The following is a 72,089-nucleotide window of genomic DNA, read 5'->3' as shown; positions in this document are numbered from 1 at the left end:
AGTGAAAGAGGAGAGAAGAATTGTGAGAGAAGAGATGTGAATGAGGGATGTGTTGAATGATCAGCCAAGGGGGGTTTTTATAGCTGAATGTGGCAGTAGAAATTTTCTAAAAATAGCAGCCAAAGAGCCACCCCTTGGCCAACCTCTTATGTGGCAAAGTTGATGGCTTTAACTTTGCTAAAAATGGCTTGGGGCAAATCTACAAAGCCACCAATTGTGGAGCGGTTTAATTGCAATTTGAACAAGTCTTCAAGAGCTTCTTTGCAGCTTAAATAATCAGCTAATTATCTGAATTGGGTTAGCACTTGACAGTTTTGGGCTGTCCTTTTCTTGGCCGGTTCGGTTCAATCGGACCACTTTTTCATAATTAATTAATCATAATTTATAAATCCAAATTAAATTGGATATAAATTAAAATTAATTATATTATGAATAAATACATATAATTTTTTACCGTCTTAGGCTGAAATTTAATTTTCCTCGATACTTCAAATTGCTTCTCGATTTTGTGCTTCTAATAGTGACTGACGAGCCATTTTTCGTCCTTTGTACAAATCTGTCAAAAATAACCAAAATTCATCAAAAATAATTATGAAATTAACTAAAATTTAACATGTTCATATTTTAAGTGCACTTTAATAATTTTATAAAAATTAATTATTTTGTGACAAGAATTTAACCGAATTCGTATGAATTTAAGTTAAAAAGGGTATGAAAAAATGTGTAAATTTTTGTGTTTCCACACCCCCAAACTTAATTCATTGCTCGTCTTGAGTAATGCACAAATTGAAAAGAATTTCTCATAAACACCTTTGAAAAATTCCTTCAGAACAACTTTCTTCCCAGAATTATGAATTTAATATACTTATGCTCAAAAACAAGAAATTTGATAGCTATGCTTACTTAGGTATACATATTGTTCAAATTAATCTCAATCATTATTATGATTGCAAAAATTAGACTAAATGCTTCCTAATAAAGTCATGTTAAACCTTACCAATTTAATTTTATTCCCTTATTCAAGATTAAGCTGCAATCATTAAGTTTAACTTATGCCTTCATATGTTGCACGTAGCAATTTCTCTCCACTAATGTAGGTAACATTGGAACTTTGAATCAATAGGTCTTTAACAAGGTTGCAACGTGGCTGAGATTAGGGGTAGGTAAAAGATAGATAAATTTAGGCGTTTAAACCCTAGACTCAACTTCAATTGGACCCTTGGAATAATTTCCCTCAATACACCAACCTACTTTACTTTCAGATGCTCTTTTATTTTAAGAACTCATGCTCTCTTCTTCTTCTTCTTTAATATGAGCATTTTACTGAATGTACTGCAATTTTAGAGCATTTGATATTTCTTTTCAACTCCCCCAAACTTATTTTTAAAGAATACTTTGAATAGTACTGAGTCTAGTTTTGGGACAATTTTAAGATAGTTACGAGAGAAGTGATGGCTAAATTTGTAAGGGTTCAAATAAAATTAGGCCATATAATCTCAAAGTTGGGTTTCAAAGGATAAAAATTTCATCATGCTTGGCTTGAAAGGCTCAAACGGTCCAAACAAAAGTTGCCTAAATCATTTCCAATGTTCCATGCTTCCTCGGATTTTTCGCCTTAAGAAACTACTAAGTCAATTCTAAAGAGTTAAACTTTCATGCATGTCTAACTTTCGTAAGGAACTAAAAATTTATGGTACGATTTGCATGCTGATTAGAAATACATTCATATCATTATTAAGCTAGCATAATAATTTATTGAAATAATAGAACTTTATTTTTACTGAAGTTTAGCATACTTAACAAAATTTCCAATTATTGAACAAAATATATCCTAATCATAATTATAAGAAAAATTTATTCTGAGTGGAAATAATTCAATTTTTCGGTCCCCCTACTTAAGATGAACAATGTCCTCATTGTTTAAAGTGAATAGATACTATACACCAGGTAGGATTCTAGAAAAAAGGAGGTGAAAATTGACTGATTAAGTACCAAGCTCTTTCTAGATCCAATCCTAGACATGTATATACCTATTGCCACACTTTATACTTTGCAATTTGTTCATTATTCATGATTTTCATCTCTTTCTGTATTATGCGAAAATAAAAATTCCTAATTAAACTTAATCCTAAAATGATCTAAGAACAAAAATAAAAAAATGTCAAGATCCCTCCTTTTATTTATTTGCAGATCCTTCTAAATTCGACTCATCTTTTGCTCCATCATTATTGCCTTTGCATGAATCACTTTTCTCCTTCTTCGATAATGGACTCCATGGTTCAAATTAAAATCTGGAAATTTAGGCACAAAGTTAAATGGGTCATTGTAAATTTTCTTAAGAGCACTTCTTATCGAGTCATCCCTTATATTTGAGTATCTCCAGTAAGCTTGTTGCTGCCATTGCATATGCTGTATTATGTCCATCAATTTTGATAGCTCATCTCGAAGATCTGGGTGAGGTGATTGAGCTCTGAACATTGAAGTTTCAGCATCAGGTTCAACTTCTGGTTCCACTGGTTCCGCCTTATCTGGAACTTCAGCTGATTGCATTGTGGGATCTTCTTCTTTTTCTTCGGGGTCCTCACTTTCTTGAGCTCGTTGCTGTAGAATAGATTCTCTAGCTATTCGATGGAGGTCCCAATCTGTGATTGTGCCCTGGCTATAACCTATCTTCTTTACATTTGTAAGAATTTTAGCTTTCAAGCACAGAATTGATATTGTAAAAGGAAAGTAGGCTGGGCCAGAACATCAAACGGCACAATTTTGCATCTCTCTCATGATGATTTTTCCCACATCAATGGTCTTTCCAATTAAAATCAAGTATAATAAGACCATTCGCTCTAATGAAATTGTAGTCCTATGTGAGCTAAGCATAAGGCTGAAACGAATAAAATAGAACCATACCTATGTGAGTGGTGTCAGATATTCTCTTCAACAAGTATAGATCCCTTGGTTTGACACAATCCACTTAGAACCTGGAACTGTAAGTTCCTCGAGAATTTTTTGCAAATTTCAGGCTCTATATTGCTCATCAAGGAAGAATAATCGTCATTTTTGAAATCAAGTAATTCAAAGAACTCATTAATAGCGTTTGAAGTTATTGGTACCTTGATTCTGTGAACTGGAACTTCTGTCAACTCGCTTGAGGTTAAATTTGCATAGAATTCGTGCACTAACTCCTCATCCACACTAGGTCTCTTCTCACAAAACAATTCCCAATTGAGGCCTTCAACAACTTAACGAATACATGCCATAAAGTCTTTGTAGTTGCTCTCTTTCAATGTAAAGCATTTATCTGGACGCATCAATTTGAGTGCAGGCAATAGTTCTTTTGCGAGGTATGATTAACCTAAACAAAAGATGAGAAAATTTATTTTTTCAAAAATTTAATTAATAAAAATTATTAATGATTCAATAAATTGAAAATTTAAATATTAGAATAAAATAAAATTTTAAGAGAAAATTCGGTCTTACCATATTTTTTTAAGAACTTCTAAAAAAAATAGTTAGAAAGCAAAAGAGGTCGATATAAGGTAGGTTGGAGGATTTAACTTAGGATGGGTGAAGGTGTGTGCCGCTCGAGTGTTGGAACGCTGCTAGGTGTGCAAGTGGAAGGGCGCGGTAGCAGGTAGCAGCACGCGCAAGAACTGGGCTGGGTGTGCGAGCAGCACGCGGAGCCTCATCGAGCAGGCCTAGTGCAAGCGCTAGGCACAGGTGCGGGACACAACCTGGGCAGCTAGAGCTGGAGCAGCAGGCGCTGAGCAGGGCTAGGGGCGCAAGGCAACACGCGATGGGCAGGCATGCGTGAGGTCTGCTGGGCGTGTGCTGGCCGACTGTTGGTGATGTTGTGGCTAAGAGCTTGCGACACTTAAGGGATTTGGTGCTTTAGGGTTTTGAGTGATGAATGAATTGAGGGAAGTAAGGGTGAAATTTATAGTGAGAGTAGTAGGAATTTGAGTAGAATTCTTAGTATAATTTAACAATTAAAAAGAAAATCTAATTCTAATTCTAATTGTACTCAAAGTTAACAACAATTAATAATCAAATATATACACATTAAATTATTAATGCTATTAGTTTATTAAAACAAGATTAAAATTAAACTAATCCTAATTCCATGCTAAGTTGATAAAAATTAATATATCAATTATAATAGATATAATTAAATATCATCATCTTATTATTATTGTTTTAATTTTTTAATTAAAACATTTATTCTAGATGCCTTCTGAAAATATTTACAAAAAGAGGCACCTAATTTTTATTATTTACTAAAAGATCAACCAAATTTTAAAAATAATTCATTTAAGTCCCTAGACTTAATGGAAATTTGAAATTGAGTTGCATTTTAAAACTTGGATCAAAATTGACATTTTTATTTGAAAAACCAAAAATTTAATTTTCTATTTAGGGAATAATTTCTCAGAAAATTATGTTAAAATTAATTCCCAGGAAAGATTGGAGGGGTCACAAGCGGTCCCGCTTAAGTTCCAATCTCCTAGACAGAATTTATTTAAACATACTAATCCCGAAAATATACCCTAAATCATTTATTAAAAGAGGAAAATGAGAATATGTTAACATTCGATAAGATGAACAAAATTTGATTCCGTTCAATCTTATCTCTCCAGTAATGTTTCAGACGCTGAGCATTAACTTGAAAATTACCTCCCTTACCTTGGAGTTCAACAACTCTGTATGGATAAACGCGATGAATCGTAAATGCACCAGACCAACGTGATTTTAGTTTACTTGAAAAGAACCTTAATCTGGAATTAAGTAACAAGATTTGCTGACCTGTTTCAAATTCTCGAACTCGAATGTGCTTGTCATGCCATTTCTTAAGTCTCTCCTTGAGTAATTTGGCAATTTTGAACGAGAACATTTGGAATTCCTCTAGCTCATTGAATTAGAGCATCCGTTTCTCTTTAGCGAGGTTAAGATCCACGTTGAGTTGTCGAAGTGTAACACCCCTCGCCTGTATCCCTTACCGGAACAGGGTTTGAGGTGTTACCCGACTTAAACTCAGTCAATCACACAAAAACCCTGCCGAAAAATTTCAATCTATTTAAAACTTTTCTTTTCACATGCAATCTGACCCATATATGGGCTTACAAGTCCCAAAACATCACTAGCTAACATAAGCCAATTTACATAGCCAAAACACTTTATCAATACAAGCCACCACCTTTGGCTAACTTATAGTATCACATACTCAACATTTAAAACCCTATACATGCCATAGACTCGAAATACTAGGATTTACTTACACCAATAGCGTGAGCTCGACAGTGTGATAATATCTTTGGCGAACTCCAACCCGAGCAAGTAACTGGAGCCAACAATCTATAAAACAGAGGAATCTAATGACGGAGTAAGCTTTCATAAGCTTAGTAAGTTTTAAGCAATGCAAACAAATAAACGCAATTATACTTCGATTATTCAATTTCTCAAGAGGCCATATTCTAGGTATATTGCCATCTGGCCGAATACACACAAACACATAATGCACGTTCAGCATTCTTATCACACTTAATCTGAATTCGTATAACATAATTAAATCAAATACTTTCACATACTTCCACACCCTGACCCGGTGTATCATGATCATAGATATAGTTATAACATTTATTCACGTATGTATCACATTACACACTTATGATTCACTGCAGATCAAACTCACATATGAGTACATAATGCATACCTGGCCCACTTAACGTACTGAATGTATTCATTTGTCAACCTAACACGGGGTACCTTAGTCATAGGCTTTTCTCAAATCACCGGCATTTCGCCTGCTAGGCTCGAGGCCGATATCATTTCACCAAAGATTATAGCACCGCTAGGCTCGAAGGCGAATAGTATCTCACCGGCATTATAGTCTGCTAAGCTCAAAGGGCTGAATAATCAAATCAACAAGTTCCATATAACATATTCATATCAATTAAGTACTAACATCATTCGAACGTATATAATTATACATCTCAAACACTTTTCTTTCATCTCATTTTCACAACTAGCATTTGATAGCTTATGCATAACATTTCACTCACATTCATTTCAACTTATTATTCGATTATAAAAGCACATTGCTTATTTACCAACATGTTATACTTGCCATAGGCCATATAAGCATGATACAATACACTATCATTTCATCTTTAACATTCGGCTAAACCCTTATCTTACAAGGAACACTGAATTCACATAACATATTATTTCACCGGCATTACGCCTGCTAGGCACGAAGGCCCGAATACACATCACCGGCACGAAGCCTACTAGGCACGGAGGCCCGAACACATATCACCAGCACGAAGCCTGCTAGGCACGAAGGCCTGAATACAGGTCACCAGCACGAAGCCTGCTAGGCACGAAAGCCCGAATATAATACCAGCACTAGGCCTGCAGGATTTATCCTGGATATAATACCAGCACGAAGCCTGCGGGTTTTAACCCGGATATATATTACCAGCATGAAGCCTGCGGGATTTAACCCGGATATTTTACCAGCATATAGCCTGTGGGTCTTTAAGCCCGAATACACATCAAATATCATGCATATTTAATCATATATTAACACATCTCATTCAACATATCACATTCGTAGTCATTTGCAACATTCGGATATAAGCTCCATATGAACACTATCGTTTACATTTCGGTTCAAAAGTCATACATAAATATCACATATCCATTTCACCATTCAAACTTAACCCATAGTGACCATTCGACTATAAGTCATATACATAAATTATTTATCGCACAAATTAATTCAAGTAGAACCAAAAGGTCACGATTCATCTAATATATACATATTGCTCACTGATTCGCACACAACCTTTCAAATTAGCAATTATAAGATGGTTCCACACATAGCCCATCCTTATCGATAATTTATGATGGTTTTACCCTTACTCACATATATGTCATAGGCATTTTTACCTATGCTTCGCATTTCACATTCATGATTCAATTCCAATCGATTTAACATGCATAAGTACATATCGCATACCTTAATAATTTACTTTACGGAACGAATCCACATATCGTATTAGCCCATAGTCTTATAGCACCACACTTTTAATAGTTTACCTCATCGAAGTTCCTATTTAATCACTTTAGTGCCAAGCCATATTCGGCTACCACAAAGGACTAATAATAATAATTTTATACACATCATGGTTTCCTTTAGGTATTTAATAATCACAACTCGTGATATCTCCACCAGCACATATACGACATAGTTTATTCATTGTAACACTCATTTAGTGCATCAAATTTCCAAATCCAATTCAACTTAAGCATAATAGCCATAATCGGCTTATAGCCTTAAATCATTACATATTCGGCACATTAACTAAATAAAATTAAATTCCCTTTTCCATATTAATTTAACTCTTGGGCATGTAAAAAGGAATCAAGCTTAAACACTTAAGAACTTACCTTGAATGTTGCCGAACGATAACAACGTCTATTCGATTACTTTCTCTTTTCCCTTATCCGAATTTGCCCCTCTATGCTCTTGAGCTTAAATTCAACAATTTTAAACTTAGTCATTATTCGACTATTCAAGCATCACTTTCAGAATATATATATATGTATATATATATTCGACTTTCACACATACAGATCATAGTAAGCTTATAAGAAATCAATAAGCAACTCATTAACAAATTTTTGTTAATGTTTACCACATAATCATAATTTCACTGCAAGTTGTCTTCCTGAGCAGCAGTTACTAAATCATTTATAACTGGAGCTACGAAACTCAAAATCAATTACCGTTAATTTTCCCTGAAAATAGACTCATATATCTTTTATCCATAAAATTTTCAGAATTTTTGGTTTGGCCAATCAATACCATATTTTTCTTAAAGTTTCCCTTCTTTCACTGTTTGACTAATCTGATAACTATTCACTACGAATCAAATTTCTCATTGTAAAGAATTCAAAATATGTTATCGTTTATTGCATTTGAAACTAGACTCATTAAGGAGTATAATCATGTAAACTTAATCTTATAACCATTTTTTTACAATTTATAATGATTTTGTAAAAATAGAACAGAGGATCTAGAAGTCATTTTGACCCTCTCCCACATCACTTCAAATATCTCATTATCGGAAATTCTTTTACTTACGCAGTTTCTTTTATAAGAAACTAGACTCATTAAGATTTAATTACATAATTTATTCAGCTTCTAACTCATTTCCCTCAATTTATGGTGATTTTTCAAAATCACATTACAGCTGCTGTCTCAAGCAGATTTATTACAATATACTAATTCACAACTCTTTACATTCATATTATTAACCAAATATAGTTATGCAACCAAAACACAAATCATATATACCTTGTAATATGCATATCAAGATAATTAGGTTACTTAACACCTAACTCACATAGCCAAAGTACATATAACCTTAATGTCCAAATATTAATACCACCCAAAATTCTTATGACTTAACCCTTAACCCCATTTTGCCGAATATTCATTCAATATTTAGTTCACATACACAAACATAAACGATTTGAAAATTTCCTTTAACCAAACATACATTCGCCAATGGCCACAACAACTTAACAAGTCTTAGAAACATTCTTTAACATTTTAACTTCATCTTATTACCCCCAAAGACCGAATGTACATATATATAAAAAAATAATAATAATAATAATAATAATAATAATAATAATGCCGAATGCCATTAACTAATAAAGCCACACACACAACTTATATACAAAATTCATCCTTACATAGCCTATAGCTCATTCGGCCATTCATCACTCAAACCTAACAAAGCTTCATATCAAACTCCTATCACCGAGCACACATATACTTACATTCCAATACTCATAACATTCAAAATCACATTCTAAATAAAAGAATCATGAACAATACCGAATCCTTAGGTGTTCAATCATCTAATTTACTCAATTCAACACATCGAAACAACATTTGTTCAAGACATCAAGCATTTTTATTTTCGGCTATTACATATGTAACACCCCTAACCCGAGACCGTCGCCGGAGTCGAACACGAGGTGTTAACAAACTTCAAACCACTTATTGATAATTTCCCAGACAAGCTGCCAATCTGTGTACTAGTCGCTTCAAAAATCATAACTTGAGTTCTACAACTCGAAAATCAGTTTCGTAATTTTTTCCTGAAACTAGACTCATATGTTCATCTACAAATTTTTTTCTAGAATTTTTGGTCGAGCCAGTTAGTAAATTTTATTAGTTAAAGTCTCCCATGTTACAGGGGTCGACTACACTGACCTTCGTGCGTTGCAACTCGAATAACTCCCTGTGCAGGGCTTCAATACTGATGTCGTTTGTTTCTATAGAAACTAGACTCAAAAAGGAATCTATAAATATATGGCATGATTTCTAAATGTCTCGGGTTAATTTATAATGAATTTTCAAAGTCGGAATAGGGAATCCAAAAACCGTTCTGGTCCTGTTTCACGAAAACCCAAATATCTCTTAACATACAACTCATATGACCGTTTCCTTTCTTCCATATGAATATAGATTCATCAAGGTTCATTTACATAATTTATTCACTATTTAATTCCATTTCTACTATTTTTAGTGATTTTTCACATCCACATCACTGTTGCTGCCAGCATCTATTTCTAGGGTAGACTTTCTCTAACACATAGTTTCTATGATTCAACCACCCCTTTTTCATATATAGTCCAAAATATAATCATGATGACCCATTATAATGGCTGGTCATTGCCAAACATTTTCGTGCCTCTTAATGAGCATATACATACCAAATGATTATAACATTATGCTCAAAACATTTATAAGCCATTTTCGCATGGCTATTCAAAATTTTACATACCAAGTTCAAACAAAACATAATAGCCTATACATGCCGAAATGATCTCTTAGACCATCTAAGAAGAAGATACCAAAAAGTCGCTAGTCGGTGTGATGACTTCGATGACGGTCCCGAATACGCAAAAAGTCAAGTCCAAGAAACCTAAAATAGGTGACAAGCAAACACCGAATGAGTATATAACTCAGTAAGTCATAAGCAATGCACTACCAACCATTAATAACATTATCGCAAAAGGAAACAAAATGGAACGAGGCTAATTACTCCATTCAAACCGAACTATACCATAGTTCCTTAGACCATTCGATTCAACCACATACCAAGTTACACATTCACATTCCATATACTAATCAATAGGATATTTGAAGCATTTCTATACACCATTTTGTTTTCGTCACAATCATACATCTACATGACCTTTCACTCATTCCACGATAATTCTTATGTACGTGACTTCAATTTATATTGTCACATAGGTTCAAACTTACCAAGCTCAACCCCAAATATAAACATAGCACCTATCAGCCATGAACTCAAGGTACTTACCCGATCCGCTGTCCGTGATCAACTCAATAGTGTCGCACACTCAGTGTCAATAGTGATTCAAAAGCATATAGTGAGTCCGCACACTTAGTGCTATATAATCAACTCGCACACTTAGTGCTATATGATCAAACTCGCACACTTAGTGCTGTACAAGTTTTAAACCCGCACACTTAGTGCCATTCTCATGATCACAAATGTTTATACCCGCACACTTAGTGCCGAAATCAACAACTCAATACATCTCACTTCTTTTCCTTTCATTCAATACTTCCATCACCACATACATACATGTATATAAATTCATCATTCCTTTCGGCATAATTATATAGACATTATGTCTATTCAAATCAATACAAAATATATGCTTAGTGACTTACCTTGTGTTGGGTAAAATAGTCCAAGTCGGCTACTCGATGACCTTCAGATTTCCCTTGCTTGATTCTCCTTCTTTAACTCCTTGAGCTTAATCAATAAATCAACTAGTTTAACCATCTTGCTAAACATTCATAATTCAATTACACATGCATATGTATGTTTGTATATTCGCAACCATCCTCACTTATTACCCATTTAGTCAATAATCTAAGCCAAGATAAGGCTTCAATATGGTTGCCTCTAACCGAATACATGCACACCAATCTACTTCATTTGGCGAATATGCATGTCTATGTTGAGGCCAATTTTACACTTAATACTACACAAAAAAACAGCATACATTTTACTAACTAACGATTACATATTGTAGCTCAATACACATCTCTCATTTACTTCATAACCGAAACAACATCACAAGCAAATATACACCTTAAAATAGTATATATGTCATACCAATACATCATGTGCAAACATATATTCATGTAGGTGCAAGGGTCAATCTCAAGTTGTTTATATCCAAATATAAACACATATCCAAAGCTCAAATCTTACCTACCATGCAACATGCATGAATCATACTTATGGATATACCATGACCGAATACATCACAACACCATAATTTTGGTCATGATTAAGCAAAGAACTTAATGTCTTACTCAAAATACTAAAAAGAAAGTCCAAGAGCCATCAATCCACCATCACATATACCATTAGCAAGCTTCATATTTAACATGCAATGGCATTAACACAAAATCCACCTTGGCCAAATACCATCCCCATGATATAACAAAGATTTGAACCACGGGCTAATAAGAACATCAAGCTAGCAACTAAAAACATGCATGAATCTCATGGCACAACCTCAAACATACCTTAATATTGATGCAAGTATAGCCAAATCTCTTCCTAATCCCTTCCAAACCAAACATGAAGCAAAAATTCCTTCCTTCCTCTTTGGTATTTTCGGTCAAGAGAGAATGAAATGGATGAGCAAAATTTTTTCTTTTCTTTTCTTCAATGCACGGCAATGGGGGTTCACTCACACATATTTTTTTCTTTTCTTTATTACCCATACTTATTTGTTTATTGTTTCTCCCTAATGCACCAACAAAACATGTTTCATGACATGTTTAGCCCATACTCCTTGTCATGGCGGCCACCTACTATAAAAGAGGGATATTTGACATGCAAGGCCATTGTTTTGCATGCATGCTTTAATTAGTCATCACACATTTCCCCATCATACTTTCAAAGTTTTCTACTAGGTCCTTTCTAGTGAAATTCACATTTATAACTCTAAATCAAACATCAAAATGTCACACACGAATTAACACATATCATAAGCATCAAAATGAGCATTAAATTATTTTTATGCCTCGGTTTTATGTCCCGAAACCACATTCCGACTAGGGTCAATTTTGGGTGTCACAACTCTCCCCACTTAAGAAATTTTCGTCCCGAAAATCTTACCGATAAATAGATTTGGGTATCGCTCTTTCATAGAGTTCTCGGGTTCCCAAGTAGCTTCTTCTATCCGTGTTTGAGCCATAACACTTTCACCAATGGAACCCTTTTGTTTCGCAACTCCTTCACTTCACGAGCTAGGATACGAATCGGTTCTTCTTCATAGCTCCTATCGACTTGAATTTCAACCTCGATGGACTAATTACGTGCGATGGATCGGATCTATAGCGTCAAGCATCGAAACATGAAAGACGTCGTGAATCTTTTCAAGTTCGAGGGGCAAAATCAAGCGATACGCAACCGGACCGACTCGTTCGAATATCTCATATGGCCCGATGAACCTCGGACTCAATTTGCCTTTACGGCCAAATCTGAGTATCTTTTTCCAAGGCGAAACTTTAAGAAACACTTTATCTCCCACCTGATACTCAATGTCTTTTCGCTTCAAATCCGCGTACGATTTCTGACGATCTGTGGCAGCCTTCAGACTTTCACGGATTACCTTTACTTTTTGTTCAACATCTTTAATCAAATCCACTCCGAAAATTTTACTTTCGCCGAGCTCGGTCCAAAACAATGGTGTACGGCATTTACGCCCGTACAAGGCCTCGTAAGGCACCATCTTAATACTTGATTGAAAACTATTGTTGTAAGCGAATTCAATCAAAGGTAAATACCGTTCCCATGAACCACTGAACTCGAGGACGCAACATCTCAACATATCCTCAAGTATCTGAATTATCCGCTCGGATTAACCATCGGTTTGTGGATGAAAAGCGGTGCTAAAATGCAGCTTGGTACCCAAAGCTTCTTGCAATTTCTTCCAAAATCGCGAGGTGAATCTCGGATCTCTATCCGACACAACAGAAATCGGTACCCCTTGTAATCTCACAATCTGAGAAACGTACAATTCAGCTAGTTTATCCAATGAAAAATCTGTACCCACGGGGATAAAGTGAGCCGACTTAGTCAGTCTATCAACAACAACCCAAATCGCATCCTTCTTGCTCGCTGACAATGGCAGTCCGGACACAAAGTCCATTGTGACTCGATCCCATTTCCACTCGGGTATCATGATCGGTTGAAGTAACCACAAGGCATTTGATGTTCCGCTTTCACTTGTTGACATATTAAACATCTCAAACAAAGTCGGAGATGTCTCGTTTCATACCATGCCACCAAAACCGACATTTCAAATCGTTGTACATCTTCGTACTCCCGAGTGAATTGACATTCGGCTACAATGAGCTTCGTTCGAATCATCGAAATGAGTTCGAATTTCTTGGAACACACAAACGATTTCTGAACCTCAAACAATCGTCATCATCAATTTGAAACTCCGATTCCTTGTTCGGAAAACACTCAGCCCGTTTTGCAACCAACTCATCGTCAACTTTCTGAGTTTCGCGAATTTGATGAGTCAATAATGGTTTGGCCTTTAATTCGGCTATTAACACATTGTCGGGTAGGATAGACAAGTGTACATTCATAGCTCGTAAAGCAAATAGTGATTTTCGGCTTAAGGCGTCCGCAACCACATTAGCCTTTCCCGGGTGATAATCAATGACAAGCTCATAATCTTTTAATAGCTCGAGCCAACGTCTTTGTCGCAGATTTAAGTCTCTTTGAGTCATCAAATAGTTGAGACTTTTGTGATCCGAATACACATGGCACTTCTCACCAAATAAGTAATGTCGCCATATCTTTAAGGCGAATACGATGGGAGCCAATTCGAGATCATGGGTCGGATAATTTTTCTCATGTGGCTTTAATTGTCTCGACGCATAGGCCACAACTCGACCTTCTTGCCTCAATACGCAACCTAACCCAAGTAGGGAGGCATCACTATAGATGACAAACTCTTTGCCAGATTCGGGCTGTACTAGTACTGGAGCTTCCGTCAATTTAGTTTTCAATTAATCGAAACTTTTCTGACACTTTTCCGTCCATTCAAACTTGACATCTTTACAAGCGGTTTACGTCATGGGTGTGGCTATCATCGAGAATCCTTTTACAAACCGTCGGTAATAACCGCAAGTCCCCAAAAGCTCGAACCTCAAGAATGTTTCTGAGGCTTCCAGTTAAGTATGGCTGAAATTTTGCTCGGTCGACTCGAATACCCGTCAGAGATACCACATGACCCAAGAAGCTAACCTCTCTAACCGAACTCACACTTGCCGAACTTAGCATATAACCGCTTATCCGTAATATTTGCAACACTAATCTCAGGTGCTCCGCATGTTTGGTCTCATCTCTTGAATAGACCAGGATGTCGTCAATGAACACAACTACGAACCGATCCAAATATGGTCTAAAGATCCGATTCATCAAATCCATAAATACCGCAGGGGCATTAGTGAGTCCAAACGGCATCACTAAGAACTCGTAGTGACCATATCTCGCTCAAGGCGGTTTTGGGTATGTCCGAATCTCGGATTCATGAATCGTAATAGCCCGATCTCAAATCTATTTTTGAGAACACCGAGGCTCCTTCAGTTGATCGAACAAATCATCGATCTGCTGATAACGGATATTTGTTCTTTATTGTCACTTTATTAAGGCGACGATAGTCGATGCACAACCTCATGGTTCCGTCCTTCTTTTCACAAACAACACTGGTGCACCCCAAGGTGAAAAACTTGGTCGGCGAAACCTCTATCCGTCAACTCTTGCAACCGAGCTTTCAACTCCTTCAACTCGGTTGGTGCCATACGATCACGGAGCTATCGAAATTGGCGTAGTCCAGTACAATCTCAATACCAAACTCTACTTCCCGAGCAGTGGTAAACCCGTAATTCTTGAGAAAAACATCCGGTATTCACAAACCACCGCAAGCAGATTTGGGTTTTATTTCTAACTCCTTATCATCAAGTACATACGCAAGGTATGCTTCGCACCCTTTTCTTACATATTTACGGGCCAACATTGATGATATTACGTTGGCAACCCTTCAAGTCCGTAGACTCAATTCGAATCATCTCGTTATTTGCGCACCTCAAATCAATAGTCTTGCTTTTGCAATTCACAACCGCATCATACACGGTCAACCAATCTAAACCGAGTATAACATCAAATTCATCAAACGGCAAAAGCATCAGGTCCGCCAAAAAGCAGGACCCTCGGATTACTAGGGGACATTTCTTACACACTTTGTCGACAAGCACGTATTGACCCAAAGGGTTTGACACTCGAATTACGAACTCAGTAGACTCAATAGGTAGAGTCTTACTGGATGCTAAGGTTTCACATACATATGAATGAGTAGAGCCAGGGTCAATCAACGCAATCACACTAGTATCAAAGAGAGTGAAAGTACCAGTGATAACATCAGGGGAGGATGCTTCCTCTCGTGCACGGATGGCATATGCCCTAGCAGGAGCACGGGTCTCAGATCGAACAGCCGTATCGGTGGCCCTCTCGACTACCACCCTACCTCCTGAAATTCTTGGTGGTCTACCTCTAGTTGTCATTCCACTAGGTCTTGCACCTTGCATCCTATTCTTCTCATCAAGCTCAGTGAAATCTCTAATGAAGTGGTCCTTGAACCACATCCGTAACAAGCCCTATTGGTAGACTTACCCCAACATTCACCTATGTGTCTTCTCCCACATTGGGGGCATTCAGTTTCTCTTGACGGTTATTGCCCACACTAGCTACCGAAGTAGCTCGAGTCCGCCAATGGTCGTGCTCTTATGGAAATTCCCACATCGTCCTCGATTTATTGGTGTCCTCCTGAACCTCTTTACTGACCGAGAACGGAGCTTTACCCGTCGATCTTTTGCGATAGTCTCTAGCTTCAAATTCAGCCTTCTTCTTCTCTTTTCCAAGTTCCTCCGCCTTGCAGGCTCATTCAACTAGTGTTACGAATTCTTTTATCTCCAAAATACCCACTAGTAGCTTTAAATCTTCATTCAATCCTTCTTCAAACCTCTTGCACATAGAAACCTCATCAGCCACACACTCCCGGGCATACCGACTGAGTCTTACAAACTCATGTTCAGATTCGACATCTTGTCATCTGGCCTTGCTTGAGCTCCAAGAATTCCTTACGCTTTTGATCGATGAACCGTGACTAATATATTTCTTTCAAATTCTATTTGAAAGAAATCCCAAGTAACTCGTTCGTTTGGGACTATGGAAATCAAAGTTCTCCACCAATAGTAAGTGAGTCTCGCAACAAGGATATAGCACACTTTAGACATTCATCGGTGTGCATGATAGTTCATCAAACACCGAATGGTGTTATCAAGCGAACTTCGGCCCTTTCGGCATCATCGGAACTATGGCCCTGAACTCTTCAGCCCGCGCTTCCTAATCAAGTCTACAGGTGGCTTACTCAGCCTCACGAGGTCGATGAATCGATGGCATTACGGGCTCTTGGGGTGGATTATTCAAATTCGGAATTGTTGGACAGCCGGATTGGTTCGGGCATATTATGCGACCCACTCATTCATCATGGTAAAGAAGGCTTGTTTAGCCCCTCACCTTGATTATTCGCAGATGACCGAGGTTCAACAGGCGGCGTCCCTTGTGCAGAGAGCATCCGCTACACTTTCAACATCATCCACCAAGGTTCTCTACATCGGATCCATTTACTAATCAAAACAAAAATTTTAACCGTCGAAGTCATCAAAATTTAAACATTATTAAGGCATGTATAGCTAGACTCATACGTGCTATGGTAGTCCTAGAACCGACTAAACCATAGCTCTGATACCAATAAAATTGTAACACCCCTAACCCGAGACCGTCGCTGGAGTCGAGCACGAGGTGTTAACAAACTTCAAACCACTTATTGATAATTTCCCAGACAAGCTACCAATCTGTGTACTAGTCGCTTCAAAAATCATAACTTGAGTTCTACAACTCGAAAATCAGTTTCGTAATTCTTTCCTGAAACTAGACTCATATGTCCATCTACAAATTTTTTTCTAGAATTTTTGATCGAGCCAGTTAGTACAGTTTATTAGTTAAAGTCTCCCATGTTACAGGGGTCGACTACACTGATCTTCGTACATTGTAACTCGAATAACTCCCTGTGCAGGGCTTCAATACTGATGCCGTTTGTTTTTATAGAAACTAGACTCAAAAAGGAATCTATAAATATATGGCATGATTTCTAAATGTCTTGGGTTAATTTATAATGAATTTTCAAAGTCATAACAGGGAATCCAAAAACTGCTTTGGCCCTGTTTCACGAAAACCCAAATATCTCTTAACATACAACTCATATGACCGTTTCCTTTCTTCCATATGAATATAGATTCATCAAGGTTCATTTACATAATTTATTCACTATTTAATTCCATTCCTACTATTTTTAGTGATTTTTCACATCCACATCACTATTGCTGCCAGCATCTATTTCTAGGGTAGACTTTCTCTAACACATAGTTTCTATGATTCAACCACCCCTTTTTCATATATAGTCCAAAATATAATCATGATGACCCATTCTAATGGCTGGTCATTGCCAAACATTTCCGTGCCTCTTAATGAGCATATACATACCAAATGATTATAACATTATGCTCAAAACATTTATAAGCCATTTTCGCATGGCTATTCAAAATTTTACATACCAAGTTCAAACAAAACATAATAGCCTATATATGCGAAATGATCTCTTAGACCATCTAAGAAGAAGATACCAAAAAGTCGCTAGTCGGTGTGATGACTTCGATGACGGTCCCGAATACGCAAAAAGTCGAGTCCAAGAAACCTAAAATAGGTGACAAGCAAACACCGAATGAGTATATAACTCGATGAAGTCATAAGCAATGCACTACCAACCATTAATAACATTATCGCAAAAGGAAACAAAATGGAGCGAGGCTAATTACTCCATTCAAACCGAACTATACCATAGTTCCTTAGACCATTCGATTCAACCACATACCAAGTGACACATTCACATTCCATATACTAATCAATAGGATATTTGAAGCATTTCTATACACCATTTTGTTTTCGTCACAATCATATATCTACATGACCTTTCACTCATTCCACGATAATTCTTATGTACGTGACTTCAATTTACATTGTCACATAGGTTCAAACTTACCAAGCTCAACCCCAAATATAAACATAGCGCCTATTAGCCATGAACTTAAGGTACTTACCCGATCCGCTGTCCGTGATCAACTCAATAGTGTCGCACACTCAGTGTCAATAGTGATTCAAAAGCATATAGTGAGTCCGCACACTTAGTGCCATATAATCAACTCGCACACTTAGTGCTATTTGATCAAACTCGTACACTTAGTGCTGTACAAGTTTTAAACCCGCACACTTAGTGCCATTCTCATGATCACAAATATTTATACCCGCACACTTAGTGCCGAAATCAGCAACTCAATACATCTCACCTCTTTTCCTTTCATTCAATACTTCCATCACCACATACATACATGTATATAAATTCATCATTCCTTTCGGCATAATTATATAGACATTATGTCTATTCAAATCAATACAAAATATATGCTTAGTGACTTACCTTGTGTTGGGTAAAATAGTCCAAGTCACTACTCGATGACCTTCGTCTTTCCCTTGCTTGATTCTCCTTCTTTAACTCCTTGAGCTTAATCAATAAATCAACTAGTTTAACCATCTTGCTAAACATTCATAATTCAATTACACATGCATATGTATGTTTGTATATTCGCAACCATCCTCACTTATTACCCATTTAGTCAATAATCTAAGCCAAGATAAGGCTTCAATATGGTTGCCTCTAACCGAATACATGCACACCAATCTACTTCATTTGGCCGAATATGCATGTCTATGTTGAGGCCAATTTTACACTTAATACTACACAAAAAAAAACAGCATACATTTTACTAACTAACGCATTACATATTGTAGCTCAATACACATCTCTCATTTACTTCATAACTGAAACAACATCACAAGCAAATATACACCTTAAAATAGTATATATGTCATATCAATACATCATGTGCAAACATATATTCATGTAGGTGCAAGGTCCGAATCTCAAGTTGTTTATATCCAAATATAAACACATATCCAAAGCTCAAATCTTACCTACCATGCAACATGCATGAATCATACTTATGGATATACCATGACCGAATACATCACAACACCATAATTTTGGTCATGATTAAGCAAAGAACTTAATGTCTTACTCAAAAATACTAAAAAGAAAGTCCAAGAGCCATCAATCCACCATCACATATACCATTAGCAAGCTTCATATTTAACATGCAATGGCATTAACACAAAATCCACCTTGGCCAAATACCATCCCCATGATATAACAAAGATTTGAACCACGGGCTAATAAGAACATCAAGCTAGCAACTAAAAACATGCATGAATCTCATGGCACAACCTCAAACATACCTTAATCTTGATGCAAGTATAGCCAAATCTCTTCCTAATCCCTTTCCAAACCAAACATGAAGCAAAAATTCCTTCCTTCCTCTTTGGTATTTTCGGTCAAGAGAGAATGAAATGGATGAGCAAATTTTTTTTCTTTTCGTTTCTTCAATGCACGGCAATGGGGGGGGTTCACTTACACACATTTTTTTTTTCTTTCTTTATTACCCAGACTTATTTGTTTATTGTTTCTCCCTAATGCACCAACAAAACATGTTTCATGACATGTTTAGCCCATACTCCCTTGTCATGGCCGGCCACGTCCTATAAAAAGAGGGATATTTGACATGCAAGGCCATTGTTTTGCATGCATGCTTTAATTAGTCATCACACATTTCCCCATCATACTTTCAAAGTTTTCTACTAGGTCCTTTCTAGTGAAATTCACATTTATAACTCTAAATCAAACATCAAAAATGTCACACACGAATTAACACATATCATAAGCATCAAAATGAGCATTAAATTATTTTTATGTCTCGGTTTTGCGGTCCCGAAACCACATTCCGACTAGGGTCAATTTTGGGCTGTCACAACATATATGAGCATTAAAAATTCATATTTTTAGCAAGATCAATTTCTTTCCTCAACACTTTCTTCATCAAAACTTAAAGGAAATATTCAAATTCTTTCTTTGATAACCATAGCCGAATGCTCCATCCATCCATCAAAATTTAAAATATAGCATGGGCTAAGTAAGAACCATGATGATTAACCTAAAACAAGCTAAAATTTCACAACTTTAACACAATATACTAACCTTCTTAAGCCTTCAAATGACCGAAAGTCTTCCCCCTTTTCTTTCTTCAATATTTTCTTTCCCAATTTCGGCAGTCAAGAAGAAAGGTGAACATCTATTTTTTTTTTGTCATCTTTTATTGTTTTACTAATTAATTTATTTCAAAAATAAAGCCATCACTTATTATAATACTAAAATAAAACATATATTATACATCAACCATCATTTATGGCAGGCCACTAAACAAAATTGGTCCATTTGACATGCAAATCCCTCATGTCATCATTTCATGCATTATTTGGTACTTTAAAATTTACCTATCACACTTTCAAGTTTTATCACATGAGTCCTATCTTATAAATTTCACATACAAATGACTAGATTAAAGCATGAAACTTTCACACATGCATTTAAACATATTATAAACACAGAATTTAATAGTTAATTATTTTTATGACTCGGTTTTATGGTCCCGAAACCGCTTTCCGACTAGGGTCAAATTAGGGCTGTCACAACTCTCCCCCCCTTTGGAATTTTCGTCCCCGAAAATCTTACCAGAAGAAATAGTTTCCACTCTAAAAACGTTTTCGTAAAATTCTCGGAATCACAATTTTCCATTCTTCACATGTATCTCTTTTTACCAAAAATCCAGAACTTTGGTCTACGGCAACAGATCACATCATAGATACTTTAGTCACTTCACCAAATAAAACCTTGCACATGCAAACCCCATCTTACCGATCTTTTCCCGTCAGATGATAAATCATAATCCAATAAGATCTCTCTTAGAAAATAATAAAAGTTTTAATTCAATTTGGATAGAAATTCTATCTCACAACCACTTCTATAATACCACGGATTTCTTTTATTCCATATACTTGTATAATCTATTACAACTCAGATAAACAAGCATTTCACAATCGGAGTTCATATAAAGATCCTTTACATAACCTTTAACCTATCCGTGTACTTATTCCATATCAGAACAATAATAACATTAACAGAAATCTTATATGTCCAGATATCCAAAATCAAATAACTGTTACTCTGAACTCATTTTGAACTATCACATCTCATATACTTTTGTAAGATGGAATACCATTTAATAGAAACAGAAAAATATCATCGTTTGAATTTATCCTCAAATTTATTCCGATCATACTACAATGAAATCTTATAATAATAACACTGATAAGGGGGTGAGGTCGTTAAGCCTCGAAAGGAACCTTCATATTTGTATACACAGATAACTTTATCACTCATCATAATATTACGCACATGGATTCAAACATTTCAAATTTCTAATTCGTTACATATACAATTTCACATATCTCAGTAATACACGCAACTTTATTTCAAGTGAATATTAGCAAAATATAAGTGAATTTATCACAATTCACACTTTCATTTCTCTTACTCAAATTACCAATAATGTCTTATCAAGTTTCCACATTTAGTATTGATCACTTGTCAATATTTATCAAATCGAAAAACGTTTTACGGTTTTGAGTACATCACTTACTTGATGCCATAGTCCAACTATGGTCTTATACTAGCTCTACTCTGCCCGCGCTGATGCCTATTCCCGATAGGTCTTACACTAGCACTCACTGGGTTGTGCCGATGCCTATCCCAGATAGGTCTTACGCTTAGCATAAGTCGAGCTGATGCCACGTCCCCGATGGGTCTTACACTAGTTCATCTGTCTCATGTATTGCTATGGTCCAATCATGGTCATTTTTGTCAATTCATTTGTGAACGATCGTACTCATTCCCTTTCAATTCCATCATATCACAAATATATCACAATCAGTTCAATAGCATTTTCGGATCAATTAATAACAGCTCGGTTGGAACACATCATTACCAGAGCAAAACAATCTATAAGAGCCGGGAGATATCACACTATACACGCTTTACTTACGGCATGAATAGCTAGACTCATATACTTGCTATGTTAGTCCAAGAACCGACTAAATCATAGCTCTGATACCACTAAATGTATCACCCCTCGCCCGTATCCTTTACCGGAACAGGGTTTGAGGTGTTACCCGACTTAAACTCAGTCAATCACACAAAAACCCTGCCGAAAAATTTCAATCTATTTAAAACTTTTCTTTTCACATGCAATCTGTCCCATATATGGGCTTACAAGTCCCAAAACATCACTAGCCAACATAAGCCAATTTACATAGCCAAAACACTTTATCAATACAAGCCACCACCTTTGGCTAACTTATAGTATCACATACTCAACATTTAAAACCCTATACATGCCATAGACTCGAAATACTAGGATTTACTTACACCAATAGCGTGAGCTCGACAGTGTGAAAATATCTCCGACGAATTCCAACCCGAGCAAGTAATTGGAGCCAACAATCTATAAAACAGAGGAATGTAACGACGGAGTAAGCTTTCATAAGCTTAGTAAGTTTTAAGCAATGCAAACAAATAAACGCAATTATACTTCGATTATTCAATTTCTCAAGAGGCCATATTCTAGGTATATTGCCATCTGGCCGAATACACACAAACACATAATGCACGTTCAGATTCTTATCACACTTAATCAATTCGTATAACATAATTAAATCAAATACTTTCACATACTTCCACACCCTGACCCGGTGTATCATGATCATAGATATAGTTATAACATTTATTCACGTATGTATCACATTACACACTTATGATTCACTGCAGATCAAACTCACATATGAGTACATAATGCATACTTGGCCCACTTAACGTACTGAATGTATTCATTTGTCAACCTAACACGGGGTACCTTAGTCATAGGCTTTTCTCAAATCACCGGCATTTCGCCTGCTAGGGTCGAGGCCCGATATCATTTCACCAGTATTATAGCCTGCTAGGCTCGAAGGCCCGAATAGTATCTCACCGGCATTATAGTCTGCTAAGCTCAAAGGCCTAAATAATCAAATCAACAAGTTCCATATAACATATTCATATCAATTAAGTACTAACATCATTCGAACGTATATAATTATACATCTCAAACACTTTTCTTTCATCTCATTTTCACAATTAGCATTTGATAGCTTATGCATAACACTTCACTCACATTCATTTCAACTTATTATTCGATTATAAAAGCACATTGCTTATTTACCAATATGTTATACTTGCCATTAAGCCATATAAGCATGATACAATACACTATCATTTCATCTTTAACATTCGGCTAAACCCTTATCTTACAAGGAACACTGAATTCACATAACATATTATTTCACCGGCATTACGCCTGCTAGGCACGAAGGCCCGAATACACAAAGGACTAATAATAATAATTTTATACACATCATGGTTTCCTTTAGGTATTTGATAATCACAACTCGTGATATCTCCACCAGCACATATACGACATAGTTTATTCATTGTAACACTCATTTAGTGCATCAAATTTCCAAATCCAATTCAACTTAAGCATAATATCCATAATCGGCTTATAGCTTTAAATCATTACATATTCGGCACATTAACTAAATAAAATTTACATTCCCTTTTCCATATTAATTTAACTCTTGGGCATGTAAAAAGGAATCAAGCTTAAACACTTAAGAACTTAGCTTGAATGTTGCCGAACGATTACAACGGCTATTCGATTACTTTCTCTTTTCCCTTATCCGAATTTGCCCCTCTATGCTCTTGAGCTTAAATTCAACAATTTTAAACTTAGTCATTATTCGACTATTCAAGCATCACTTTCAGAATATATATATATATATATATATATATATATATATATATATATTCGACTTTCACACATACAGATCATAGTAAGCTTATAAGAAATCAATAAGCAACTCATTAACAAATTTTTGTTAATGTTTACCACATAATCATAATTTCACTGCAAGTTGTCTTCCTGAGCAACAGTCACTAAATCATTTATAACTGGAGCTACGAAACTCAAAATCAATTACCGTTAATTTTCCCTGAAAATAGACTCATATATCTTTTATCCATAAAATTTTCAGAATTTTTGATTTGGCCAATCAATACCATATTTTTCTTAAAGTTTCCCTTCTTTCACTATTTGACTAATCTGACAACTCTTCACTACGAATCAAATTTCTCATTGTACAGAATTCAAAATATGTTATCGGTTATTGCATTTGAAACTAGACTCATTAAGGAGTATAATCATGTAAACTTAATCTTATAACCATTTTTTTACAATTTATAATGATTTTGTAAAAATAGAACAGAGGATCTAGAAGTCATTTTGACCCTCTCCCACATCACTTCAAATATCTCATTATCGGAAATTCGTTTACTTACGCGGTTTCTTTTATAAGAAACTAGACTCATTAAGATTTAATGACATAATTTATTCAGCTTCTAACTTATTTCCCTCAATTTATGGTGATTTTCCAAAATCACATTACAGCTGCTGTCTCAAGCAGATTTATTACAATATACTAATTCACAACTCTTTACATTCATATTATTAACCAAATATAGTTATGCAACCAAAACACAAATCATATATACCTTGTAATATGCCTATTAAGATAATTAGGTTACTTAACACCTAACTCACATAGCCAAAGTACATATAACCTTAATGTCCAAATATTAATACCACCCAAAATTCTTATGACTTAACCCTTAACCCCATTTTGCCGAATATTCATTCAATATTTAGTTCACATACACATACATAAACGATTTGAAAATTTCCTTTAACCAAACATACATTCGCCAATGGCCACAACAACTTAACAAGTCTTAGAAACATTCTTTAACATTTTAACTTCATCTTATTACCCCCAAAGACCGAATGTACATATATATAAAAAAAAAAAAATAATAATAATAATAATAATAATAATAATAATGCCGAATGCCATTAACTAATAAAGCCACACACACAACTTATATACAAAATTCATCCTTACATAGCCTATAGCTCATTCGGCCATTCATCACTCAAACCTAACAAAGCTTCATATCAAACTCCTATGACCGAGCACACATATACTTACATTCCAATACTCATAACATTCAAAATCACATTCTAAATAAAAGAATCATGAACAATACCGAATCCTTAGGTGTTCAATCATCTAATTTACTCAATTCAACACATCGAAACAACATTTGTTCAAGACATCAAGCATTTTTATTTTCGGCTATTACATATATGAGCATTAAAAATTCATATTTTTAGCAAGATCAATTTCTTTCCTCAACACATTCTTCATCAAAACTTAAAGGAAATAATCAAATTCCTTCTTTGATAACCATAGCCGAATGCTCCATCCATCCATCAAAATTTAAAATTTAGCATGGGCTAAGTAAGAACCATGATGATTAACCTAAAACAAGCTAAAATTTCACAACTTTAACACAATATACTAACCTTCTTAAGCCTTCAAATGATCGAAAGTCTTCCCCCTTTTCTTTCTTCAATATTTTCTTTCCCAATTTCGGCAATCAAGAAGAAAGGTGAACATCTATTTTTTTTTGTCATCTTTTATTGTTTTACTAATTAATTTATTTCAAAAATAAAGCCATCACTTATTATAATACTAAAATAAAACATATATTATACATCAACCATCATTTATGGCAGGCCACTAAACAAAATTGGTCCATTTGACATGCAAATCCCTCATGTCATCATTTCATGCATTATTTGGTACTTTAAAATTTACCTATCACACTTTCAAGTTTTATCACATGAGTCCTATCTTATAAATTTCATATACAAATGACTAGATTAAAGCATGAAACTTTCACACATGCATTTACACATATAATAAACACAGAATTTAACAATTAATTATTTTTTTGACTCGGTTTTATGGTCCCGAAACCGCTTTTCGACTAGGGTCAAATTAGGGCTGTCACATGAAGGGCCTAGTAAGCTTTGTGCTCTAACTCCAAGGGCAGATGACATGCTTTCCCAAAAACCAACCTGTAGGGTGACATCCCTAAAGGTGTCTTCTATGCTATTTTGTAATCCCATAAAGCATCATCCAATCTTTTGGACCAATCTTGTCAGTTCGAACAAAATACCTTCTCGAGTATGTCTTTGATCTCCTTGTTCGCTAGTTCAGCTTGCCCATTCATCTGCTGATGGTAAGCTGAAGCGACCTTGTGTTTCATTCCATGTTTATCTAATAACCATTTCAACCACTTATTCACAAAATGGGACCCTTCATCACTGATGATGGCTCTTGGGGTTCCAAACCTTGTGAACACATGTTTCTGCAAAAACTTCATCACAACCTTAACATCATTTGTCAGATAGGCTCAGCTTTAATCCACTTAGACACGTAGTCTACAGCTACCAAGATGTACTTGTGACGAAAAGAATGAGGGAAAGGACTGAGAAAATCAGTACCCCAAACATCAAATAATTCTACCTCAATGATGTTTATTTAAGGCATCTCATTTCTGCTGGTGACATTTCTGACCCTTTGACATTTATCACAACTCTTTACGTAGTCATTTGCGTCTTTGAATAGTGTTGGCCAAAAAAACCTGGCTTGCAATACCTTGGCTGCAGTACGTGTACCTCCGAAGTGTCCCCCACTCGAAGCTGAGTGACAATGATATAGAATCTTATGTACTTCATCTTCTACCATGCATCTCCTAATCATTTGATTTGCACACTTCTTAAACAAGCACGGCTCTTCCCAAAAATAGTACTTCACATTGTGAAAAAAAAATTCTTTTGATGATACGCCTTATCAATCGGAATCAAACCACAAGCTAAAAAGTTAGCAATATCAGCAGACCAAGGGGTATTATGGACATGATTTACCTTCAGTATGTGTTCATCTGGAAACGTCTCTCGAATTAGTATAAGAGGAGAGTTACTTTCTTGCGGCTCCAATGTAGAGAAGTGGTCTGCTACTTAATTTTCTACTCCCTTTCGATCTTGAATTTCTAGATCGAACTCTTGAAGTAGAAGTACCCATCGAATCAACCTTGGCTTAGCGTCTTTCTTGGAAAGTAAGTACTTAATTACCGAATGGTCTGTATAGACAGTCACTTTGGTACCTACAAGATAAGATCGAAACTTGTCAAAAGCAAACAAAATAGCAAGTAACTCTTTTTCTATTACTGTATAATTCGGTTAAGCTCCTGTCAGAGATCAACTTGTGTAGTAGATGGGATGAAAAACTTTGTTCCTTCGCTAATCCATGACAGCTCCTATCGCGAAGTCACTTGCGTCACACATCAATTCAAATGGAAAATCCTAGTCTGGTGTGACGATTATGGGTGTTGAAACTAGTCGACTCTTCAAATTGTTGAAAGCTCTTAAGTACTCTTCATCAAATTTGAACGTCGTGTCCTTCTCTAATAATTTGCATAAGGGTTTAGCAATTTTGGAGAAGTCCTTAATGAATCTTCGATAGAAACCGACGTGGCCCAAAAAACTCCTAACACCCTTTACAAATGTTGGAGTTGGGAGTTTCTCAATAACATCTACTTTTTCTTTATCAACCTCTATTCCATGTCTTGTTATTCGATGCCCTAGTACAATCCCTTCTCGTACCATGAAATGACACTTTTCCCAGTTGAGTATTAGGTTTTTTTCTTAGCATCGCCTTAGTACCTTGGCTAGATTAGCTAGGCAATCATCATATGTATCTCCAAATACTGAAAAATTATCCATAAAAACTTCTAAATTCAGTAAAAATAGACATCATACATCTTTGAAATGTAGCAGGTGCATTACATAAACCAAATAGCATGTGTCTAAATGCAAATGTACCGTACGGGCAAGTGAATGTTGTCTTATGTTGATCTTTTGGTGCTACTGTAATCAGATTATACCCCGAGTATAAATCGAGAAAACAATAATTATCTTGCCCTGCAAGTCTATCCAACATCTAGTCCAAAAACGGCAAAGGGAAGTGATCTTTCCTAGTCGCCTTGTTTAGCTTCCGGTAATCGATACAAATTCTCCATCCCGTAATTGTTCTAGTTGGTATCAACTCATTATTCTCGTTTTCAATTACTATGATTGTAACACCCCGAACCCGAGACCATCGCCGGGGTCGAACACGAGGTGTTAACAGACTTCAAACCACTTATTAGAAATTTCCCAGACAAGCTGCCAATCTGCATATGAGTCGCATTAAAAATAATATCTTGAGTTCTGAAACTCGAAATCCATTTCCGTAAATTTTTCCCGAAACTAGACTTATATATTCATCTACAAATTTTTTTCTAGAATTTTTGGTCGGGCCAATTAGTACTGTTTATTAGTTAAAGTCCCCCATGTTACAGGGATCGACTACACTGACCTTTGCGCATTACGACTTGGATATCTCCCTGTACAGGGCTTAAATACTGATGCTGTTTGTTTCTACAGAAACTAGACTCGAAAAGGAATCTGTACATATATGGAATGGCTTCTAATTATCTCTGGTCCATTCACAATGAATTTCCAAAGTCAAGACAGGGACTCTAGTAACCGTTCTGGCCCTGTCTCACGAAAACTTAAATATCTCTTAACATACGGCTCACATGGTCGCTTCGTTTCTTCTATATGAAAATAGACTCATCGAGATTCGATTACATAATTTATTCATTATTTAATTCCATTCCCACTATTTTTAGTGATTTTTCAATCTCACGTCACTGCTGCTGCCAGCATCTGTTACTAAAGCAACTATGCCTATTTCGTGATTTCCCCTTGATCTAACTAGTAATTCATCATACATATCACAAATTATGATCATGACTAGCCATACCAAAGGCTAATCATTGTCAAATATCTCCCTACTACACTATTGCCATATCATGAATTTTAATACCAAAAATAATCAACCATAACATATGGCATAAAAATCGAATTACCAAGACTTGCGACCTAACATTATAGAACCAAATCCAACCGAACATTTATGCCATTTTCGCATGGCTAAAAGTTTACATACCAAATTTCAACAAAACATATTAGCCTATACATGCCGAAATGTTCTCCTAGACCGACTAAAAAGAAGATACCAAAAGTTGCTAGCCGGTGTGATGACTTCGATGACAATCCCGAGCACGCAAAAAGACGAGTCCAAGAAACCTAAAGTAGGTGACAAGCAAACACCGAGTGAGTATATAACTCGGTAAGTCATAAGCATTACATTGCCGTTCAGTAATAATATATCATAAGAGAAAATCAATAATGCGGGATTAAAATCCTCCATCCACACCCAAACTGTGCTATAATTCCTTAGGCATTTCGGTTTAATCTCATACCAAGCCCTACTTTGATATTTCATACATTACACCATATGACATTGGATGCATTTATCTTCAAGTATAATCACCACATAGGTTCAAGACTTACCAAGCTCAATCCCAAATATAAATAAAATGTCTATTCCTCATGAGCTCAAGGTGTTTACTCTTACCGCTGTCCATGATTGACTCGATAAGGCCGCACACTTAGAGCATGTATATTTATTAGAGAATGTATAATAAGCCCGCACACTTAGTGCTTAATAGTCGAACTCGCACACTTAGTGCTATATAATCAAACTCGCACACTTAGTGCTATATAATCAAACTCGCACACTTAGTGCTATACAATTTGAACCCGCACACTTAGTGCCAATTCATGATCATAAATGTTTACACCCGCACACTTAGTGCCGAAACCAATAACTCAATACATCTCACCTCTTTTCTTTTTCATTCAATACTTTCATGACCCCATGCATACATGTATATATATATATATATATTTATCATTCCATTCAGCATCATTACATAGACGTTATGACCATTTAAATTAATACAAAATATATGCTTAATGACTTACCTTATATTGGATGAAATGATTCCCAATCGACTACTCGATTATCTTTGCTTTGCCTTTGTTTGATTCTCCCTCTTTGATGTCTTGATCTAAAATAAATACATTTAGTAGTTTAATTTTCTTGCTGGATACTTATGTGTATAATTTAATGGTTTTCACCCCATTTCACAACTATCCTTGTTCAAAATATCAAAACCTCAACCATTATTCGATTAATGCTTCAAGGTCGAATGTATTTTCACTATTAAGTTAACCTAGTCTCAAGTATTTTTAATCCTAATATGCAACATCATGAATCAATTCAACCTTATAAGCCAATATTACTCCTTCAATCGATTGTAAAGAGTTAACAAAAAAATATATATATATATTTTCACAAACATATACACCTATATGGCCGATTATACCAAATTAAATTTAACCTTACTTATTCAAAAATCTTCATTCCATACTATCATCCCCCTTCTAACCCAAACAACATGCAAGTGACCTCCAATGTTAGCACTTAGATTCACGGCATGATGCCCAAACCACCATAAAAGCTCCAACTTTCTTAACATTACTAAGAGTGCCTCCAATTACGAACTTAACCTATCATAAAACTAAATCAACAATTCAAAACTTACCTCTTACTAGCTAAAGAAGAATGCCGAATTTCTTTTGGTAAGTTCCCCTTATTTCATCCTCTTCATTCAGCCAAGAAGATGAGAGAAAGATGGACATTTTTTTTTGTTTTCCTTCTTACATTCACGGCAATGGGGAGGAAACAACTACTCATACTTTTTTTTTCATTTCTTTATTACCCATTCTCATTAATTTATTTTTCCACCCATGATGCACCAACAAAACATGTCTATGACATGTTTTGCCCATAATTCTTTGTCATGGCGGCCATTAGCAAATTAAAGGGAAATTTACATGCAAACCCTCATTTTGCATGCATGATCAACTAGTCATCACACATTTCCCCATCATACTTTCAAAGTTTTCTACTAGGTCCTTTCTAGTGAAATTCACATTTATAACTCTAAATCAAAATATCAAAAATGTCACACATGAGTTAACACATATTATAGGCATCAAAATAAATATTAAATTATTTTTATGCCTCGGTTTTGTGGTCCCGAAACCACATTCTGACTAGGGTCGTTTTAAGGCTGTCACAATAATACCTCCTTTCTTTGACACGTACTGGACCGAACTTACCCATGAACTGTCTGAGATGGGGTAGATTATACCTGCATTTAACAACTTGATGATTTCTTTCTTGACTACATCGTTCATGATGGGGATCAGTCTTCATTGTCCATCAATCGTCCCTTTTTTGCCATCTTCTAGGATAATCTTGTGCATGCATACAGATGGACTAATTTCACGAATATCGACTATGGTCCATCCGATAGCCTTCTTGAATTATTTCAATACTAGGATGAGTTTCTCTTCTTGCTCAATAGTTAATTCAACTGAAATAATCACAGGCAGAAGATTTACCTAAATAAACATATTTCAAATGTGAGGGAAGTACCTTCAGTTCTAATTTAGGTCGCTCCTCAATTGACGCTTTTGGTTGGGCATAGTCCCTTTTCTCTAACTCTAAAGATTCAAAGAGGGATTGCGGATTAAATCCCCTTTAGCTTCTAACAATGCTAAGTATTCATCCTCCTCTTCATCATTCAGAGGATCTGATGTCAAAATTTGTTCCAACATATCCTCAACATAGTTGAGCTCCTTCTCCACTATTAAATCTTCTAAATCGGATACTGCAAAACAATCATCAATTGTGTCAGGAAATCACATAGACTTAAAAACATTAAATGTTACCTGATCATCCTGAACACGCATAGTAAGCTCGCCCTTCTGCACATCAATAAGGGTCCTTCCAGTTGCTAATAAAAATCTTCCTAAGATAATTGGCACTTCTTTGTCTGCTTCAAAGTCTAGAATAACAAAATCAGCAGGGAAGATAAATTTATCTACACATACCAATACATCCTCAATTTTTCCTTCTGGATATGCTAAAGATTGATCCGCTAATTGAAGTGTAACCGTAGTAGGTCTAACTTCACCTACCCCAAACTTCTTAAATATTGACATAGGCATCAAGTTAATACTCGCACCTAAGTCACATAATGCCTTACCACAATATGTTGCTCTAATGTTTCAAAGGATGGTAAAACATCCAGGATCCTTCAACTCTGAGGGTAATTTGTCTTGAAGATATGCACTATATTCCTTCGTCAGAGCCACCGTCTCAAATTCTCCAAGCCTTCATTTTTTGGATAGGATATCCTTCATGAATTTGACATAGTTCGGCATTTGTTCAAGTGCTTCAACCAACAGGATGTTGATATGAAATTGCTTGAGTACATCAGAAACTTTTTGAATTGAATCTCCTGCTTCTGTTTTTAAAATCTTTGAGGGTAGGGTGGTGGTGGTTTCTTTACTGGAACTGGTTGATTCATCTTCTGTGGCAATTCTGCATCTAATGGAGTTATTAGTTGATCAAAATCAGCTAGTTCTAAAATTACCTTGTCGGGTTTTACAGATCCTGGTTCTTGTGAAACTAGAATTCCAACACTCGGTTGAACTTCCTCTGAATCTTGAGCGTCAGCTTACTCTTTTTCAGCTTCGATGGTGTTGGGCTCTACTGTCTTCCCATTCCTCAATGTCAACGCTTTGCAATGCTCCTTCCTTGGATTCCTCAGATTACCCGTATCACTAGGTGAAACACCTTGTGGTCGGTTCTTGAGTTCAGTAGCAAGCTGACCCACTTGATTCTCCAAATTCCTTAGAGTGGCGTCGTTTTTTTGTCATGTATTCCTTCAATAAATTCTCTAAGTTATTGGATGATTCAGCTTGAGCTGGTTTTTAAACTTGTTGGGAGAAACTAGGCGGTTAGATTGGTCTAGGTTGGGCGTAAGTGTTACTGGTTTTAGCCCTTAGTTACTCTAGAAAAAATTGGGGTGATTTCGCCATGATGGGTTATAGAAATTAGATTGCAATCTTTACCTTCCTTGATTTTGGTTTTGGTTACACATGTAATACATGGATTCTGGGTTTGATGGACATTCTTCGAACAAATGTCCTTCCCCACAATAAACACAAGCTACATTTTCAAATTGATTTGGCTATGCTACAAAACTATTAGACCCATTAGTAGTAAGATTTTTAACATTGAGAATATTGGTGATACCTGAGATGCAAGTGAAGTAAGAGCGTCTACTTCATGTATTCCAGCAACTCGTCTTCCTAACGTTGCTCGATTGGTTGGCCATTGATAATTGTTGCTAGCAATCCTCTTAATGATTTTATAAGCCTCATTATAAGATTTAGAAAGGAGAACACTATTAGCAGACGCGTCCACTACCATCCTCGTGTGAGCATTGAGACCATTATAAAATGTCTCAAGTTGGATGCAATAATGAATTCCATGATGAGGGCACTTCCGTAATAATTCTTTGTACCTTTCCCATGCCTTATATAAGGACTCATCATCCATTTGTTGGAAAGCAGTGATCTCGTTCCTCAACTTAGCATTCTTACTAGGCAGGAAATACTTCATAAGGAATCTTTCTGCTAACTCTTGCCATGTGGAAATTGAGTTTGGTGGCAATGAGTTCAATTAGGCTCGAGCTCTGTCCCTTAGCGAATAGGGGAACAACTTCAATCATAATGCATCTTCGGGTACTCCGGCTAACTTGAAATAATCGCTCACCTCCATAAATAGTCTTAAGTGTAGGTGAGGATCTTTGGTAGGCACTCCACTGAATTGGCCCACTGTAGCTTTTGAAACATGACTGGCTTCAACTCGAACTGTTGTGCCTCAATTTCGGGTCTCCTAATACCCAGATTAAGATCATGAAACACTGGCAGAGCATACTGTCGTAAAGCTCTATCCCTATCATCAGTAATAAGGATAGGATTTTGAGCAGGGTTTGCTCCATTTCTTTGGATCAGATTTTCGAAGCTCATCTCTTCGATCCTTCTCTGATTTGCTTGTCTTCTTCGCTATCGAAAAGTTCATTCAATCTCTGGGTCTATAGGGAGTAAATCGATAATTCGGTCAATACTCATAAACGCCTGAAATAATCACATAAAAATTAATTAAGTTAAAATTTAAACAGAAAAATAAATCAAAATGCAAAACTAACAAATTCACAAATAATGACGTTTTAAAACAGGCCCCAGCAACGGCGTCAAAAACTTGGAACGACGGAAATGTGCAAGTGTACACAATCACAACAAGTAATAAAGTAACACGTAAATATCGAGTTATCATACCCACAGGGACTGTGAAAAGAATTATTTATGAATGCAATTTAGAACACTTTGGTAAAAAAATTATTTTGTTTTGAAAGGGTTATTAAAAAAAATAAGATTTTAAACTAAATAAAAATAAAACTTCTAATGCACGATTTCAAAATATGATTTAATCAAAATGACATAATTGCGTTGGATTAATTACATTTCTTTAACTTAGAATTATTAAACTCATAATTATGTTGTTACGAATAAATTCACGGAAACACGGTAATTTGCTAACTTATGAACATACTTACCTACACAAATCCATTCATCTCTTAACATATCCTTATCTCAATTCAATCGATTAAACAGATTCTAATAAGCAAACATGTTATTGCACATACATACTCATTAAATTGAACTAATCTCTTGCATATTCCTATGTCAATTCAAACGATTAATTAAATCTAATAAGAACATAAAAGACTATATGAGGTAACAAGGTATCCTTACCTTGAAACAGTTTAATCACAATAATCTTGCAAGTTATGCAAGGCAAGTGTACCGCCAGATACAATGCTAATTTAACCTTCAGCTACCTTAGAAGAATAAACATGCACTGATTAAGTATTGTGTCAATTAATTATAATTTCAATCCGTTTAAATAGTTAATTCATTAGTTCCCTCACAATTATAATGCAAGAATAACTTAGGCATGATTGTACTTAATCAAGCATTTTACCGAGGCCTATAACAGCATAAACACAATTTTAACAATTTAAGAGGACGAAATGCAATCAACCCAACACGAATTAAATTCAAGCTAAGATGATTAAATTAACCATTCCAACAACATAAATATTCATAGATATGCTCATCACAAAAACAACAAAATTTAAAGAGATAGGGAACAAGAATAAAATCCGGTGTTTTTCCGTGGCTTGACTAGGTTGCTCCCTTCTTCCTTCTTTGTTGTCCTCGTGAATCAAGGCTACTATGAACACTCAATTTCTGCTCCAAAATGGCTGAATAAGATCCCTTTGTCAAGAGGAGAAATCGACAAAAGAGCAAGGAACTTTGAATGGGAAAAATGAGAGAAAAAGTGAAAGAGGAGAGAAGAATTGTGAGGGAAGAGATGTGAATGAGAGATGTGTTGAATGATCAGCCAAGGGGGGTTTTTATAGCTGAATGTGGTAGCTGAAATTTGCTAAAAATAGTAGCCAAAGAGCCACCCCTTAGCCGGCCTCTTATGTGGCAAAGTTGATGGCTTCAACTTTGCTAAAAATGGCTTGGGGCAAATCTACAAAGCCACCAATTGTGGAGGGATTTAATTGCAATTTGAACAAGTCTTCAAGGGCTTCTTTGCAGCTTAAATAATCAGCTAATGAGCTCAATTGGGTCAATACATGGACGGTTTTGGGCTGCCCTTTTCTTGGCCGGTTCGATTTGCTTGATTCGGTTCAATCGGACCACTTTTTAATAATTAATTAATCATAATTTATTAACCCAAATTAAATTGGATATAAATTAAAATTAATTATATTATGAATAAATACATATAATTTTTTACCGTCTTAGGCTGAAATTTAGTTCGCCTCGATACTTCAAATTACTTCTCAGTTTTGTGCTTCTAGCAGTGTCTGCCTTTTCGCCCTTTGTTCAAATCTGTCAAAAATAACCAAAATTCATCAAAAATAATTATGAAATTAACTAAAATTTAGCATGTTCATATTTTAAGTGCACTTGAATTATTTTATAAAAATTAATTATTTTTCGACAAGAATTTAACTGAATTCGCATGAATTTAAATTAAAAAGGGTATGAAAAAGTGTGTAAATTTTTGTGTTTCCAACTTTTGAGCTTTGAAGAAGCTGAAACCATAGAAGGCTAGAAAGAAGCCATGTGAGAGGAGTTGAATATGATTCACAAGAACTAGACTTAGGAGCTCATTGGCAAACCATCATACAAAAAGGTTATTGGTGTCTAGTGAGTGTTCAAAACCAAACTCAATGCTGATGGTTCACTCAATCGGCTAAAGGCAAGGTTGATTGTGAAAGGTTTCAATCAGCAATATGGCATTGATTACTGGGAGACTTTTCCACTAGTAGCAAGGCTGGACACGATTAGATTATTATTGGCCTTGACAGCATAGATAGGTTGGAAAATTCATCAACTGAATGTTAAATTAGCTTTTCTAAATGGCTATTTGCAGGAAGAAATTTATGTGGAGAAACCTCTTGTGTTCTTAGTTAGAGGAAAAGAAGAGAAGGTATACAAGCTTAACAAAGCCTTATATGAATTGGAATAAGTTCCGCAAGAATGGTATGCTAGGATAGGTGTGCACTTTGCGAGCTTGGGATTTGAAAAGAGCCCTAGTGAGCCTACCCTATATGTGGAAAAGACTGGCAAAGTCACTTTGCTGATTGTTTCATTATATGTTGATGATCAGCTTGTGATTGGAAGCAATAATGATTTAGTAAAAGAGTTTAAGTTGCAAATGAAAAATATGTTTGAAATGTCAGACCTTAGGGAAATGAGATATTTCTTGGGAATGGAAGTGCAAGAAGTTCGGGAAGGAATTTCCATAAGTCAACAGAGCTTCACACTAAAGATTTTAAAGAGGTTCTACATAGAGAAATGTAACCCAATTAGCACGCCTGTTGCACTTGGAGAAAACCTCAACAACAGTGAAGATTTTCAGAAGGTTGATGAAAAGAACTATCGAAGCCTTGTGGATTGTTTGTTGTACTTAACCGCGATACAACTTGATATTATTTTTTTAGTTGGCTTGTTGTCAAGATTTATGCACTGTTACGATACTTCTCATGTCAAAGCTACGAAAAGAGTGTTGATAACAAAGGAACAATCAATTTTGGTGTTTGGTTCGCAAAGGCGAACAGGTTAAAGCTTGTTGGGTACACTAATAGTGATTGGGCTAGATTAGTGGATGATATGTGAAATACCTTTAGATATTTCATTTCACTTAGATCTAGGGTACTCACTTGGAGTTCAAAGAAGCAATCGACAGTTGCTCAATCTATAGCTGAGGCAGAGTATATAGCTACGATAGTAGTAGTCAACCAAGGAAATTGGTTGAGAAAACTTTTGTTTGACTTGAATCTTGTGTAGGTTGAAACAACCCAAATTTTATGTGATAATCAGTCCATCATAGCAATTGTGAAGAACATAATCTTCCATGGAAAGACAAAGCATTTCAAGACCAAGTGCTATTTTGTGAGAGAATTCAAACAGAGCAAACAAGTGACTCTGGTTCATTGTAGTACTGAAACTCAAATTGCAGACATTTTTACCAAACTACTTGGAAAGGCGAGGTTTCAAAAGTTGAGAAATAAAATTGGTGTTCGCAGCATGAAAGCCAAGAAGGAGTGTTGCGAGATGCCATTCATGCAGCATGCACATTTGGCGAACCTTCCAAGATTAGCGAACTCACACTAAGTGGCGAGCTACCTTAAATGAACAGTAAGTGGCGAGCTTATTACTTTAGCGAACTACAATGCGAACTGGGGTTGCATGGAAAATGCAAACTGGAATCGTGGAAAAGAAGCAAGCTACCTGAAGCTAAACCATGAAGCCGCAAAGCAACTGGATTTGAAGAACTTGCTTGTAAGTTATGTTTTCCATATTTTTAGGAGATTTAATTTTATTAGCATAGTATATTTGATGTTTATTAGCATAAAATATTTTTTATTTCTCCATAATTAGGAGTTCTTTTTCATGTTATAAATACCTCTATTTCATTGTTCAAAAAGTGTGTAATATATGAAACTACAGCGTATAGTTTTGTTGCTAAATTTCTTGTTTCTTCTCTACAATTCTTCCTTTCTTAGTGTCGAAATTCCAATAGCAATCCTTCTAAACCATGGATTAATACTTTGGTGAGAATTGTGGTAAAGTTAAACTTTTTACATATATTTAGAGAGGCCAATACTTTGGCTTACTTCCTTACTAAAGTAGGGGATCATAGAAAACACATGTTTGTTGTGGCTTGGGTTTAAGGGTTATTAGAATCGTTTTTTATTTTGTATGGGCCTGATGATAATGCTTGTGTAATTTTCTCGTCTTTATTAATAATAAATTATCACCTTGGCAAAATAAAAAACAAAAATCTCTTATATTTATAAGCTAATTCGAAATATAAAGATTAAATAAGACTATTAATAAAAAAAATTATGAACTTGAACCCTATATGTTGGTCTGAGAGATAGGGTGTTCACTACCCAAAGTCTGACCTGAATTCAAATTGTACTAATCACTTTATTGTTATGATTTTGTCCTCTTATAATTCAAAAAAATTTAAAAAAAAATTTGTGAACTTATAACTAGAAAAATTAATGATACAACACTTGTTTTAATAATGGTAACTATCGATGCTATCAATAATGGTAAGGAATGGCTACAATGAAGAAATAATTAAAGACGAAAAGCTTACAATATCTAACCTATATTGTAACATTGTTTATCTTTAATTTATTAAACTCAAATATGATTTTAGGTAATATATTATATTATTTTTATTTTTCCAATTTATAATACTTATTTTTATCAAGTATTGAAAATTTAAATTATACAATTTATTTGATATAATTTCTAAAATTAAGTATGGGATACAATTATTAATTTTTTTAATTAAAGCTAAAAATTTTAAAAATAATATTAAAAATTTTAAAACTACAGTATAACATATTATGTATAAAGTATCGTGATAAAAAGAGTAATTGTAAAAATTATTAAAAATTTTGTTTCCTAAGCAACCACCATTTATGACAAGTGACAATCAAAGGATCACCTTCCAGGTAAGTCAAAAAAATTTTTAGGAGGGCTGAATAAAATTTTAATTTTTATAATTTATATTTTTATAATTTGTAAATAATTAAATTGATTTTTTATAATTTTAAGGGTGCAAAGTAGAATTTTATTTTTATTAATTTAAATTTATTAAAAATTTCAAGGCTTAAAATGCAATTTTCTATTTTAGGGGCCGAGGCGCTCCCCCATGGCTACGCCCCTGTCACCTTCTCTCTAATTTGGCTCTGTTTTTCTGCTTTCTTTCTCTTTTGTTTATATATATTTATATCACCCTTATCTCCTTATCTATTTTGTCTACATGGAAACACGCGTACACAAGCTCCTCTCTGATCTCCCTCTAATTTCCGTAACTTTTTTTCATCATGAATAAACACGTAATAATATATAGTTTAAAAGGCTTCAAAAGCCAAATTTGTTCAAGAAATTATTAATTAAGACTTCAACAGCAATCACTATTTTAGCTAACCACTTAATTAGCTAAACCAGTAGTCATTCTATATATCTATTGACTTCATGATTTTAACTGAATTATGACTGCTTGAATTTTTGTTACAGAACAAGTCATTGAAGGTCTTGATAGAGCTGTGTTGAATATGAAAACCTAAACTTATCAAACAGAATCAAGTTGTAGATTTTTTTTTTTCCTTTATATAGATTGTTTTCAATCTTCATCAGAAGTTTCAGGGTACTTGTTCAAATCGGGTTTGGAGAAAACTCGAGGAGGGTTTGATGATTCCGATGAATTAGAAGCATGATGATGATGAAGGGAGGTGGTGTGCAGCGCGACGACTTTAGCACCGACCTCGGTGGCCTTCTTGCGTATGGAAGCAGGTGAGATGTCTCTAAGTTCATCGTCCTCTTGTAATATAAGGTCAGGGAAGTTGAGCCTAGCGGAAGGTCCACGCAAGTAGAAGACGGCGGTGTCGTAGGCACAAGCAGCGGCTATGGGTGTGGAGTAAGAACCCAACCAAATCCTAGACCTCTTGTTTGGCTCTCGGATTTCAGCCACCCATTTCCCCCACTTTCTCATCCTTATCCCTCTGAACGGTTGTTGGTGGTGTTGCATTCTTTGCTTCTTTCCACTTGTTGAACTTGAACAATAATCACCTTTCATTGAAAGACCCTAAACCCTAAACTAAAATAAACCTTTCTTTTTATTATGGGTTTTCAATTTTGTTTCCAAAGATTACAACTTGAAAGCCACAACATTTTAGAAAAACAAAAGAAGCAGGAGATTAGTTTGGTTTTGGAAAAGGATACATATATATAAGATAGTAGATAAAGAGGGAGGTAGAGGGGAGACTGCAGAAGCAAGAAGCATTAGTTTCCCACTTGGCTGCAAATCTGTCGTGAGGGACGGCCGCCACGTTGATCTTCCTTAAAGATAAATCCAAATTTGGCCGACAAAATCCATCACCTCCTTGTCCTTTTTCTCTAAAGCCTACACTAAAAACGAAAGTTATATAAAAAGATTGTAGGGAAAGTAGTAGTGTAGTATGATCTACTATTTTAGTAGAAACATATTTCTCCATTTCAGCCCACGAGTGGTTGTTTGTGTTTGACAAGATTGAGATTTATGGAATTTTAAGTATGGAGTCTTAATATATAAAACTTTTGTTTGATGATCTATGGAAAAATTAAATTAATTAAAAATAATAATTTTCAATACATTTAATATTTCTATAATAAAAATCAGCTATAGAATTTTTTTTCAATAAAAATATGAAAAGCTATCTATATAGATTCTTTTTCAATTTTTTCATTTTCTTTTAACATCACCATTTAAATACTTTTAACTTTAAATTTTTAAAATTATTTTTATCAAACATTCTAATTATATTTTGCACTTAACTTTAGAAAATATATCAAACATATTTTAGAATTTAAATTTAGAATATAATTTTCAATACTTAAAATTTCAACTCTTAATTATTCTAATTTATCAAATACCATCTTAATTAGTTAAGTTTACTTTAGTTAATTAATTAAAATTTTATACAAATTAATCAATTTGTTTAAATTAAATAATCATTTAATTTAATGCTTAAAATAATTAATTTTATAGAAATTCTTAATATAATTAATTAATCATAATTTAAGACAAAAAATATTCTCCATTTCATCTTTTGTCATCCTTAGTATTTATTCTCGAAATTATCATGATTAATTGCATAATTATTATTAGCATAATAATCTATAACATTTATATGTTTTGTCATCTTTCAAAGAAAAAAATTAAATAATTTTTAATGAAAATGATGATTAAAATATTAATTTTTTAATAATATTGACATGATAACTTACATAACAGTCTACATATAATTTTATGTTGACATAACATTATTAATCTAATATGTCACGTTAATAAAAAATTTAAAATAAAGAAAAGATATGATGATTAAATTTGATATTATGTATCATTATTTTATATTTATGATTATAAAACAATTTGACAATCATCCAATTTAAATATATACAAATACTCGCTCTTTTTTGTTTTCGGTGAGGATGAAAAAACCCTCACGTAGCTGCTTGAAAGGTTTTGATATGCCGACATAGTTATTTAATTTGTGTTTTGTTTCTTTTCTTAGTATGGAATATGTTTCCCAAATTAATTTATTATCAAATATCATCATTAAACACTCGGCAATAGTAATGGATTATAGTGCATAAGTTGGTTTTAGGCGACATTCCACATATATACCCCTAAATAATTACATACCCACTAAAATGTTGAAAGTATTTAACATATTGGTTTTTCGAGAGGAGAATCTGGGGCTTGACCGGCCCCACCATTAAAATGAAAAGCTATTATTTAAGTTTTAAAATTTTAAAATTTTAATTTAGTATGCTGGCTCTTAAATTTATAAAATTTAATTTAATTTTTAAATTATAAAAATTAAAATTATTAAATGAAATTTTATTTTAATCCTTAAAAATTTTTTAACTTCACCCTTAATTTTTCAAATGAAAAGGGATAAAACTGCATTTCCACTTTTTTCGAAAATATATATTAATAAACCGTGGAAAGTATACATACTACTTCCATTTTATTATTTCTTTGTTTTTCATTGATTTGGTATCACATCTGTGATATGATATATAATAGTAGTCGATCAATTATTTAAGGGTAAATTATTTAGTTCATCACTTAATTTTAGGATATATTTATTTTAGTGACTAAAACATTAAAATTTTCACGGTGGTTAACTTTACATTTCACATTATGTTTACACTTTTTTTTTGTGATTCAACTTCTAGGTTACTTTCATTTTTGTTAGCCAAAAGTTTTTTTTTTAAAGTATTCATCAGGGTAAAAAAAAAAAGATTGGAGTGAAAGGTGGCAGAAACTAAAATAATACATTAAAAATTGTTAGATTGCACTTGTTTATCCTACTACTGAAAATTCTAAATTTCTTTTTTTTTATATTGAATTTTAAAATTTTAAACATCAAAATCAGTTAAATAAATTATTTTACAGGCTTATAATGTCAACTGATTTGTTATTATAATTTAAAAATTAATTAATTTAATCTCATTCTACTTTAATTATAACTTCATAAATATTTAATAAAAATATTTACGAGTCTAGTTTACGGAAATGGGGTCTCGAAGCCACACATTCTGATACCACTAACCCTTGGGTCGTTACAAAATACTTAAGAAAACAACTCAAAAGCATAATTGAAGTGAACTCTAAAGTAGATTTTAGTCAAGATTGAAGATTCCAGTTGATTTATTAAGAAGTTGTTATGAGTTTCTTTATTTCTTTCGATTACATTGTCTCTTAGATGTTTTTATTTTCAAACATGAACTAATTTTCTAAATACTTAGGGGAGATAAACCCTATAATGGGTTCTGTCATTTGATTCTTATTTTACGCAATAAATACTTAGCTTCTTGTTTCAATTATGTGTGTTGAATTCTTGGTTTAATATTTCTAGAGTACTGAACCATGTTTGATGTGCTTTAAATTGATGGTTGAATAAACCCTGTTTAAGATTAGATCTTGCATAATTGAGTGGAGTTGCATGCAATCCTAGAAATAAGACAACATAAATCTACCTAATTAGAGTAAAATTTAATAGGGAAATCCATAACACAAGTAATGCGATAATATGGTGTTTTAATTAGAAAGAAATTTCAATTAATCAACCTAGAGTTAGTTGCTTTTATGCTCGAAAAAGATATTTGCATAATTTAGGGATTTCTATGGATTAAGATACTAATTAAAAAAATTATGTAATTTATGTTGATAGTGCCAAATGAAATTTAGGTGTCTTCTTTCCTAGGTATTGTTTTATTCTTGGTTGTTAATCATTTATTTTCGTGATTTGTTCTTTGTCGTGTTTGTTAGCTAATTAATTTAGTTAATTTTAGATTTTAATTAATCATTCGAATTATTCGATTAAGTAATAGAAAGACCATAATTACTAGTACTTCTAGTTTTCGTGAGAACAATATTTTTGCTCACTGTAGCTATACTATTAATTGATAGATGCACTTGCCTTAGTCAAATTTTTAGTTAGTTTCGTGACACATCAAGTTTTTGGCGCCGTTGTTGGGGACTAGAATATTAGGAAAACTTTATTTCTATTAATTTAATATTTTCATTTTAATTTTTAAATTCTAAATTTTCTTTTGATAGATTATTATAGGTTCTTTTGGTTTATGACTAGAGGCAACCCGTTGGAATCATTATTTTTTTATAGTGACATCAAAAAAACTACTCGTAGAAATGGGAGAAAGGTTAGAGAAGCAAGGCAATGTCAACAGATTTTAATAGACAATTAAGAGCAAAAGGGCATTACTTAGGAGATAGATAATAATCCTAGTAATTAGCAAGTTCCTATACGTCCTACTCCTCAAACTATGTATGACTATACTAAGCCCACTCTGATTGAGGTTAAATCTAGTATTGTCAGACCAACTATTGCTGTAAATAATTCTAAAATTAAGCAAAATACAATTCAGATGGTGTAGTAGTATCTTTAGTTTGATGGGTTGTAAGATGAAGATCCGAATGCTTATTTAGCTAATTTTCTGGAAATCTGCAACACATTTAAGATTAATGGTGTTATTGATGATGTCATATGCTTATGATTGTTCCCATTCTCTTTGAGGAACAAGGAAAAACAGTGGTTGAATTGACTTTTACGAGGTTCCATCACTACTTGGACGCAGATGACTGAAAAGTTTTTGTTGAAGTATATTTCACTAGCCAAAACAACTAAGTTGAGAATGACATATCTTCCTTTGGTCAATTTGATATTGAGACACTTTACGATAAATTAGAGAGATTTAAAGACTTGTTGAGAAGGTGTTCTCATCATGGTTTACCTTTGTGGCTTCAAGTTCAAATTTTTTACAATGGTTTGAACCTCTCGGCTAGAGTTTATTAAGGAGATGGCACTGAATAATTATCAGTGGCAAGTTACAAGAGCAAAGCCTACCAAGGTAGCTGGAGTTTTTGATATTGATGCAGTCTCTATGTTGGCGAGTCAAGTTGAAGCTCTTGGTAAGAAAATTAATGGTTTGATTTTAGCTAAGCAAGTGAATCCAGTAATACAATGAGATGCGACTGGAGTAGGGATGATCAATCCAAAATGTTTGCCCTTCAAGTCAAACATGGGGCATGAGCAAGTCGACTTTATGGGTAATAATTCTAGACGTCATAATAACCCTTATAGCAATAATTATAATCCAGGATGGAGGAATCATCCGAATTTTTCTTGGAGTGGTCAAGGAAATCAAAGGTCACAATCCCCTCTGAGTTTCTTACAACCTTATCAACAAGAAAAGAAACTGAACCTTAAGGATATGTTAGCTAAATTTAATTCTGTAACACCCTAACCCGAATCCGTCGTCAGAACAGGGTTACAGAGCATTACCAGAGTTTATAGAACAAATAATAGACATTTCATAATTCTTTAATAATCATATCAGATTTTAATCAAATTTTATCATATAGTCCCTTACATGAGCCCTCGAGGCCCAAATCATGCATTAGAATCAGTTTGGGACTAAACTGGGTACTTAGAGAATTTTTCGTGAAATTTCAAAAATTTTCTTACGTGTAGGGGTCACACGCCCGTGTGGTCAGGCCGTGTGGCTCACACAGCTAGGGGCACACCTGTGTCTTAGGCCGCGTAACTCTCTGACTTGGGTCACACGGCTAAGTCACACGCCTGTATGCTAAGCCGTGTGTAGGTGCAGAGGTCACACAGCTAAGTCACACGTCCGTGTGCCAAGCCATGTGATCAATTCTGAGCATTCTGTTTTGACATTTTAAAGATGCAGGAGACACACGCCCAAATAAATACCAATTTTTCCCCTTGTTCGCACTTGATTTTTATTTTTCCTGCACACACATGCCGTCCAGCCCAATAATAGGTGTTTAATTACCTATTTAGTCCTCCTTTAATTATTACTAGAGCTATTCAATCACATCTCATAATTTTACACTTAATTCAATTTAGTCCTTTTTACCCAATTAACTACCGAAACCTTAAAATTTCTTGACGAAACTTTAATCTAACTTATTAACACTCCATAAATATTTCTAAAAATATTTATGGCTCGGTTTATGAATTTTAGGTCTCGATACCTCGTTTTTATCCTATTTTATCTACAACTTCCTTTAATTCATAATTTCACTAATTCAAAATCATTTCTAAAACCACACTTAACATTTACTTACTAATATCTAAACTCACATGTCAGATTTAGTGATTTCAAATCACTATTCTGATATCACTAAAATTTGGGCCGTTACACCAAGTGCCTTCGGGTTTACTTCAACCAGTGATGGTACCTGAGTGAAAATAGGATAGGATTATGATGGACTTTTTAATGGGTTTGCCTTTGACTCTGCAAAACAAAGATGTCATTTGGGTTGTTGTTGACAGATTGACAAAATCAGCTCATTTTATTCCGGTACGTATAGACTATTCACTTGATAAGCTAGCTGAATTGTACCTTGCTAAAATTGTGAGATTGCACGGAGTGCCTATTTCTATTATATCAGATAGAGATCCGAGATTTACTTCACAATTTTAGAAGAAGTTGCCAGAAGCTTTGGGTACAAAGTTGAACTTTAGTACCGCATTTCATCCACAAACCGACTAAAAGAACGATTCGGATTCTCAAAGATATGCTTTGCTGTTGTGTTTTAGAGTTTAAAGGTAGTTGGGAAAAATATCTACCTTTAGTTGAATTTACTTATAACAATAGTTTTTAGTCGAGGATAAAGATGGCACAGTATGAGGCATTGTATGGCCACAAGTGTCGAACTCCATTGTACTAGACCGAGCTCATTAAGAGACAGATTCACGAAGTTAACTTGGTTAGAAAAACCGAAGAGAAAGTGAAAGTAATTCGTGATTGTTTGAAAGCCGCTTCAGATAGACAAAAATCGTACGCAGATTTGAAACAGAAAGAAATTAAATTTCAAGTCGGTAATAAGGTATTTCTGAAAGTATTCCGTAGAAGAAGATTCTGAGAATTGGCCGTAAAGGCAAATTAAGTCCACGTTTCATTAAGTCGTATGAGGTATTGAGAGAATAGGGCCGGTGGCATATCGATTAGCTTTACTATCAGAATTAGAAAGGATCCACAATGTGTTTCATGTGTCTATGTTACGTTGTTATCGATTAGATCCTTCGCATATAATTTCACCGACAGAAGTCGAGATTCGACCTGATATGACTTATGGTAAAGAACCAATCAAGATTTTGGCTCGGGAAGTTAAACAGTTGAGAAATAAAAGCATGGCCCTAGTAAAAGTTTTATGGCAAAGACATGGGGTCGAAGAGGCTATGTGGGAACCTGAGGAAGCTATGAGAAAATAGTACCCAAACCTATTTCCTAGTAAAATTTTCGGGGACAAAAATCCCTATAAAAAGGGAGAGTTGTAACAGCCCGTTTTATGGTCAAATAGAAATAGCAGTTTTGGGACCACAAATTCGAAGTAGAAATATTTATTGTGATATTGTTTTAAGGTCTATAATATGATTTAATGATTGTGTGAAAATTTCGTTAAGAAATTTTATCGATAAGTTGTCCAATTTGACTAAGAGAACTAAATTGCAATAGGTGCAAAATATGTGTTCTAGAAGCTAGAGGTGCCTAATTGCTATGAAATTTTAAATTGGAGGCCCATAAATGGTAATTAGACCATTTTTCTTTTAATTGGACAAAAATGGACATGGTAGATTTTCAAAGTTTAGCATTAAGGGCATTTTGGTCATTTGGGTAATAAAGACAAAAATAACTAATAAAAAGATGTCATCTTCTCCAATTTAGTTCCCTTGTGCCGAATTTGAAGAGTCACCATAGCTAGGGTTTTGGCCAAAGCTTCCAAGCTCGATTGTAAGTCTGTTCTAGCCCCGTTTTTAATGATTTCCATTTTTTTGAGATCCTTGTAGCCTAATCTAGCCATTTCAAGGACTAATTTGAAAGAAGGATGAAGTTTAAAATTTTACCCATGTTAGATATTTGTGTATTTTGATTTCTAATGGTAGAAAATGCATGTTTGGTGTTAGATAAACAACTTTTGCTAAGTGATTTTCAGTAAAAATATTAAAAAGGACTTACTTGTAAAGTTATGAAATTAGTAAAAGTGTGATTAAGTGGAAAATGTGGGATGATATGAGTATGAAAATGGTTTGGCTAGGCTCCAATTTTGAAAAAGTTGAATAGATTTCATTTTACGAGCCTAGGGACTAAATCGTAAAAATGTAAAATATTAGGGGCAAAAATATAATTTTTGCCATAATATGATTTTTGGGCCAAATTGAATAATGTGAGTATTAAATGAGTTAAACTTGTTATTATAGATCAAGAAAAATAAGGTTCGGACCTAGATCGGGGGAAAAACAAAGTGTTTGACGATTAGGTCCAATTCTACTATTTTTATACCGAGGTAAGTTCGTATGTAAATAATGCAATGTTATATTTATATTTTAAATGCTTTAATATTGCATGAATTGTGTGATTGAATCTTTGAACGTATTCGACAAAGTTTCAACAAGCGAAAAATCCCGGTTGAACCTTACGAATAGAATAGGATATGAGTGACATGTCACTAGGAACCTCATGTGTATACCAGTTTTTATGATCTGGGTGCTGGTCTTGTACGTCCTACCAGTAGTTGGGTATTCCGGCATATGTTGCAGATACCTGACAGCTTGTGTGAGCAGCACTGTGTAGCTACGTCCTAATTGACAGCTTGTGTGAAAAGGCTCGTAAATAGCTCATGAGCGAGCCTATATGTGTTATGAGATATGAGGTAGCTTCGGCTACATATGTGCCACTTATGTGTAAGATTTTCCAAGTGTCCGATAATATTCCAAGTGTTCAACTAGAATGCCAAAGATGTGAAAGGAAATGGTTATGTTACGAGTTGGTACAGGTATGTACGTAAAACTCATAAGAAATAAACTCGGTAAGTGATGAACTCGTGGTAGCTTTGTAATTGATGCAAGTTATGACTATGAGATTTTAATAACATTTATGTTATTCCACATTATATAAATTGTATAATTGAGGTGTGGTTAAGATGCTTATTATTTGCATATGAACTTACTAAGCTATATAGCTTACTCCCCTCTCTTTTCATTGTCTTATAGTGTTGCTAAGCTAACTCGAGTTCGGAAACCGTCGGAGATCCATTCACACTATCAACAATTATTTTGGTATTAATGAATTGAACATCTTGAGTTATGGCATGTATAGGGGACTTGGTCATTTTGTTATGTGTCATAATAGATTTGGCCAAATGTGTTGCCTTATATTGGTTAAATGTTCATTTTGTATAAGGCCATTGGAAATGAGCCAATATTGGTTATAAGTATATTCATATATTGATGCCTTTCATGAATGATGTGTTGATGTCTTGGTTGCGAATGTTTGGTTGTATGTATATGCTTGGATTGGTGCTATGTTATGTTGTGTAGGTGTGTGCATTAAAGGGTGGCAAAATGGCTTGGCAGATAGCCTTATTTTTGTCCACATGGCTAGATACACAGGCATGTGTCTAGGGCATGTGTGACGCACGGCTTACCCCACGAGCATAAGTATAGGCCGTGTGTCCTCTGCACCTCAATTTGGAAAAACAGAATACTCAGAATTAAGCACACGGGTAAAGACACGAGCGTGTGTCTCAGCCATGTGGATGGAACAGTCTCGAACAAGGCGTGTGCCCTAGCCGTGTGAAGTCTGAACCTATTTTATGAAAATTAATTTTCCACACGGCCTAGCACACGAGCGTGTGACTTGGCCGTGTGATCTCAATTTGTTCTTGGGTTGCAAGTCAGTAAGTTACACGGGGTCGGGACACGAGCGTGTGTGATCACACGGCCTGCCCACACGGGTGTGTCCCACATCCACACGAGCGTGTGACCCCTGTTTAGGGCAAAAAAATTCTAAATTTTGTAAAAATTTCCAAAGTTCTCGGTTTAGTCCCAAATCACCTTCAATGTATGTTATAGGCCTCGTAGGCTCATAATAGGGACATTGTGATTGAATATGAATGGTTTTAATTTGGACGCAATTTATAACCTAAAATTGTATGTTTGTATGTGTGATAAGTTCAATAATGCCGCGTACCCTATTTCGGCATTGAATACGGGTAAGAGGTGTTACAGTTTCTAACACCACTGATAAACAGATTGTTACAGTGTGACTCCTATTTTTAGGTTTTATTTTTAAATTTGCCCTAAACTTTCAAAATTGTTTCAAATAAGTCCCTATTTATTTTTAGACTATTTTAGGGTCTCGTAGACTCGTATTAAGGACTATAATAGTAATTTTTACTTTGATTTTGAACGATATAACACATTTAAGCTAGGTGAAGTAGGTCATTCTACTAATATCATCGAAGGTAGTAGTCGGAGTATGGTCCAATACTCTAATTCTAATAATTGGAATAGTCTTGTTATATATCAACCTTCTAACTTTCAAGAGGGGATAAATAGTGATAAGAGTGTAGACAGTGGAAGACCAAGTTTAGCATTGGATAGCACGATTCATTATTCAATTGTATAAGACTCTAGTATAAAAGTATTAGATTGTTATGATCTGCTCCTATATAATAAACAATAGTTATCTTGCACTATTGCTTATGATGTAATTAAATGTTTTGATTTGTTAGGAATGCCTGTGACCCTAATCTGACGACGAAGAGAGGTTAGAGGTATTACATTTAGTAGCATCAGAGCTACAAGTTTAGTCGATTCTCAGACTAGATCAAGCTCAGAATTGAGTCTAGAGGTACATGCCAACGTTGAGTCGAGTATGAGTTGGGATTTGGATGCTGACTATAATCATTTATGTTTTATAGTTAAAAGATGGAAAATGAACCAGATAATGAGGTTGAACAAGAATTTTTCTTTAGCAATGAGTATACTGAGAATTATGAACAAACTAAGTTAGTAACACTGAATGCTAACGCAGTTGGTGCTCAACAACCTAATGTTGAGCAAGGTAATAATAATGGATTAGGTGATTCAAATTTACTTCAAGCAATCGTTGATGCTCTTTAACGTGTTGCGGGAAATACTTCTGCTATAGTACCTACACCTACTGTCTAGTGGGCTCAGATAAAAGAATTGTAGAGGTATAGTTCGACTGAGTTTTGGGGGTTGAAAAGGGTTGATCCCTCAACAAATGAAGTTTGGATTGAATCTACTAAACATGTCTTACAATAACTTAAATGCGACCATTACGAAAGTGTAATTTGTGTCATTTGTCTACTGCAAGGAAAAGCGTATACTTGGTGGCAGTCAGTAACACGTCCGTACCTATTGAACAGGCCAAGGAGTTCTTCCAAAAGGAAATTCAAAGAAATATGTCATAGAATTGTATCTCGAAGATAGGAGACAAGTTTTTGTTATTAAAACAAATTGGGATGTTAGTGGTTGATTATGAATGAGAATTTTTATGATTCAGTAAGTACGCTATTTCTTCTTAGAGGTATGTATCTACATCTATAGGTCGTGGATCAAGTCATGGTGGTTCTTTTGCCAGAGGTGGTGTTCAAAATGGAAGTGATCCTGTTACTCATCATTCATAGGCCAAAGCGCCAGCTCGAGCATATGTTGTATGGACATGCGAGGAAGGTGATGCTATTCAGAACCTATTTATGCTTTGATAGATCCGAGATCTTCACACTTGTATGTTAATGTTGAGTTAATCAAATTGGGATGTTTAAAGTCTAAGATGTGTAGAGTATATATGGTTGTGTCAAGTCCTTTAGGGCAGTCTGTGTTAGTTGATCAAGTGTGTAGGAGGTGCCCGTTAGAAATACAGAATATATCCTTGTTGACTAGCTGATAATGCCATTTAGTGATTTTGATCTAATTTTGGGCGTGGATTGGCTTACTGAACATGGAACGATTCTAGATTCCCATAAAAAGAAATTTCTAGTTTAGAGTGCAGATGGTAACATTATTGAGGTGAATGGTGTCCTAATAAGTAGTTCGACTCTATCATTTCAGCAGTTTGAGTTAATAAACTTCTCAATCAAGGTTGTGAAGATTTTCTAGCCTATGTCATTAACTCTAATTCTAGTGATAGTCAGAGCAGTAACATTTGTAATGCTTATGAATTCTCTGATGTGTTTCTCAAAGAATTACCAGGATCACCACTAGATCAGGAGGTTGAATTCACAATTGAAGTGTTTCCTGATACGGCTCCGGTGCCAATGTCTCCTTATCGTATGGCACCTATAGAGCTGAAGGAATTGAAAGTGCAATTGCAAGATTTACTGGACCGTGGCTCTATACGCCCTAGTATATCGCCTTGAGGAGCTCCAGTGTTATTCGTTAAAAAGAAAGATGGCTCGATGCGACTTTGTATAGATTATCGAAAATTGAATAAGTTGACAATTAAGAATTGATACCCCCTACCTCATATCAGTGACTTGTTTCATCAATTAAAAGGAGCTTCTGTCTTTTCTAAGATCAATTTGAGATCTAGTTACTATCAATTAAAAGTAAAAGATAGTGACGTACCTAAAACGACATTTCATAGGCGTTATAGCTATTATGAATTATTAGTGATGCCTTTTGGGTTGACTAACGCTCTTGCAGCATTCATAGATCTCATAAACCATATATTCCAACCTTATTTAGATCAATTTGTGGTAGTTTGCATTGATAACATATTGATATAGTCAAAACCTGAATCCAAGCATGAGCAACACCATAGAATCGTTTTGCAATTGTTACAAGAGAAACAGTTATACGGAAAGCTTAGCAAGTGCGAATTTTGGTTATCAGGATTTGAGTTTCTGGGGCATGTTATCTTTGCGGGTGGAGTTAGAGTTGATTCAGAAAAGATTGAGGCCATTTGTAATATCCCTAAACTGGGCCTAGAAGTTTCGAGTATGTTTTTCGGGTTTCGAGTGTGAAACTAGGAATTTATTGGGTTTCTAGTAATTTTTAATTTAATTTAGGAGGTTAATTTCATCTAAAATCGGTTAAACAATAATCCAAAAAAATAAAAATATTTTTGGAAAATTAATTTTAAAGTAATTAAATAATTATAAGTGAAAATAATTAATTTGGGTTGAAAAAGAATTTTAAAATAATTTTTATTAGGGGTTAATTTGAGCTAAATTTAATTATTAATTAAATTGGGTTTAATTGTAAAGCAAGGGAAAATTTAGAGTATTTATTTGGCAAATAAACCTTAAAAATCGGAATTTTGGAAAAAAGGATTAAGTGGAAAAACAAGGGAAATGTGGGAGTGGCCATTAGGCAAATTCCCCAATTCTTAAATTCTGGTGGGTTGTTTTAGCTTTAAAAACAATGTATCTAGCCTACTTTTCACACCATTTACATCATATTAGATAGCTATAAATTTTGTTTTTTTTTTTTGCATGGTTTTAAATATCTATCACCAGAGAATAGATTCAACCATTTTTCTTCTCAAAATACTCTCTCAATTCACCCGAAATTATTCTCAAAAGTAGCCAAAAATATTTTGAAATTTCTCTAGATTCTTGAATCAAGATTTTCAGTCAATAGATTTAGAGCGAATCAAAGGTAATCTTCAATCCTAAACTTGTTTTTATGAAGAGTAGAAACATGTTTACATAATTTAAGAGTCAATTAAAGAATTTTATCAATGACATCTTCTTCAAAAACTTAAGGTGCTTTAATGGTAGATCTTGAATTTTGAGAGAAAATCCACAAATAAATGGATGTTCCAACTCAAAATGGATCTATTAAAATATTTTTGGTTTTATTTGTCAAGATTAAACATGATTTGTGAGGTAATTTGAAGAAATTCGAATTTCATCATCTTCTTGAATTAATTTTCTGGATTTCTGTAAATTTGATTAAAATGTGAAATTGATGCTTAGTTTATGTGTATTTGGTTTAGCATTGATGTTTGGAAGTGATTAGGAGGGCTGGAGAGGTTGATTTTGTGAGGAATTGAGTTTTCAACTTGATGTTACAAATCCGATAAGGTATCTTTGAAAGTGAATTTTGATTAGCATAGTTAATTAAAAATTGTGTTTAATATAGCTTTGGAAAGGTGGTAATGTCTACTTTACCTCTGTTAAAGCTCTGAATCTTGAAAAGGACTGAGATAACTAGAATTGAAGCTTGAAATTGCGTAGTTGATCACTTGTTGTGGTACAATAAATTTGTGTGGTGAGTGTTTCTAAGGGTGATTTGGTAAATTGACCTTCAATTCTGTTTAAATACTAGCTTGTTCAATGATTTCAATTAATTAATTATGGATGAATGGTTGATTTTGAAAAATTGGTATTAAATGTGCAAAAATTGAATTTGTATTGAAAAAAAAAATGGTAAGTGAATTTTTGAGTGGTGTTGTGCTATTTAGTTAGATTAACTTTAAGGATGAATTTAAAACATGTGAACTAAAAATTTTTATCATGATATATTGGTGTTACAATTGGTAATTGAATATAGGAAATTGGAAAATGAATTACTTGATTTAAATGGATGCTAAATGGTTATGTTACAAGTTATACATAATCATTTTGTCACATTAAGTTGAGCACATCAATGATTGATTTATATGCTATGTTTGATTAAATATATTTGCAACATGCATGGTGGATTCATTGGATATAGTTGGTATGTCATAGGATTTGTGGGTACTCACTTTTATTTGTGACATTGTGAGCATATGGCTCTAGGTGGACTGATTTGTTAGAGTAAGGGATTGTTGAGCATGAGTCTCTACTCAATGGGTTATTTGAGGAGTTATAAGGGAGCGCATGCTTCGGTCCACTCAACTCAGTGGACTGTATTTGATATTTGTGGGAGTTCGGAGATCCGTTTATCTGATGCATGATCACCGATTAAGCTTGAGAAGTGTATGCCAATATATATATATATTTTTTGTGATTGTTGCTATATCAATTATTGATTGAATGACATGAATAAATGATTTTTGGTATTGAAAATGCTTATGTAAATTTAATTGATAAATTTCATTATTTTGGTTGATAATTGGTTGTGAATTAAGCATGAATTGGATGTTAATTTACTTGTCATTTTTATTAACATTCACTGAGCTTTTTAAAGCTCACACCCTCACATTTGTACAGATAATCATTGAGATTGAGAAGCTGAAGACCCAAGCAAGAGAGTTCTAAGAGAATTAGGCTTGGTAAAGACTCTATTACACATTTTAGAGACTGTAGTCGGGCATTGTGGAACTCACGGGAATTAGTTTGATTTTTTGTTGTAAATGGACATTGGACATTGGGCATTTATTTTGAATGGTTTTATAATAATTTTGAGACATGTTTGAGTTTAATTATTGATTTATTTATGGTGTATTATTGCTTGATAACAAGGTGATTGATAACACGATGTGTGAAGCATGAAATTTATACTAACGATTGTTTAAATGAAGCTTCCATGAAGTGGTTCACTAGCAACTAAGGTACACCACTTGTTTGATTTATTCGTTGTTTAATGTGCATGACATTAATTGCTTAATTCTATTTAATTAAGGCTTAATTAATGTTAATAAATTCAATTGAAGTTGTGTATATATATGTTAATTAATCGTAGTTAAATCAAGTTTAATTGGTCGTTAAAATATGCAAAATCGGGTTTTAAAACAAGTTTTTTACAAAAATAGGTGTAGTGGTTTTCACACGGACGTGTGGGTATGTGACACAGACGTGTGGAAACTAGAGCTATCACACACAGGAGTGTACAATCTGCCTAAAATTTTTTCACGACATGAACACCGGCATTCAATGACACACAACCTGGGGGGCACAGTCGTGTGGGTTTTTAGGGATTTGATTTTTTATCTTTTTAAATTGGTATTCTAATTTGTTAAAGTTACGATCTAATCTTAAAAATTGATTAGTCTAATTATAGCCCTAGATGATAAATAATCTTGGTAAAATTTTAGGATTAATCTTGTGATGGGTAAAACTCGATAAAAACACACTTGATTTGTAACTCGGAATAGGTCCTTATAGTTTGTACTTGTTACAATTTAGTCCATAATAGTAAAACTTGAATTAGACATAGCAAAAGAACTCGATTTAAGCTTAAATTTTTAGGCTTGCATAATTACAACTAAAAGAAGGTTGATAAACATTTAGATCTAAAATCGGGTTAGTTTTACCATGGGTGGTTAAATGACAAAAATGCCCTTAAGTTAAATTACCTAAGAAAGTTTAAAATTGGCTCATAATTTGATTCCGCATTAATAAATAACTAATAATTAGATAAGATTGAGGTTTTATAAGGTTGGGGTGTGTCTTGGGTGGTCGTTAGCCAAAGAGTCACTTAGTTAGCTAATGTAACGCTTCGAATTCGGGCCAGTCGGTCCCGATCGGGTTTAGGGTGTCACACCATTGTTTAGTGGAAAGCAACGAGAACGTGTTAGACATTCATAGTTTCCTTGGATTAGCTGGTTATTACCGAAGATTCGTAAATGGATTTTTGAAGATAGCTTTCCCGATGACAAAGTTGTTGCAAAAGAACATTTAGTTCGTTTGGAGCGATCAATGCCAAGAAAGTTTTGAGGAATTAAAACAGATGTTGACTAAAGCATCGATTTTAACTTCATTGAAACCAGGAAATGATTTTATGGTCTATAGTGATGCTTCATTGAATGGTCTTGGGTGTGTTTTGATGCAAGACGGAAAGTGATCGCGTATGCTTCTCGTCAACTAAAAATGCATAAAAGTAATTATTCAACGCACGACTTAAAGTTAGCTACTGTAGCCTTTGCTTTGAAGATTTTGAGACACTATCTTTAAGGTGAAAAGTGTCACATTTATATCAATCATAAGAGTCTTAAATATCTCTTAACTCAAAAAAAGTTGAATTTGAGACAGCATCGTTGGGTTGAGCTTCTAAAATATTATAATTGTGTTATTGATTTCCATCCTAGTAAAGCTAATGTCGTAACCGATGCATTGAGTAAAAAGACAGTAGTTGAATTGTGAGCAATGTTTGCTCACCTTAGTATCAATAATGATGGAACCTTGATAGCTGGGTTGAAAATCAAATCAGTGTTGTTTGATCAGATCAAAGTAGCGCAGTTAGATAATGCCAAGTTAGTGAAGAAAAGAGACATGGTTCAAAATGGCACAATAGAAAATTTTAGCATTGACGATTGTGATTGTTTGAGGTTTCGTGATCAAACTTGTGTACCAAATGTTGCAAAATTAAAAGAGTTGATACTTCGCGAAGCTCATGGTAGCCCTTTTACCTTACATCCTGGAGGAACAAAAATAATCGCTATCTGCAAGAATTGTATTGGTGCCAAGTTAAGGCCGAAAATCAGGTTCCCACAGGATTACTTCAACCTATTTCTCTTCTTGAGTGGAAATGGGAATGCATAACGATGGATTTTATAATGGGTTTACCTTTATCTTTAAGTAAGAAAAATGTTTTATGGGTGATCATTGATTGACTTATGAAATCGACTCATTTATTACAGTTAAAACTAATTAGTCACTTCAAAAGCTTGCTAAAGTTTACATTCAAGAAATTGTTAGATTGCATGGTGTTCCTATGTTGATTATCTCTGATCGAGATCCGTGATTCACTTCAAGATTTTAGAAACAGTTGCATGAATCTCTTGGTACGAGACTCAATTTTAGTATAGCCTTTCACCCGTAGGTAGACGGACAATCTGAATGTGTTATCCAAATTTTGAAAGATATGTTTCACACTTATGTAATTGATTTTGAATTAGGTTGGGAACGTTATTTACATTTAGTCGAATTCGTATACAATAATAGTTTCCAATCGAGTATTCAAATAGCTCTATATGAAGCCTTATATGGTTGTAGGTTGTTGACTAGATGGAATTGTGTGAAAGAAAAGTTGCTAGCCCAGAATTGATTTAAGAAATGGAAGATATTGTTAAGATAATCTAAGATAGATTGAAAACAGCCTTTGATAGATAGAAATCGTACGCAGATTTGAAACATTGAGATATTGAGTTTTCTATTGGCAACAAAGTATTTCTATAAGTTTCACCTTGGAAGAAAGTACTACAATTTTGTCGAAAAGAAAAGTTGAGTCCTTGTTTTACTGGGACATATGAAATCACAGAAAGAGTTGGACCCGTTGCTTATCGGTTGGCATTACTTGAAGAATTCCAGAAAGTGCACGGTGTCTTTCATGTGTCGATGCTTAGGAGTTATCGATCAAATTGGTCTCACATTATTTTGGCAGAAGATATGGAAATTCAACCTAATTTGTCCTATAAAGAGTAATCGGTTGAAATCTTAGCTCGTAAGGTGAAAGAAATTTGTAATAAGCGTGTTCCATTAGTAAAACTTTTATTCTCTTTTACATGCAAAACCGATTGTAAGGTAGGGAGAATAAAACCAATGGCAACTATGGGTTTTCAAGCATTCAAACTTTAATTGGTTAGTCAATTAATTTATTTTCTCATAATTTTTATGTTTTTGAAATCCCAGTACCAAGAGCTAGTCGACCCATGTTACAATTTTTAGTATTGTTCAAGATTGAAGATGTTACCATTGTTGGTTAATTAGAGTTTTTGGGATTAAATCAATAGATTTTAAAGTTAGAAGTGGAAAAGGACTAAATAGTGAAGATAATTGTTGATTTTGAATAGTAGGGACTAAATTGTAAAATTTTCAAAATTAAGGGGTATAATTGAAAATAGAGAGGTAAATTTAGCTTAGAGTGAAATTAGTATAAAATTTTGAGGTTAAATATGGAGATTAAAATTAGTCTCGATTTAGGAACTAAATTGAAGATTAACCAAAATGTGGTATAAATTTTGAAATTTAATAAAAGTTGAGTTGTGTATTATTAATCTATTTTAATTTTTTTATTCCGTAGCGAACATCGTTCCAAAATCCTCGAGTAAGAAGCGGAAAGACATAATCAACATCGAGTAGCTCGGAATATACAGTTTGTGTTTTTATAATCTAAATTAAATTACAAATTATTGCATTTTGAATTGTTTGCATATGGTAAGTAATTGAGGTTAGAACTCTTGCACTTTGGGCTAGATTGAATCAATTGATGATTACAATAAACAAATTATGTGTATTGAGAAATGTGGTATTCTTATGAATATGTGTATTAAGAAATTATAGTTGTTATCAAATTGGAACATTGGGTGCCAATTTGTTTCGGTTTAACCAATGAAACACTAGATGTCAACTTGTATAGCGCTGGGCGCAATTATTACTTCAAATTTATCTGATGAGACACTGGGTGCCAAATTGGTTTGTTGGTTGGATTCGTGTATCCATCCGAGTCAAGTCGTCTTAATAAGGGAAATTAAATGATAAAATTTATATAATGAATTCATGTATTGAAAAAAAAGATGAATCATGCCATTGCATGAGTAGAAATTATCAAACGCTATATGAAATGCCATTATCATGTACTAGAACATGTAGAATCTACTAGATGTGAATAAAGAATGAGAAAATTTATATTATTGAATTGAAACATATGTTCATAACCTTACTTGTTGCATTCTTACATTTTAATTACTCATATAAAGTTTAAATTGTTCGGATTATAGAAATACCATTGAGTTATACTCAACGTATGATTTTGTTTCCCGTGCGTAGGTTAGGTACATTTCAGTTTATTGATGACTCAACATCCAACAACAATGTAGGTTAGGTACATTTCAGTTTATTGATGACTCAACATCCAACAACAATCCCGGACTCAAGTGTAGTGATGTTCTATTTTGTAATGGCATGTACATAGGAGGTCATTTGTTTGATGTTGTTTATAATGTGATGACATTTTGGTTTTCAAGTGAAATAATGGTTATTTGTATATATGGTTGTGGTTGAGGCGAAATAATGGTTATTTGTATATATGGTTATGGTTGAGGCTATGTTTGGTATGATAGCTTAGCTTTATGTTAGCTATGTGTTTAGCTTAAAGTTTGGTAACCTAAATAGCTAAGTGTTAGTCTAATTATGGCAAATTTGGTATGAATGAAGGTTTTGAATGGTTGATTCTTTGTTAATATGTTTGAAGATATAAAATGTGGTACCAATGAAGGTACATTGGTTAGACACTTAAGTTGGATGTTTAAAAATGTTTTGAGCATGTTTAATTGTGTTTTGAATAGATTAAATAGCTAGTAATTGGGTTGCTTTGTGTCAAGTAAGCATGATTTGGTAAACTTGAGTTTTAAGGTGCATTTAGGTACACACGACCTGCGACACGGCCGTGTGACCCAAGTCAGTGAGTTACACGGGCAGAGGCAATGGCCGGGACACTGCCGTGTGTCCCTACTTCGAATGTCACACACTCTTGAGCATTCCAGACGGCCGTGTGACCCCTATTTTTAGGTTTTTTTTTGAAATTTTCCTTAAACTTTTAAAATTGTTTCAAATTAGTCCATGTTTATTTTTAGACTATTTTTAGGGTCTCGTAGACTCATATTAATTACTGCAATAGTAATTTTTACTCTAATTTGGAATGATATAGCAAACTTAAGCTAGGTGAAGTAGGTCATTCTATTAATATCATTAAAGGTAGTAGTCGGAGTATGGTCCAATACTCTGATACTCATAATTGGAATAGTCTTGTTATGTAGCAAACTTCTAGCTTTCAAGAGAGAATAAATAGTGATAATAGTGTAAACAGTGAAATACCAAGTTTAGCATTGTATAGCATGATTCATTATTCAATTGTATAGCATGATAATAGTTAGCTTGCACCATTGCTTATGATGTAATTAAATGTTTTGATTTGTTAGTAATGTTCATGACCAGAATCCGATTACGGAGAGGGGTTAAGGGTGTTACAAGAACACTTGAGCTACAGAATAACAATGAATGTTCTTAAGTGTGTACAAGAAAAGTATGAAAGAATTAAGCACTAAGGTTGTATTTATTGATCTTTGAGCTTATTAATCTCTCTTGTTATTGTAAGACTTTTGGAAGATGTTATTTATACCCTCTAATACATTTCTAACCGTTAGGGTTGTTAGAAACATGAATAGAGTAGTTAGGGATTAAAATACCAGATCATGAAATTCACCTGCAATAAAAGGTATCGATACTTTTTCTACGAGTATTGATACTATTAGCATTTAATACCAGATTCAGTGACCATTAAATTTAGTTTACAACGACACCAAAAGCAATTTATTGATACTTGGTAAAAGGTATCGATACTTTTTGTAAATGTATCGATACTTTTTTGTGAAAATTGAAAATAGAATGTCAATTTAGTATCTATTTTAGAATAGGTATCAATATCTTGAAAACAATCAATACTTGGTCAAAAAGTATTGATACTTTTTGTCTTGAAGCAATACTGACTTGCTCAAATACATTTTTAACATGATTGAAAATGTTTAACTCAATTGAAACCATTTTAACATGATTTTATCAATTTTACCCAATTTTGTTCAACTTTCAATTTTATTCAGAAACACTTTAATTTGTTATATCAAAACATATTATCAAATAAAGCTTAGTTTAACATAGTATATCGAACAGGACCCAAACAGAATAGATCCTGAATCCGTTTATGGATTTATTCACTTCTAACGTTTATAGTGTGGCATACCAAAATCCTGAGTGGATTACGAACTATGAATGCTTGATTCGTACACTTTGATGTAAGTAAAAGCCTGGGTTCAAATAGATAAGGAATTGAAAGCTAGTGCGTTGGGTGTACGACTTCTATAATATGTAGTGTCGTTCACAACAGTATAATTCATAGCCCAAAACATGATTAAATGATATCCTCTCATTGACATTACATGGTTGATGAAAAGTAAAGATGGCAACAGGTCATTCGTCTTTGTGATGGATGACTTGATCACTATTTGATAGTGATTAACTTTTCATGAAAAAAGATGTAATGATTACTGTGAGATAAAATAGAATCATATTAGGAGAACGGATGCTATATAAAGAGATCAATGATATCCTATGAGGGTAACACACTTATGACAAGGTCATTAGATAAGCACTGATTAGTTGCTTTTGTAATAGTATGTCGTTGGGGAGAGCTTAGTACGATACTATAGTGGAATGACTTCGTGACTAAATGAATTTATAATTAAAAAGCGAAAAGTCAAAACTTAATTATACATCATTTGAGCTTTAACCACATACGTCCAATCGGTCCATTAGTTGATCGTTAAAACCAAAAATAAATTGCGTATTTGAATAAAAATGAACAGAATGAATAGAAAAAAAAAATGAGAAATATTCAGAAATAATTATAGTTTTCTTTGAAATAAAAAAACGGAATTATGTAAAAATAAATGTAGGTTCAATATTAATTTATTGTTCAGTATATAATTTAGATTCAATTCACTCTCCAAGTTGTAACCTTAAATCACTCTCCTCGCTAAAATTTTCCTGTTGAAAGCTTAAAATCTTAGTTACAATTGCAAACTGAATATGAATAACAGTTTGTTTACAATGATTTTGCACTATAAATAAGTTTTCGCAATGGACAAATACTCTCTCTCATCAATTAAATAAGCATTCTTTAAACGACATTGTCAGCTTGCAAGTCCAATCAGTGTGAATTTCAATGTCCTTGAATTGTGTTGGAGTAGACATTCAATAAAAAGAAACAAGATCTCTTCATTTAAAGAAATTTAATCACACCCAAAATCTTTTAGGAATCTTTACTTGATTGATTTTTTTTTCAATAAAAAAATACCAATAAATATGTCAAGTTACACGGTAATCCAAGTGACGTGCAACAAGGATGTGCAACTTGGCACTCAATTGTTTTTTCAAAATGTCTTGCCGAAGTTGGTATTCTAATCTTAAAAATATTAATATCATTTTATAAAAGTAGATGCATAAATTATTTGAATTATGAGAAAATTAACACTACGATTAATTTGTTGTAATAAAATAGAGTTATAATTAATAATTCAACAGTTTGGTTGAATAAAATGAAATAGAATTATATTATATTATTGTGTTTGGTTGAATGGAATTATATTGTAATAGCATAAGGAAAAAACACTAAAATAACTAGATTACCTTTAGTAGAATCTTTTAGGTAAATAATTATTATTATTGTTATTAAATTTTAAACGGATTATTATTAAAGATAATTTAATAATAAATAATTTAATCATATTTTAATATAATTATTATTAAATATAATTTAATAATATTTTTAATATAATTATTTTTATTTTAAATTATATTAAAAATATTTTTAGTTTTACATTAAATTATATTTTGAAATTAATTATTTTATATTAAATTATATCCAAATATTTCAAAGATTTTATTTTTATATTTTTAAGTCCAAGTTTTAAAAGACTAATTTGGATTTTTTTTGTTATTCAATGTTGCATGGAATAATTATTTCTTTAATGATATCAAAGAATAGCTATTACGGAAAGACAAGTAATAGGAAATTAATAGTCATTCTATTAAATAACTATTATGTTCAACCAAACAAATGAGTTGATTACCATTTATATTTTGTTTGTTAAATCACTTAAAATGGATGAAAAATTAACGTTTGTTAACTTTATTAATTTAATACATGAATAGACTCATAGATGTCACATCAATAATTAATTAATTTTTAAATTTAAAAAATTAAAAATTAAAAATTTATTTAAAAATTGTTAAAATTGTTAAAAAGTATAAGAATTATAAAAAATATTTTTAATTTTTTAAAATTAATTAAATACTAACGTGACGATACATGTACATGTCACTTTAATAAAGTTAACAAATATTAACTTTTTTATTATTTATTTTAAGAAAATTTAATAAATAATATAAATTTAAAAGTTAAAATAAAAATATAAATAAAAATTTATAAAATATAAGATCAAATAAATTATTCTGCATAAAAATACTCAGGTAACTGTAACTGTAACTGTGCAGATAGTGCCATTATTAATATTCTCCCATTCTTCCAAGTTTTAACTTTCTTCGATCTCTCAAGTCCACTTCATTTTTTCACTAGTGGCTTCTTTAGTAGCCGCGTGTGGAGCTTTGCATCACATGCCTTCCCCAGTTCCTTTTAACATCACTGAAATTTATTCCCATCCCCTGCTTTTTATCCGATATCAATCATTCCATTCTCTTTTTAACACACTCTTACGTCATGTTTTGGTTGGGATGGAATCTAAAAATCTATTAGACCGAGAACATGTTAGGATTTTCTTAAAACCAAAATATAAAAAAGCATAATAATTTATTTAGTTAACTTTGAAAAAATTTATTTCAACTTTTCATTTAATTTTAGTTGTTGAGTTAAGCATCTAACTTATTCGAAATTGAAATATTATTCTAAAGATATTGATAGTGGAAACCCCTCCAACTAATTGTCTTAATGAACTATTTATTGTTGGAGTAATCATTCAACTTAGGCTTATATATTAATTTAACCCTTGAATTTATTTTATTTTTCTAATTTTGATACTTTATTTACTTTGATATTTACACTACTGTTTGGTTATATAATTTGGTATTTTAATTAACAATGTTAGTTGATTAGAAAGCAATGCGTAGCTTGTCATTTATTACATCTAAGTAATTCCAAACAAATTAAGAAAATGGAAAGTGTATAAATTTCAAAATATACTTCTAATATATATATTGTTAGATTTATAAAATAAATTTGAAATAAAACTTAATAAATTAGGATCTATCATGTCAAATCATCAAGAATAAATTAAGAACAAAACTAACTACGGAAGAATACCTGAATCCATGAATTCCTTGAAATTTTATCGGATCCTGGGGATTTGATCTTCCAAATTAGCACACAAGAATTTCAGAGAATATCTGCTCTCTCTTTCCTAATGATGGACTATTAAAAAAGATATATTGTGTATAATTTGAGGACTGTAACCCTAATATTTATAACCTTAGCATATTAGTTCTAATCAAATTCTAATTAGCCCATCATTAATCAGAATTTGATTAGAATTCAATTACTAGAGTATCTACACATATTTGACTCGTACTTTATTTAATAATTAAAGCCCAATAAAATTTTAACCAAATTAGATCACTTTTAATTTGGGCTAACCTATGATGATAGTAAATAATAACATGTAATTACCCTTATTATATATGTGATGTCCATATTTTCCAACAATCTCCCACTTGGACCACATATATATACTAATTACTTTATAATTACATGTCATTATATAACCTTATGAGCTCAAAATTTTACTATCATATCCAAAAGGTATTCCGAACAATCTCATCCATTAATTATGTTAACATAGAACCAAGGCGACTTTCGTTACATATATCGTAACTAAATCCATCCATGATCACGTATATTAACACAACCAAATGACATAGATCAAGTATGGATGTGTAGCATGGAAATTACATGCAATATGATCTAAACATGTCTATTTCCAACTAGTCCTCTTTAAACTTAAGTGAGGTCAGTATCAAAATAATAAATATAATGAATAAACTGAATACTTTATTTCTGATCAGAAAATAACCAAATACATAAATGTATGAAAACAAACATAAAACAAATAAAATATAAACTCCCACTAAATCATGATATCCTCAAACAAAGTAACACCTATATGAGCAGTGTGCTCATGAAAGACCTTGGGTGGTAAACCTTTTGTGAGCGAATCCGCTATCATGGAGTTTGTGTAACGCCCTAAAATTTTTATTTTTGATTCTGTGGTGTTTTGACACAAATATCTGTCTACTTTAGTGGTTAAGTGTTCTAAGTGTATGTGGGAGGTCCCAAGTTCAATTTCTAAGTTAAGCCTCACTCTTGTTCAGTAAGCTTTTATTTAATTGTTTGGAAACCATATCAGAATGGGCCAGCTAGTCTAGTGGTTAAGTGGAGTGTTGGTATGTTGGAGGGCTTGTGTTCGATTCTTTGCGATGGCAAGGAGTAGTATTTTTGCTTAAGGTTCGGCCAGAGTTGTGCTGAACTGGGATTCTGAGTGGTGGATGTGTAGTGGGAGTTGAGAGAGAAAATTAAGAGATTGAGATAAGGTAGGTGGCGGAATTTGAGTAAAATAGTTTCCCAAAAACTTTCTCTGCAGAAAAAACCTGTTCATTTTCTCCTCCACTTCTTCTTTTTCATTTTCTTCTTCTTCTTTCTTTCTCTTCTTCTTTCTTTCTCTTCTTCTCTGTTCTCTGCCAAATTCTTTCCCCATTCTTATTGTTGTTTTCATTTTTATTTTTTTTTCCCTAGTATCATTGTTTCTCGTCTCGTTCTTCGGCACTTTTTCATGCGTTATCAGTAAGTGTGGTAAGTATCTTTTTTTGTTTTGGGTTATGGATAGTGGTTAATGGGATTCGTTTTATGTTTGGAAAAGCTTAAAGGGCTGAATTTATTCGATCAGTGCCGTGGTGGTGAAGAGACTTCATTGTTTGATCTAAGGTAATGGTTTTTATTCGATAGATGAATACCCGGTTTCGGGTTTAGTTTAATTCAATTGTTTAAGTGATTAATGAAGTGAAATATTGATCAATTTTAGGTTGGGGATTGCTTGGAGTTACTTTTACGTCGAAAATGATACAGGTGTGTACCCCAAAATGCAGAAAACAGGGTTACGAGGAATTACCAGACAAACAGAACATTTCAAACCAATTCAGAATCACAGATATCATATAACATCATTTCATAAGCAATCATCTCTTAAGATGGTCTACTAGACCTAAAATGTACTTTTAAGAGACAGTCGGGACTAAACCGAACACATTCATAAAGTTCAGAACTTTTAAAAATTTTCAATTCTATAGAAGTCACATGCCCGTGTGACCAAGCTGTGTGCCCCACATAAGCATCAGACACGCCCATGTGAATCAGCCGTGCCAAAATAGAGCTTATATACTGACTTATTTCCATGACCAACAGACACGCTCGTGTGCCACGGCTGTGTGATTCTTAGCCAGCTACTGACTTAAGCCCACAGCCAACAAACACTCCCGTGTGTTATGGCCGTGTGGCACAATGTAGGCTTGGTTTAAGCCAATTTGCCATCCCTTTATAGGTCATTCCTACAAGCCAAATTAAACAACATTCATACAAAATATTCAGCCAATTTCATGCTCAAAACATGCTTCATTACAACTATTTCATCATTGTTCAAAACTCATTCAAACCATACCAAAACTTAACACAAGCATACCATTTCATAGCCAACTTTCATTGCATAACCAATATTTACAATTCAAAACTTAATACATAAACCTTCTCGCCTATACATGACATACTTTAAAATATTTACACTTTCAAGAGTACCAAAATGAGTTCGATAGTGTGGTGACAATCCTCGACTATCCCCGAGCCTTCAGTAGCTACAATAATCAGAAATGACGAGAAACACACAGAGTAAGCTACAAAGAGCTTAGTAAGCCAAATACAATTGGTCTAACTACTAAAGTATATAAATACAATTCACCCATATAGATTCATAACCATTTCATAGAATAATTCATAAACTTAACCATGCTCCTTTGTTTGCATATATGTCATGCTTCATTTCCATACATATTTCACAGAGACAGAGTTTTTCAAATTAAGAAATTTAGTACAATACAAACATACCTGCATAGGTTATACATTTCATATACTTAAACTCAGATTTCGTATGCTATCATCAGACGGGTCAGAAACGATATAGATGCTCATAAACAAGTACAATACCGACATCCCGGACGAGGTCTTACATGTAATTCAATATCGATGCCTCTATCCCAGACAGGGTCTTACACGAAATCAAGTACGATACCGATGTCCCAGACATGGTCTTATACGTAAATCTCAATCGAGTCCTATGTCCCAGACACGGTCTTACATGATATCTCAGACAGATGTCAACTTTTCTTAGAAACATACAGAGCTTTTCAGATATTAACATATTGTCAAACTTTACTCCAAAGATATTCATTAGGCACTCAAGGCCATCCAATACAGATTACAGTTTATATGTGCAAAATTTATTTCAATTTAACACGTAATTGTAATTTGACTTACCTCGGACGGATTTCGAATAAAACGAGTCATCTATTCAACTATTTTGGACTTTCCCCGATCTAAGTCTGATTTATCTAAGTCTGATTTTCTTTGTTCTTGATTTAATACAATACAAATTTAACCATTCAATCTGTAACATCTTGAAATAGGGCCTAGTCGGAATGGTGGTTTTGGGACCAAAAATTTGACATCAAAATATCTATTTTGATGATTATTATAAGGCCTAGAATATGAATATATGCATGTGTTAAAGTTTCATGAAGAAATTCTAAGTATAAGATGTCCAATTAGAAATTAGGGACTAAATTGAATAAATTGTAAAACTTGGATTCTAAAAGCAATTTGTATGAAATTGCTTTAGATTATGAATTAGAAGGTCTTGGAGAGAATTTCCAAAATTCTAAGTTTTTGGACAAAAATGGGCATGTATGAAAAATTTTGAAAGGTTATTAAGGAAGGGCATTTTGGTCATTTGCTAGTAAATGAAATAAAAGGGAAAAAGAAAGCAAAATTCATCCATCTTCTTCTCCATAGCTGCCGAAACTTTCATGCTCTCCATAGCTAGGGTTTCAAGCTTTCCAAACTCAATAGTAAGTGCTCCCAAGCCTCGTTTTTAATGTTCTTTGTATTTTTGAAATCTTGGTAGCTTACTCTCTCCATTTCTACCCATATTTCATGCTAGGGTTCATGTTTAAAAATTTACCCATGCACGAGTTGCTTGTATTTTGATGAATTATGGAGGAATATGAAAGATGAATGTGTATTAAACATCTTTTCCTAATTGGTTTTCATGAGAAACCCTTATAGGAACTATTTTGCAAAAGATGCAAATGTGTGGTAGAAATGAGAAAAATATGGAAAATGTGGGCTACCATAAGAAGGAAAAGTGTTCGGTAGGCTTGGGTAAGATAAAAAGTGCATGTGTTCCATTATACGAGCCTAGAGACTAAATCGTAAAAATGTGAAAGGTTAGGGGCAAAACGGTCATTTGGACCGGGGGTAGATATTAAACTTGAAATATATAATGTAGTGCATTAAAGAATTAATTTTGTTGCTATAGACCCCGAGAAACAAATTCTGGAGGTCGATCGAGATAAACGCAAGATTTCGGAATAACCGAAACACAACTCCGAAAAGAATACCAGGTAAGTTCGAATAACTTAAAGTAAACCCCTAATATGCATAATTGAATGATTTATGAATGCATGATGATTGCATTTATTATTAGCATGAAATATCATAAAAATGCATATTTGATGGTAACATGTGAAAAATGTCTTGGATGAGGTTGACAAAGGGAATTCGATGGATAAACCCTCATTGATATGTGTAAAGAGATCCTGCATGTGTTGCAGTAAGGATTTAGCCCGGACGGGTAATCCGTGATCTCAAGTATTGATCACGTGATTTCATGATAGGTTTTAAATATTTATAATTAATTGTTCTTGAAACTAACTATTATCGCGATGTAGGCAAGTGTACCTATCGAACAATAGTATAGTTTTAGCAAGACCAGATTGCCAAACCCAAAGGAACTAAAAGTACTAGTAATGACTGTCTTCTTATTATCTAGCCTAAAAATAAAGAGGTTTTTGTTTTAACTAACTAATTATCTAAACTAAGAATTCACAGAGAATGAAATTGGGAAATTGCTTTTGGGAAAATCGATTGAATTAAGACAATACCTAAGGAAAAATCCACCTAGACTTTACTTGTTATTCTGGCTCCGAATCAGACGATTTATTCATTTAACTTGTTCCGTAGAGATCCCTAAGTTATGTTATTATCCCTATTCAAGACTAATAACGTCTAATCCCTAGATTGAATAATTGAGACCTTTCTCTAATTAACACCTTAGGGTTACATTAACTCGATCTATAGATCCCCTTATTAGGTTTCACCCTAATCCTTGCAAAATCTTGTCACCCTATGTCTAGGTGCGCAATCAACTCCGCTTAATTATGACAAATGTACTCTTAGACAGGGTCTATTCCTCCTCTGAATAAGAGCTTATCTTGAATAAGTATCCTGGGATGTCAAAACAAGAATTAAGAATACATAATTAAGAACAAGTTAAATATTTATCATACAATTCAGAAAATAATAACAAATTCGTCTTAGGTTTCATTCCCCTTAGGTATTTAGGGGTTTTAGTTCATAACTAAATAAGAAAACATCTCAGAATAATAAAGAATACAAAACATAAAGAAAACCCAAAACTCATGAAGGGGAAATTGAGGAGAGATCTTCAGTCTTGACGATGAATTCGGCTTCTGAGATGGATCAATCGGCTTCCTTGGAGTAATTCTTTACTCCCTATTCTGTGCCTCATTTTTCTTTCTCCTCTAGGGTGTATTTATAGGCTTTGGAATGCCTAAGAGCCCTCAAAATTAGCCTTTTCTGAATTGGACTCAACTTGGGCTCAGCAGGGACACGGCCGTGTGAATCGTGCTTCGAAACTGCCAAATTGACACGGCGGTGTGGTTTGCCTGTGTGAGGAGGTCCAGGCCGTGTTGATTTCGTACTTTGGCCCATTTTCTCCGTTTTTGGCCCGTTTCTCGTTCCTTTTGCTCTCCTATGCTCTCCTATGCTCTCCTAAGTATAAAACATGAAATTAAAGCATTAGGAGCATCGAATTCACCAATTCTAATAGTAAATCATCCATAAAATATGTTAAGCATGGGGTAAAAATATGTATAAATTACGGTTTATCAAGCATGAAAAGGATCTAGCCCGGACGGGTGTTCTTTGAATGATCAAGCCTCCCGAAGAATATGTGTGCATTATGGATTTAGCCCGGAAGGGTAATCCGATTAGGATTTGAATTTAGCCTGGACTGGTAATTCAGATCCGAGCTCATTAAGGGTGGTTGTCGCTATAAGGGATTTAGCCTGGACTGGTAATCCCGACATCACCTTATGAGTTCATGATATTGGGGATTTAGCCTAGACTGGTAATCCTGCCATGAGATGTGAGGTTCGCGGGAGTGCATATATGTGAAATGATCATTCGTAAGAATTAACGGATAATGGGTATTCCATTGAGATTTCCTAGAAACTCAACGGGATTAATATGATGTATGTCAATAAGATGATGAATGATGAGCTCATCTACATAAATTACATGATGCTTTGTTATGTAACTGACTCATTGATTGAGTGTATGTGATAAGAAATCGTTTCATAATTGATGATTTCATGATTTAAATATGGATGTATGCTAATTACTCGGTAAGTTTACTTTCCGGTTATTCGAGCTTACTAAGCATGTAAATGCTTACCCTTCTCTTTTTCCCTATCTCACAGAGCTCAAAAACTCGAAAGGATTGGAAGACGATTGGAGAGTCAACACACTATCAACTAGACAAGCTTTGGTATAAAGACTTTGTTTGTTTTGTTCAATGGCATGTATAGTATTTTTGAGTATTTTGTTATATGTGTCATTTGATTTGCCAAATGAAGGCATGTAAAAATATGTTTATTTCTTTGTATATGGCCACGAAAATTGACTCAATTGAAGTAGGCTATGACCTACGAATTTATGCATGGTTTTATTTACAAGTGATGGGTCGTTACCAATTGGCAATGAGTAACATGAACGAGCCAATTTTGGAAGAATTAAAATGACATGGGAACCCATAAACACTAAATGGAAAATAACCTATCATGTATGAAACCAATGATATGAGGTTTCCATACATCTAGTTTAATCAAGATTATTTACAAGTGTATAATTGTGTTTTACTTTGAATTTGGTAACCACTAAGCACAAGTAGTAGAAAGGGGTGACTAAAGGCTTGGAAAATAGCCTATTAGAGTTCACATGGTTAGACACACGAGAGTGTGTCTAGGCCGTGTGTCACACACGGTTCCCTCCCATGGGCGTGTGCTATGGCCGTGTGTCCCATGCACTTAAAATTTTAGCTCAAAGTTGTACACAGGTAGGCCACACAAGCGTGTACCATGGCCTTGTTAAAAAGACACTGTAGTCCATGGGCAGGTAGCATGGGTGTGTGCCATGGCCATGTTAATAAGTCAGTGTTGCCCATGGTTGAAGGGCATGGGCATGTCTCAAGCCACACGGGTGTGTGAGTCCGCACGGCCCATCTACACGGGCGTGTGACCCTTTATATTAAGGAAAATTTTCTGAGGAGAGTAAGGTTCATCAAACGTGCTCGAATTTGTCCCGCATTGCCTTTAGGTATGTAATAGGTCTCGAAGGCCTATACAAGGGACGAGATATTCATGATTGAAAAGTTTTAAATTCAAGTGAAATTTTGTGACTCGAGTTAGTATACTGAAAGTATAAAGTTTCGGTAATGCCTCGAGCCCTATCCCGGTGTTGGATAC

The 72,089-nt window shown here is 34.1% G+C and overlaps 1 protein-coding gene and 1 non-coding gene across 2 annotated transcripts; one reads left to right on the top strand and one right to left on the bottom strand.

Annotated features, from left to right (window-relative positions):
* The first annotated feature begins 33,630 nt into the window (after window positions 1-33,630).
* Window positions 33,631-33,737, top strand: LOC128282470 (small nucleolar RNA R71). Its single transcript, XR_008272750.1, has one exon. It is a non-coding gene; the product is annotated as a small nucleolar RNA R71 (small nucleolar RNA).
* A 5,951-nt stretch (window positions 33,738-39,688) lies between these two features.
* LOC108482397 (ethylene-responsive transcription factor RAP2-1-like) lies at window positions 39,689-40,799 on the bottom strand. The gene has a single exon (XM_017785523.2). The coding sequence runs from the start codon at window positions 40,389-40,391 to the stop codon at window positions 39,939-39,941; it is 453 nt and encodes a 150-aa protein (XP_017641012.1). The 5' UTR covers window positions 40,392-40,799; the 3' UTR covers window positions 39,689-39,938.
* Between the last annotated feature and the right edge of the window lie 31,290 nt (window positions 40,800-72,089).

The sequence above is a fragment of the Gossypium arboreum genome, chromosome 1, assembly GCF_025698485.1.
Source record: "Gossypium arboreum isolate Shixiya-1 chromosome 1, ASM2569848v2, whole genome shotgun sequence".
NCBI lineage: Eukaryota > Viridiplantae > Streptophyta > Magnoliopsida > Malvales > Malvaceae > Gossypium > Gossypium arboreum.
This window is presented reverse-complemented; position numbering and strand designations above follow the sequence as displayed.

Bases quoted from the DNA above. Each gene is read 5' to 3' on its own strand.
- LOC108482397 (XM_017785523.2), bottom strand. From the start codon at position 40,391: ATGAAAGGTGATTATTGTTCAAGTTCAACAAGTGGAAAGAAGCAAAGA.